The 56,382-nt window shown below is 63.2% G+C and overlaps 4 protein-coding genes and 1 long non-coding RNA gene across 10 annotated transcripts; 4 read left to right on the forward strand and 1 right to left on the reverse strand.

Annotated features, from left to right (window-relative positions):
* Positions 1-11,330: 11,330 nt before the first annotated feature.
* SLAMF9 (SLAM family member 9) lies at positions 11,331-14,054 on the forward strand. The gene is made up of 4 exons (XM_025420729.3): positions 11,331-11,557; positions 11,975-12,316; positions 13,052-13,324; positions 13,672-14,054. Exons 1-4 carry the CDS (start codon positions 11,512-11,514, stop codon positions 13,872-13,874), a joined length of 864 nt encoding a protein of 287 aa, XP_025276514.1. The 5' UTR covers positions 11,331-11,511; the 3' UTR covers positions 13,875-14,054.
* A 5,906-nt stretch (positions 14,055-19,960) lies between these two features.
* Positions 19,961-36,848, forward strand: IGSF9 (immunoglobulin superfamily member 9). 5 transcript variants are annotated; one of them, XM_035711292.1, is made up of 22 exons: positions 19,961-20,036; positions 21,873-22,125; positions 22,318-22,506; positions 26,429-26,581; positions 27,243-27,397; positions 27,637-27,754; positions 27,906-27,953; positions 29,193-29,334; positions 29,432-29,577; positions 29,669-29,811; positions 31,003-31,143; positions 31,577-31,693; positions 31,872-32,022; positions 32,229-32,352; positions 32,611-32,786; positions 33,052-33,302; positions 33,433-33,517; positions 33,615-33,791; positions 34,636-34,678; positions 34,935-35,795; positions 36,058-36,185; positions 36,366-36,848. In XM_035711292.1, exons 2-22 carry the CDS (start codon positions 22,068-22,070, stop codon positions 36,548-36,550), a joined length of 3,591 nt encoding a protein of 1,196 aa, XP_035567185.1. In that variant the 5' UTR covers positions 19,961-20,036; positions 21,873-22,067; the 3' UTR covers positions 36,551-36,848. The 5 variants fall into 5 exon arrangements, with proteins under 5 accessions (XP_035567185.1, XP_035567186.1, XP_035567188.1 ...); XM_035711293.2 differs by lacking the exon at positions 19,961-20,036 and adding an exon at positions 20,071-20,183; XM_035711291.2 differs by lacking the exon at positions 19,961-20,036 and adding an exon at positions 20,667-21,011.
* Positions 22,850-26,436, reverse strand: LOC125754533 (gametogenetin-like). The gene is made up of 2 exons (XM_049106882.1): positions 25,132-26,436; positions 22,850-25,020 (listed from the first exon to the last, which is right to left on the reverse strand). Exon 2 carries the CDS (start codon positions 24,386-24,388, stop codon positions 23,360-23,362), a length of 1,029 nt encoding a protein of 342 aa, XP_048962839.1. The 5' UTR covers positions 24,389-25,020; positions 25,132-26,436; the 3' UTR covers positions 22,850-23,359.
* Positions 36,849-38,196: 1,348 nt separating the features above from the next.
* Positions 38,197-44,306, forward strand: TAGLN2 (transgelin 2). Of its 2 annotated transcripts, none has more exons than XM_025420728.3 (5): positions 38,197-38,353; positions 42,228-42,437; positions 42,759-42,933; positions 43,177-43,279; positions 43,537-44,306. In XM_025420728.3, the coding sequence occupies exons 2-5, from the start codon at positions 42,258-42,260 to the stop codon at positions 43,676-43,678; spliced, it is 600 nt and encodes a 199-aa protein (XP_025276513.1). In that variant the 5' UTR covers positions 38,197-38,353; positions 42,228-42,257; the 3' UTR covers positions 43,679-44,306. The 2 variants fall into 2 exon arrangements, with proteins under 2 accessions (XP_025276513.1, XP_048962838.1); XM_049106881.1 differs by lacking the exon at positions 38,197-38,353 and adding an exon at positions 39,238-39,438.
* Positions 44,307-48,451: 4,145 nt separating this feature from the next.
* On the forward strand, positions 48,452-50,206 carry LOC125754534 (uncharacterized). Its single transcript, XR_007409053.1, has 2 exons — positions 48,452-49,529; positions 49,633-50,206. It is a non-coding gene; the product is annotated as an uncharacterized LOC125754534 (long non-coding RNA).
* The last annotated feature ends 6,176 nt before the right edge of the window (positions 50,207-56,382 follow it).

Genomic DNA, 56,382 nt, shown 5'->3' on the forward strand with positions numbered 1-56,382 from the left:
CGGCCTTGGGCCTCAGTCTGGCCCCGAGGGTCCCAAGCATCCCTGCCAGCCCTGGGTGCCCCTCACTCCCCGCTCCCGTCCCATGCTCCACGCAGACCTGACAGCCCCGTGGTCCCCCAACTATCCTGCGGCCTCCCAGCTCCCTGCCTTGTTCGTGCTGGCGCCTTCACGTAGAAGGCGTTCCCTCCGGGCTGACCCCCAAACCCTGGATGCTGCGGGATGCCCCCCCCCCGCCCCCCGCGGCCTGCCTCCCTTCTTCCAAGTCCACGGCTCCTCGGGCCCTCAGCTTTGTGCATCCTCGGGGAGTGGGGGGCTGGTTGTGCACGGCCAGGAGTGGGGCCCTCCGCGTGCCCCTCGACCCCGTTTCCAGCCAGCAGCTGCCTTGCTTGTGCCCGAATGAAGCGCATCTTTGTTGAGTGGAGCCGCAGCAGAAGCAGGTGGCCGGTGGGGTTTTCTCTGTCATTCACGGCGGCACAGAGGCCCACGGGGGGCCCTTCCCGTCAAAAAGGTGTTTTTTTGTTTTTTTTTTTGTTTTTTTGTTTTTTTTTTGCGACCATCCTTTGAGGGGTGACTCCTGCCCTCTGAAGGTTGATTTAAAGTCCTTTGCTTGAAAATGCTTCAGCGCATTCACGGGGACGAGCTCAGCTCCACGCAAGCCGGCTGCGCGGGGACATTTCCATCTTCCTGCACGTTTACAAGCACAGTCCAGTGGTTTCTACGCAGAGATGTGCTGTGGTTTCCTCTGATCTTCCTGGCACCATTTGCATATTAAAAAGAGAACTTGGGGACGGTGCTGACCAGAGAGAGCAATCAGCAGAATTTCACATGCGCCTGGGTGGGGGGGGGCATCCCAGAGAGACTATCGGAAGGGCTTCCCTGAAATAACTGCTGCTCCGGAACCCCCCACCCCTTGCCCCTTCCCACCCCGCCTCCACAAGGTTTCCCACCTGCAGCCAGGCCCGGTGAGGAGACCTGACCATGACTGACCTCGGCGGGGCGGGGGGGGGGGGGGGGGGGAAGGGGGGGAGGGACCTAAAGCTGGCGGCCTCTTGGGGCCCAGGCACCCACACCTGGGGCTCAGGCGGCGGCGCCTCGTGGGTAATAGGCACAAGTGGATCCCCCGGGGCCTCAGCCAGGGGCGCCCGTATCGCCACGTGGTCACTTGCAGTGCTTTCTGGAGCCATTTGGGAGAGGAGGGAGCGAGGGAAGCCCAAGAGGAGAGTCATGCTGCTCAGGGCCACCCAAGCGGGGCCTGGGGCCCGTTTCTCCAGGGCGTTGGGCTGGGGGCAGCCGGACCGCGGACACCGGACGTCCTCGGTCCCCAAGGCCCGCTTCTCGCAGAGGCTTTCCGGGGCCCAAGGCCCCTGGTCCCGCGCCGGGCGTCAGGGGCCCTGCGGAACCTGCACACAGCTATGTACTCAGACACGGGCGAGCGCGGGGGGCGTGGAGGAAGCAGGGGGACCCGGAATCTGTCCTAGGAGGCACGACGTAGGCGTCTTCCGCGGCCCCGAGTCCTGGCCTGTCTGGGCACCGTCCTAGCGACCGTCACCCAGGTGATCCAAGTTGGAACCGGGCTCCTCTTCTCCTTCCGCAAAGACGGCCGCCCCTGCAGGGCAGGGACCCCGGCCAGAGCTCCGCCTCCCAGAAGCCCCTGCCCCTCCGTGGCCCCGGGCTGGGCCCTGTCGGCGAGGGCCAGCAGGTTGCGTCTGGACAGGGGCGGTTTGGACGGTTGGCTTGTTGCTTCTTTCCTTCTTCTCCTCTTGTTCGAAAAACCGATGCGACGCTTTGTGTCGTGGGGCATTACCTCTCCCTGGAGGGAGGTCTGACCCTTGCCGGCGGCTGCTGGGTCGAGCTGTAGGAACGTCATGTCTGAGACCAGAGTCTCTGCTTCACGGGGACCTTGGCCACCGGACGGTCTGACGACGGGGTGGATGCTGGGTGCTTTGGGCGGCGCTGCCGTTTCTCCTCCAGAGGAACCGGACGGCCGCCCTCGGAAGGGCCGGGCCCTGGCAGCCGGTGGCCTGGGCTGCAACTGTCCAGCTCCCGTAGAGACGGGCCCAGGCTCGGGGGAGCCCTTCTGTGCGTGGTGTCACACGGGCACCGCGAGTGTAACTCGGGGCGGACGCCTTCGGCCTAGCGCGGCTCCCCGGGCTGGACCCGTCTGTCTGTCGCCCCCCGGAGCGAGCCACAGCTGTGAACGCCAAAGCGGTGCGGGTGTTTCTGTGCGTCCTTCCAGAAGGTTGTGGAAACCCGGGTGGTCTGCCGCCGCCACCCCCCACACCCCGCCCCCCGCCAGCGGGACTTTCGATCTGCTGCAGAAGTGAGCGCCGCCTCGGGCCCACCGTGCTCTCTAAGCGGGCCATGCGGCCTGAAGCGCCAGCCGACCAGGAAAGCGAGGTTGGGGCTAGCGGGGCGACGTCGGTGCCCAGAGGGCGCGCAGGGTCCCGGCTCCGCCAGTCCCGGTCCTGGGGGTGACAGCCGGTGGCCTCTGCGGCCGCGCCTTTCCCGCAGCTCCTCTGCCTGCAGCCCTTGTGAGCGCCTCCCCAGGGGCCCTGGGCCGCAACCTGAGGCAGTGGGCGACCCGAGGTGGCGGGCGACCCGTGGCAGTGGGCGACCCGTGGCGGCGGGCGACCCGAGGCGGTGGGTGACCCGTGGCAGTGGGCAACCCGAGGTGGCGGGCGACCCGAGGTGGCGGGTGACCCGTGGCAGTGGGCGACCCGAGGTGGCGGGCGACCCGAGGTGGCGGGTGACCCGTGGCAGTGGGCGACCCGTGGCGGCGGGCGACCCGAGGTGGCAGGTGACCCGAGGCGGCGGGCAGCTTGGCCGCGGCTTCTCCTCACCCACTGAACGGGCTCGGGCTCCCCAAAGCCACGGAGCGCCCCGCATCGCCACCCGGGGACCTCTGGCCGCCCCGCTTGCCTCTCGCACCGCTGCAGCAACAGGGTCTGTGGCAAACACCATTTTGAAGCATCCCAGGTGTGGCGGGGGTGGCTCTGTAAAGGGGAGTTCTCCCCCTCCCCCCAGAGAGCTCGGCACAGCCCCGTATGTACATGGGGGGAGGCCTGGCTGGGGGGCAGCAGCGCCCGCGGGTTAGGGCGACGCCCTCCAGCTGCCACGGAGGAGCCCACCCAGCGCTCCCCGGGGAAAGGGTTGTGCACACGTAGATGCGGGGACCCCCGCGGGCTCGGTGGGGGGGGCCGGGGTCACGGCCTGAGCCGAAGGCGGGCGCCCACCCCGGAGCCCCGGGCGGCCTGGGGACGTTCTGACACTGGGGGACCCCGAGCCGGAGGCGGCCCTGCCCGAGGCCCTCCCGGGGCGCCGCCGCTGCCCCCGCGCTGCCCCCTGCGGCCCCCCACTCCTCTCGGGGGCCCCTCGGCCTTCCCGCTCCCTGCCCGTCTCCGTAGGTCGGGGGCCAACGGCTGGCTGCTGGGGCTCCGCGTGGGACGGACACCTGTCAGCCCGGAGCACGCCCCACCCAAGGGCGGAGCGACTTGGTGACCGTCCTCGCGGCGGGCGCGTCATCCGGGAAGAAACGAGGGATCAAAGGCAAGTTTCCACCTGCGAGCAGAACGGGCTGGCGCCGCGGACGCCTGGCCCCGGGGGTTCCCGCCCCGTCCGTGCCGTCGGGCCCTGGCGGCCTGGCCGGGAGCGCCTCGGAGGCGGGCGGGCGCGGTGGGTCGTCACCCAGTTGCCAAGCGCGGGCCCCTCCTCTGGCGAACACCCCGCTCCCGCGGCCTCGGGCTGACGGCAGGGGCGCAGCAGCGGGCGAGCGGGCTCTGGGCCTCTCCTCCCGTCCCCCTCGCCTTCGCCCAGCGTAGTCCTCACCCTAGGACTTGACGTTACACGTTTGCTTGCGCGTCGCCTGTTGCTGACCCTCCCGACCCCACTCGGTGACGCTGCGGCCCACACCGGGCACCGCCTGGCACTTCCCTGGAGCTTCAGGAATATTTGTAGGACCAGGGGGTGGTCTTACGTCAGTCGGCGACGCCGCCGCTAAGAGGAGGCAGCCCCGCGGATTCTGACCAACGCTGGGACGTCGAGGAGCTGGAGCCATGAGCTCGTGCTGTGAGGGGGGGAGTCTGGCCAGGGCTGAGCGCAGCACGGAGAATGCCCGCAGGAATAGAGCTGCCTGGCGGCCGCCACCGCCCTCCTCAGGCCACCGCCCTCCTCAGGCCTGGCCCTCCTCAGGCCTGGCTCTCCGCAGGCCACCGCCCTCCTCAGGCCACCGCCCTCCTCAGGCCACCGCCCTCCTCAGGCCACGGCCCTCCTCAGGCCACCGCCCTCCTCAGGCCTGGCTCTCCTCAGGCCACCGCCCTCCTCAGGCCACGGCCCTCCTCAGGCCTGGCTCTCCACAGGCCACGGCCCTCCTCAGGCCACGGCCCTCCTCAGGCCTGGCTCTCCTCAGGCCACCGCCCTCCTCAGGCCACCGCCCTCCTCAGGCCTGGCTCTCCTCAGGCCACCGCCCTCCTCAGGCCACCGCCCTCCTCAGGCCACGGCCCTCCTCAGGCCACCGCCCTCCTCAGGCCTGGCTCTCCTCAGGCCACCGCCCTCCTCAGGCCACGGCCCTCCTCAGGCCTGGCTCTCCACAGGCCACCGCCCTCCTCAGGCCACGGCCCTCCTCAGGCCATGGCCCTCCTCAGGCCTGGCTCTCCACAGGCCACCGCCCTCCTCAGGCCACCGCCCTCCACAGGCCATGGCCCTCCTCAGGCCTGGCTCTCCACAGGCCACCGCCCTCCTCAGGCCACCGCCCTCCTCAGGCCATGGCCCTCCTCAGGCCTGGCTCTCCGCAGGCCACCGCCCTCCTCAGGCCTGGCTCTCCGCAGGCCTGGCTCTCCACAGGCCACCGCCCTCCTCAGGCCACGGCCCTCCTCAGGCCATGGCTCTCCTCAGGCCTGGCCCTCCTCAGGCCACCGCCCTCCTCTGGCCTGGCCCTCCGCAGGCCACCGCCCTCCTCAGGCCATGGCCCTCCTCAGGCCACCGCCCTCCTCAGGCCTGGCTCTCCTCAGGCCACCGCCCTCCTCAGGCCTAGTTCTCCGCAGGCCATGGATCTCCTCAGGCGACTACTTTCCTCAGGCCACAGCTCTCCTCTGGCCACGGCCCTCCTCTGGTGACCACTTTCCTCAGGCTACAGATCTCCTCAGGCCACCACTTCCTCAGGCCATGGTTCTCCTCAGGCCACGGCTCCCCTCAGCACCCTCCCGCTCTTTGAGCGTCTCCAGTCTCAAACACGATTAACAATAACAATAATAAACAAATACAGATGAAAACTTAAAATTCCACCACCAATACTAACATTTACTGAGGGTTTTCTGTGCGCTGGGACGTCACCTGGCACACTTCTGTCACATCCCAAGTTAGCCCAGTCGAGTCGAGTCTGGCCAGCGAGACACCAGGCGACCCGGGTTTGGGCTCAGTTCTGCTTTCTGTGGCCTCAGAAAAAAGTACCGCAGGACGCCTGGCCCTCTGGTTTTTGTTTTTTGTGGTTTTAATTTATAAAACAAGGGGCTGGACAAGACCGACAGACTCCAAACTGCTCTCAGCGGCAGCGCGCGACTTTCCTACAAGCCCTGCTCCGGCGGCCCCGCGTCCACGGCCAACGGCCCACGGCGGGTGGGAGCTCCCCGGCCTCCCGGCTACTCCGCGGTGGGCGGCTGCAGCGCTCCCGCCTTCCCAGGGGACCCCCCAGGAGGACAGCCTGGAGGCCCCAAGCCCCCCTCGTGTTCTAGAAAGCCCAGCCCCAGAAGGTGGCGGCCTCACTGCCCTGCTCCCGGGGGAAGAAGCCTTTCGTGCCAGAAGCCAAAGGCCACGCCGGGGCACCTGCTATCTCTTTCCGGGAAACAGAGGAGCAGGCAAAGCGCGGTGTTCTCAAACTTTCGTGTCTGGTGGAACCCCAGCGCCCCTGGGCAGCAGGCGGATCTGCAGCCCCCTCACGGCCGCCACCCGACTCCCTGGGCCTGGAGCGGAGCCAGGGAAGCCGCGCGGTGCCCAGCCCTCCGAGGGACAGCGTGCCACTGTGCGGGGGGGGACCCACTCGGGATCCGGGATGCCTGACACGGACAAGGCGTGAGTCGCCGGCCGGCCGCTGCCAGGGCCTCTGCGGACGCGCCGGGCTGACCTGGCGGCAGTGCCCACGGCCTCGCGGCCCGGGCTGACTGGGGCTGCCGGCGAACGTTCTTGAATTAACCTGCTCGGGGTCCTGTGTGGCAGCACCCCCGTGTGTTGGCCTCGACGGACCCTGCAGGCACGCGGCGCTCGGGGCCTCCTCCTGGTGCCAAAGCCCTCGAGCTTCCCGCTTCACCAGCCGTGGGCGACAGGCCGGAGCCTCGAGGGGTGTCAGGCTCATGCCCCCCCCCGCCCCACCCCGGAGCCGCCCGCCCCGCAGCTGCAGCTCCCCGACCCCGCCCGCCCTGCCGCGCCTCCGGGTCTCCGGGACAACATGTTGGCCAGGAAAGCCCAGGGTGGCCCTGGACGCAGCGCTGGGCCCGCCGGCTGATGTCCCCAGAAGGCGGGGCACAAAGACCCCCCATCTATTCAAACCCGGTCCTTTCTCCCCAGGTGCCTGCCTTTGACCCACGCACACCCAGACCTCAGTCTGCGCCTGTACTTCACGGAAAAAACAGAAACCCCCACACGGGACCCCTTTGCTTTCTGCCCCTGTGTCCTGGCCCTGCATCCTGGCCCTGCATCCTGGCCCTGTGTCCTGCCCTTGTGTCCTGCATCTGCGCCTGGGCCCTGCGTCCCGGCCCTGCGTCCTGCCCCTGCGTCCTGCCCCTGCGTCCTGGCCCTGCGTCCCGGCCCTGCATTCGGACCCTGCATCTGGCACCTGCATCCTGCCTCTGCGTCCTAACGCTGCGGCCCAACCCTGCGTCCTGCCCCTGCATCCTGCCCCTGCATCCTAGCCCTGCGTCCCGGCGTCCCGGTGTCCCGGCGTCCCGGCCCTGCATCCTGCCCCTGCAACCCGCTCTGCATTCTGCCCCTGCGTCCCAGCCCTGCGTCCTGCCTCTGTGTCTGGCCCTGCGTCTGGCTCCTGCATCTGGCGCCTGCGTCCCGGCCCTGCTCTGCTCACGTCCCTCCAAAGCCCCTGCACTTCAGCCGCCCCTCTGCCCCCCTCAGCCTTCTCCGGGAGCTCCTAGGGACAGCGCACCTCCTAAAGCCCAGGCCCAGAGGCTCATCCCCTAGGCTGCCCCGCCCAGGCCATCTCCGTGTGCCTCCGTGGGTGGACACTGGTCCCTCCCACCCCGGGGACCCTAGGGCTGCTGTCACCCCGTCTGTGGCGGCTCCCCCAGGGCACCCTTCGACCGCCTGCAGGCAGCTCCCCAGCTTCCCTGCCACAAAAAACACCTTTTAACCCGGACACTTAAAAAGGAAGGCGACCCCGCAGGCGGAAAGTACAGAAGCTGCGCAGGCCTCCGCCCGCTCTGCTGGGGGGTCGCTTACCGGGACTTGCCTGCTACCGGCTCCCCCAGGCCGTGGCTCTGCCACGCGGGTCCCCGTCCTTCCAGACCCAAAGAGAAGCCGAGCAGAGACTCCAATAAAAGGTTTGATCCTTTGGGACTGGCTTCTTCCTGGCTCCTCTCTCCTGAGGCTACCACGGCAGGACATTTGGGGGCGAGGGGGCTTATTTCTCATTGACTTATTTGCCCTAAAAATGTGGGCAGAAGCCTCACGGGATCTAAATTTTATGGCCTCAACCACGTCATCATGTATGAGAGTATCACGATCTAGGTTCTCTCCAGAGCAGGGCCTTGACACAGACTTGGGGGGAGCAGGTCTTTATGGGAGGTGACCCGGGGAGCCAGCCTGAAAGAATGGGGCACACAAGCCTGGAAGGGACGAAAGCCACCAAAGGGTGTGTCGATGGCTGGGGTTGCTCTGGAGTCTGCGTGCTCTGCACACGGCCCACCGCGCCTGCGGGGAGTGCCTCCCACTGCTTCCCAGAAAGCCCTGAAGCAGAAAAGCAGAGGTGCCAACATGGGGGGGAGGGGACGGTCACGCAGGGGCCAACATCGGTGGGGAGGAGACCGTCACGCAGGTGCCAACAGCAGAGCAGGAGTCGGGTGAGCCAGAGTCCGCGGGAGGAAGCCCGGTGTCCGCTGCACCGAGGTGTTAGCTGGAAGCCTCCTGCGTGGTTCCCCCAAGCGTCTAGGAGACAGGTGCCAGCAGGTGGAACACAGCGTGAGGGGACCTCTCTCCTCGTGGAATTTACAACAGGAAGGAAGGTGGACCCATGTCGCTGCTCCGGGACCCCTCACCCAGGGATGGGGAGACAAGAGTAGGCGATTGGAAAGAGATTTCTTTGGAAACAGCTGTTGTTTTGTTGTGAGCCCCCCGCTGCTTCCACTGGAGGGACGCGAGCCAGTGAGAGGGTGTCAAGGACAGGACTTGGGGAGGTTGCACGTGTGGGCCCTGCAGGAGAGCGCCCAAGGGCACAGGGGCCCACACCAGGCCCGGGAGAGTGGAAACTGTTGTGCACTGAGATCTGATCCCCCCACGGCCGCGGGAGTGCAGCGCACGCTGCAGACCTTGGTGTCAGGCGAGGGACCTGGCGGGCCACCGAGGGCCACAGCCTACTCGCTGGGTCTGATGCCACACGGTGGGGACACGGAGGGGTGGGAGGAGGAGACGAAACGTTTGCCAGACGTCTGGGGCTGCGGAAGGACTTTCGGAGGACCACCCAGGAGAGAGACGGGTCACCTCGGGTTGGGGTGGGAGAGGGGGAACCAGCGGCAGCTCTTAAGAGCTCACAAGACTGCTCCTCTGAAGAGACGACCTTAATGACCTGTGAGACCCACAGACAGCAGGGCCACTGGGGCAGCTACGGAGGATCTCCTCACCCCTCCTCCGTGCCACCCTCCAGGAGAGGGGCACAGGAGTCGGGGGCAGCGCAGGGCAGCAGAGGTGCCCGGGTAAGCTGGGAGGGAGCAGGAGCGATGTTTCCCATCGCCAAGGGCAGGCTGCCAGCCTGGGACACGCAAGCCGGGGAAGGGGACCTGGATTTGAACCTAAGCTCAGAATTGCGATCACGACATGGGACAGGAACTTCTCATTTCTGACCCGGGACAGAAGCCAAGACCACAGTTCTCACTGGGGGCAGGGGAGGACCATCCACCTGACAGAATAAGAGCGAAGGGGTGGGGGGCGCCTGGCTGGCTCAGGCCGTGGAGGACGCAGGACTCTTGATCTCACGGTTGTGAGTCTGAGCCCCACGCTGGGTGTAGAGATCCCTTGAAAACAAAATCTCTGGGGCACCCGGGTGGCTCAGTTGGCGCAGCCTCTGGCTTCCGCTCGGGTCACCATCGAGCTCCACGCCAGGCTCCATGCTCCGCGGGGAGTCGGCTTCTTCTCCCTCTGCCCCTCCCCGCCCCCACCTGTGCTCTTGCTCTCTCTCAAGGAAATAAATGAATCTTTAAAGAAATTTCTAAAAATAAAAAAAAATTTTTTATAAGTGAAGGGACAGAAATGGAGTTGAGGATCACCGTCCACGAGCCAGAAGGAAAATCGGATTCCAGAGCACTTGGAAATCATCCTCTGAGAAGTCCTTTCTCCATATTGGACTGGGAGCGCCTAGTGAGGATGGCGGGGTGGTGTGTGCACGTGTGTGCGTGCGCGTGTGTGTGATAATTTTCTCCCTCTACTCGATACGCATGACGGACTGTTGGTCCTTGTTCTGGAGACCGGTGCCGTCAATCTGAACACAGCTCCCTTTGGTGGAGCCCCGTGCAGCAGCCACGAGGTGTCCCTGCATCTCCTTTCCAGAGAGAGCTGGTCTTCAGCTGCAGGGGTGCAGTTGACCGACAGCCTCCAGGATGCCCCCCCGCACCCCTGCTCCTCCTGGGAGGTCACTGCCCAGCTGTGACAGTTCAGTGAGAGTGCGGGGTCCTTGCCACGGACCCACCCTGGTGACTGAGCGCTCAGGGGAGACGGAGACTGTCTGCACGGCAGTGGGTGGGACCCCCGCCCGACTCCGCTTCCCTCCCCCTCCACACACAGGCACCCTCGTTCCCACCCAGCCCGGCACCTGCTTCTCAGAGACCCCACCTGATAGACTCACCCTTTAAACTCTGGACATCACGCCCATGACCTCGCTTTCTTTTCTTTTTCCCACCTTTTTTTTCTTTCCACTTAATTTTTTTTTTTAAATACGAAGGCCACGTAAGAACGTTTTCATCTACGTTTTCAGACAACCGCAACCCCTGAGGTCTGATGCTCCCCAGTTGAATTTTCAGAAGTCCTTGCCTCATTCTCTTCTTCGCCGCTGAGGTCATTTCTCCTTGAAAGCTTTCTCCGACCTCCTGACGTCAGGGTTGCTGAATCCCCTGGGCCTTGGCTCCCTGGGTGAGTCCTCGGGTGAAACCCATCGAACTGGCAGTTAGTTGGGCCTGGTCAGACGTCAGCCCCCGATCTCCTTGAAGCCACACTCGAAATAAAGCTCTTGGTCACTGCGGATCCCTCAGAACTTGACAGTGCCCGGGCCTCAGAAGCTGCTCAGTAAGTACCCGACGAGGGCTGAGTCAGCTCCCCTGAAGGCATGAGGTGCTGGCACAGGACCGGGACTGAGATCTGCCTCCAGCAAGTCCTGGGGCTTGAGGGCATTGCTCTGGCTTCCTGAGCACAGCACAGACCCGTAGGATGGAGTATTCGAGAAACCTTTAAGGTTCTCCTGTCTGAGGACCCATCGGAGGCAGATGTGCTCTAGAACGTCCCCAATCCAGGACTGCCCAGTGTTGGCTTGAACGCCAGGGGCGGAGACCGCCTCCAAGACCACCACGGTGCCCAGGGCAGCTCTGGTGCTCAGAGCTCCTCGAACATTGGTCCACATCATATTCTCATAGAACAATTTAGTCTTCCCATAATATTAACAACCTAGTGCAGCTCTCAGGTCCGACGTGCTTTTTTTTTTTTTTTTGAGGGTTAAAATTTTTTCTTTCTCTAAACAGTTAAGTGGGAATCTAGCAAGCTTCAAATAGGAATATTTCACTTATTCATCCATTCCAGAAATATCAATTGGTCGCTCCATGTGTCTAGCAGGGGACAGAGATGCCCCAAAAGATGGAACCCACCTGGCTGGGGAGACAAAGATGCTTATGACGTCAAAAGATCACAGCAAAATAAGAACTGCCAAGGGAGAGCGGCCCCCCGGGGATCCTGTGGGCCAGGAGCTCTGGACAGGCAGTGGGGGAAAGGGCGGTGTCTGGGAAGATGGGGGCGGGGGGGTGGGGTGGGGGGGGTGGGGCAGGGTGTCTAGGAAGGTTTCATGTAGGAAGTGTTTGATGGACAGGAAGCATGAGTCAGGGGGTGCAGCAGCTCCGCAATCAGGCTCAGAGAGAGAACTTCCCGAGATGGACAGGGAGGGGCTTGGTGAGAAAGAGAAAGCTGGAGGCTGCTAGTGGGCAACGGATTTCCCCTCCCACGACAGCCAGCCCATCACTGTCTCCAGCAGCCTCCTGACAGCTCGTCGTCTTCACAGTGGTGGCCAAGCAGGCCAACCTCCTGGGGCACGGGGCTGCTGCCATGGGGGCCCTCCCGTGGCTGCTCCTGCTCTTGCTGCTGCGTGCAGGTGAGAGAGACCACAGCCCCGGGGCGGGAGAGCCTCCTCCCGTCCGCCCTCCTGTCCCGCTGGGGCGTGGGCTAGCGGCGTGGGGCCGGATGCTTGGCCCTTCTGGAGTAAAGAGGAGTAGGGTGCACCTTCGGTGTAGGACCAACAGGTGAGGAAGCCCGGGATGGAGAAGGGGGACCGGCCCAAGTCAAAATTTGGAAGCTGAGGGCCCAGGGAGAAGCCAACCCCTGGTAGGTGCTCGAGTCAGGTGCAGGGAAGGCTGGAGCCAGCGAGGCGGCTGGGGACGGGGTTGAGCGCAGGGCTGCTTCGAGGGCGAGATTGCTGGCACGCACCAGTGCCCCCCTCCCGTGCCAGGCTCAGCAGCCCAGAGCCAGGCGCCAGCTGCACTGTTTCCGTCTTTTCTTCCTTTTTCTGCAGCCGAAGGGTATTCTGGAGATGATGTGGATGCAGAGGAAGTAGTTGGGGTCCTTCAGGAGTCCATCAGCCTCCCCGTGGAGATACCGGCCGATGAGGAGGTCGAGAACATCATCTGGTCTTCCTCGGCGAGCCTTGCCGTGGTGATTCCGGGCAGAGAGGGACAGCCGACCAAAATCGTGCTGACCAACCCTCGATACCAGCGCCGGGTGAGCCTGGTGGGCCCCGACTACTCCCTGTGCATCAGCAATCTGAGCTGGGAGGACTCGGGGCTCTACTACGCTCAGGTCAACCTGAGGACATCGCAGGCATCCTCCATGCAGCGGTACAGCCTGCGCGTCTACCGTGAGTTTAGGCCGGGGACCCTGTGGCTGCTTGTTCCCGGCTCTCCCTGAGCTTTGTGTGCAAAGCACCCGAGGTCTCGGGACTCAGAGTTACGGTTTGAGGGGTGGGGTCTGGAAGGCACACTGTGCCCGGGGTGCCCAAGCCCGGCGGGATCTGAGCGGCGGCCTCAAACGGAGTGGCCCGGCCCGGGGAGGCCCTGGGCACGCAGGCTCTTCCCCGAGACCTTCCCGGCATAGCGAGAGGGGTCAGGAGCTTCACGAGCAGACCCCAGGGGCCCTTCGCTCCCACCTCTATTCCTCAGCCTTCCATCCTCCCATGCCATGTGGGGGCTGCTAACCCATACCCCTGTGTAGCCGAACCACATTGCTCAGTGCCTGTGACACTGGCTGATTCTCTACCGTGAATCTTGCAGAGACACTGATTAAACTATAAATGCCCCCAGGAAGTGTGATAATGTGTTTTGGGATCGAGGCGGCAAAATGAGATTTGGAGGAAGGCAGGGCACGCAGGTGAGGGACAGAAGGACGTGGGGGCATGGGGGCGGGGGGAGTGGGTGTGGGTAGTGCTCAAAGCGGCTCCCTCTATCTTAGCAGCTGCCCCGGGGGAGCCCGGGACCAGATTTTTCTGTCTACATGGAGGGGCTCTCGGCCCTTCACCCCGGTATTGAGGAGCTTAAGACAGCAGACCCAACCTGGGCCTGAGTGCCTCAAGGGCTTTGTGTCCTCCCGCGTCCAGGACGGCTGTCGGAGCCTCATGTCTCCGTGAACTTTGAGATGGCTGCGGAAGAGAGCTGCAATCTCTCTCTGGCGTGCTCCGTGGAGGAGGCAGGCCAGGACGTGACCTACAGCTGGATATCCCGGGACGATTGCAGGGACACCGTGCACGAGGGCTCTGCCCTCAGCACCTCCTGGAGGCCTGGGGACAGTGTCCCCTCCTACACCTGTAGGGCCACCAACCCCGTCAGCACCATCTACTCTCAACCCATCCCCGCCAGGTCCTTCTGCACAGGTACCAGGTCCCCAGAGTCAGCCCCCGAGCTACTGCGGGGCCTCACCACCTCCCTCCCTCAGTTCCTCCCAGGAGAGTACCTGGAACCCGCGGGGCCTTGTGCCCCAGACCGGGGCTCCGGGTGGGGGGCGGTGCTCCCAACTCCCAAAGGTTCTCTAGTCTCTCGCTCAGCCTGGATCGCTCCCTGGATCTCAGTTTCTGGGCTTCTGTGATTGGAACATGTTTCCAGAGCCACTTGCAAAGGAATATCAACTGGCCCTGAACTTGGGGCCCCCCGTGGGATGCGGGCTGGGGGCCTGCCTCCCCCTCCCTGTGGCGAGCCCCTCTCTCCTTGCCTTCTGTCCCAGATCCCCACTTCCCTGAGGAGACGTCGACTTACTCCTGCCTCTTGGCCAAGGGGCTGCTGCTCCTCTTGCTCTTCGCGATTCTGGGCGCGGGGCTCTGGTGCGTCCGAGCCCAGAGAGGATGCCAAACGCCCAGGACCAGGAAACTCGAGAGAAACAGACTCAGACTGAGAAGGAAGGAGCAGCCCAGCCCCAGCCTGGCCTGAGCGCCCCTGGGGCCCCTGGCCTGAGCATCGCTTCTCCCCACCTGCCCCCCCAGGCCTCCCCCCTGACTCGGGGGCTTCTCCTCCCAGGGGGCCGAGGGGCGGGTGTCCAAAGGCCATACCCCCCACCCGGGGTGGGGGCGGGAGAGGCTTCTTTGGCAATAAAGTCAAATTAGGTGAGCACCGCTCTGGAGGAGCTGCGTGTGGTCCTGGGCTGGGTGACGGCGACCCGTGCTTCCGACGGTCCCTCCTCCTCCGGGTCCTCCCCCCAGACCGGTGGTTTCCTGTCTGCCTCTGCTGAGCACACCGAGTCCAAAGCCCCCTTCACAGGCCCCCTTCATATTCGTTATTCAAGGCCTGGCCCATCCCCGGCGCCCGAGGAAGTGAGGCCCTTGGCCCGGCCTGAGTCCCTGAGTCGCTTGCAGCGGGGAGAGCAGCGGCAGGGGGGCGGGGCGCTTCCAGCTGAGGTCCTCCTGGCCCAGCTCGGCTCCCAGCACCCGGGCACCCGCGCTCAGGCCAAGGCTCCCCGCTCCGACGACCTGGAGCTCCTGGACGGCCCTAGCCCGGTTGTCTTGCCATCGGCCTGCCCCAGGGGGACCGCAGCCTGGCCAACGGGTACCTGCAGGACCCTCAACGGCTGTCATGGCTGGTATCGCTGTCCTGCCCTGTGCTTAGGATGCCCAGGTCAAGCCTTCTCTCTGGACGATTGTCCTGGGTGCGCGCCCCCCTTCAACACACCCGTCCCTGATGAAGACCCTCACGCACCTGAGGACCAGGTGCTCTTGCTCTGTCCTCCCCCCCAACAAGTGGCCCGAATGCCTCCCCCAGGCCTGCAGAGCCCCCGTCTCGGTCATCCTGCCCACCTCAGGGCGTGCGGGTGCCACTCACAGGACTCTAGGTGGTGAGTGAGCTGGAGGACATGGTGTCAGCCACGTGGGGGCCCTGGGGAAGGTGCGGGAGCTCAGGGTTTCCCTCTGCTGCTTCCTGGGGACATGCCACTCGCTGGGTATGGCTGCTGGGGGGGAAGGCTCTGAAGGAGAGGCAGTGGCGCCTTTGATGCCTCTGCTGATCGGGCTCCTACAGGGACGCTCCTACAGGGACGCGGCTGTGTGTGTGGGGGTGGCCCCCGGATGGCTGGTACCCCAGGGTAGCCTGCAAAGCAGGTCTGAGGGCCTTGGGGAGGGCCGTGCCTCACGGTGCTCCTGCTCTCCAGACGAACTTCTAAGAAAAGGAGTATCGGGGACACCTGGGCGACTCAGCAGTGGAGCCTCTGCCTGTGGCTCAGGTCGTGACCCCGGGTCCCAGGATTGAGTCCCGAATCGGGGTCCGCGCAGGGAGCCTGCTTCTCTCTCTGCCTGTGTTTCTGCCTCTCTGTGTCTCTCAGGAATAAGTTAAATCTTAAAAGAAAAAGAAAAAGAATATTGGGCTGTGAAGGGGCAGTGGGATATACATGGGAGCTGTGGGGACCAAGGACACTGCTTTTGGGAAGACAGGCCAGGCCCTAGGACACCCAGGAGGAGGGTTCTATCCAGGTTCCGGACTGGAAAGAAAGCAGGGCCAGGAGACAAGTGGAGGGGGGAGGCTTCCTACCTACGTTTCTATGTAGGAGATGGAGCCCCTGGGGCCTGGGAAGGAGTTGGTGAGGCTGGGAAGCCAGTCCCCCAAAGAGCTCCTCAGGTGGGCAGCAGATCCTCTCTCCCCCCCAAGGGCCGGAGCCCTGGTCCCCCTGGAAGGCAGTTGGGGTCTGAGGCAGATTCTCTGTGCCCTTGGCCTCCCCCCGCCCCCCTTCCAGGCCAAGCCTGTAGCCCAGTTCCTCTGAATCCTGTAATCGGTTCTGGAGTCTGACCGGGAAGACACGGGGGTGGGGGAGCGGGGTTCCCCGTGGCTCTGGGTCAGGCGCAGGAAAAGTGAGCAAAGAGACGGACGGTCCTGTGCAGCGGGCCCAGGGCTCTCCCACGGGTTTGGCCAAGCCGCTCTCACTCCGTCTCTGAACAGAGAAGGGCTGAGGCCCCAAACCCTCCGGGGACCTGCAAGAAGGCAGAGACCCTCAGTTGGTGGACTCGAAGGTCACAGAGACCCAGACCTTGTCCTCTGCAGGAAACCAGGGTAAAAATCACCTGGTGGCACTTTGCAAAGTTTGACTGTCCTTTGAAATAGGTGGAAGCAAATGGGGATGGGGTGGGGGAGGGGAGGGTCCTATTTAAGGATCTACTAAGAGTCAGGCACCTGGCTAGCAAGGAAGCCTTCCTGGGGCGTGTGAAGACGTAATTACCACGAGATGGGACGCGGGCGGTGGGTGAAGGTGAGGGCGACGCGGGAGGAGTGGACCCTGCCGGAGCGAAGAGAGGACTGCAGTTCTGACCCCCATCAGCAGGGAGCGCAGGGATGGGCCGGTCTAGCCTGATGGGGGATGGATGGGAAGACACTGGCAGGTGGGAGAGCGCGGTGACTTGTAGGGACGCGAGGCTGTGCCCAGGTGGGGAGGCGGGGGAAGCGGGTCTGGAGAACCTCCAGCCTCCCTGGGACCAGCACGCCCAAGGCTAGTGGCTAGTGACCCTCTGGGAGAGACCAGGCTTCTCTCCGGGCCGGGGGGATGGGGCGGGGATAGGGCGGGGATAGGGCGGGGATGGGGAGAGCTGACCGCCTCGTCCCGCCTCCTCATCGCAGGTGAGAATTCGCGGGCTGCTGGTGCTCACGTTACATAAACTCCTGGTTAGTCGAGCAAACTTTCCCAGAGAGTAACAATCCTGGATTGAGGACAACCCAGGAGAAAAATCTTCACTTTGAGCCTCAGGGACTATTTTTATCAACTTTCACTTCCGGCACGGGAAGGGAAACGAGTTTCGTTTGGGGTTGGTTCCTGCTCTTGCTAAAAAGCCCACAGGATACCTCGGAATCGGAGCCAAAAAGAGCCGTTGGTGGGGGTGGGGTGTGGCGGGGAAGGACCATATCGTAAACTTTTAAAAATGGGAAGTTATTTTAAATCCTGGATTTACAAAAAGTTACTTTAATAACCAAACAAAACAAGCTCATCCTCAAGAACACATCGGAGATGCAGAAACTGAACCTTTGGCTCAGGGGTGCCGCCCACCCCAGCGGGGGGAGTGGGAGTGGGGGGATCTTAGGGATCTACAAGGAGCTGGCTACAAGGAGCAGAGGGGTGAAAAAGGCTCAGGAGGGGAGTTGAAGCCTTCTCCCCGCCTGGCTTTCACACTGTGCCCCCTAACCTGTGTTCGGGAACAGTCCTATCCCTGAGGTCCGCATGTCACCTTGTAAGGTAATGCTGAAAGCTGCCACTTAGGGAGAATTTTTTGGAGGGATAGTGGGAGAGCCCCACCGCTGCTCCTGCCTCCCCTCCGCCCCCTCCTTTGGCGCCACCTTTTCATCTCAAATCTCAAGCCGGGCTGAAAAGCCCCCAAATGTTTACACCCAGAAAAACTTTGCAGCAGTCGGTCTCTGAGGACGGAATGGATTACAAGCGGGGATGGTGAGCTTCCGTTCGCAGCGTCCTGGCCCCGGGGCTGGGGACCACCTGGAAGGAGGATGTGGCTGGGATCCTGGTGTGAGCAGTTGGGTGTGCCCTGCAGGGTGTCTCCAGGGAGACTGCTGAGGCCACAGTTCCCCCATCAGATGCCCCGAAGGCTCCGTGGGCGAAGGCAGTGAAGGGGAAGGTCCGGCCATCGGGGAGGGCCCTGACCCTGTATCCCTAGGGGGCCCCCAGCTCACCCAGGAGAAAGCTGAGGGGTCCTTGGGCCTGCAGTCTCTAAGGAGGTGGGCTTCAGGAAGTCCAGGCCAGTGTGCGGTCAGCCCTGCCCTGCACCAGGGGAAAGTCCCGGGCGAGTCACCCACTGGGGTGAGCGTCCCGCTCCCCCTTCCCGGGCCGGCCCCGTTTTCTCCTCAGTGGAACAGAGCTAGGCCTACTTCCCGGGGGTCTCTGCCCAGAGGGCTGCAAAGCCTGGGGTCCAGGGTGGGCACCCTGCAGAGTTCAGGAGAAGAGCACTTCTATCTTTGCCCGTGTGTCCCTGTGTCCAGGCCCCGTGTGGGGAAGCCTCCCAGCCTGCCCCCCGCCCCCCTCCCCCGGCGCCTGTGCCCCGGGGTCGCCGGCGCTGGGGCTGCAGCGGGGGAGCCCTGGCGGCGTCGCCCGGCGCACGGTCCCCTGGCACCCTGCAGGAGGCGCCGGGGCAGGGCCTGGGAGCGCGCCAGTGCAGACAGGTATTTCCAGTCGGGCCAGAGCCGCAGCAGAAGCCGGCGGGGGGCAGGAAGTGGGGCGGGGAAGGCGCGCAGAGGGGAGCCCCCTCCCCGCCACCTCACCGCCCCCGCATCCCCTGGGGGCCCCTCCCCGCCATCCCGGATCCCCTGGTGGCCCCCTCCCCTCCCCTCCCCTCCCCCCACATCCCCTGGGGGTCCCGCTTCCCCCTTCTCCCCGCATCCCCTGGGGGCCATCTCCCACCTCCCTCCGCATCCCCGGATCCGGATCCCCTGGGGGTCCCGCTCCCCCTCCGCCCCGCATCCCCCAGGGGTCCCGCTCCACCCCTCTCCCCGCATCCCCCGGGGGTCCCACTTCTACTCCCCCCACCCCCGCATCCCCTGAGGTCCCGCTCCTCCCCCTCCCCCCGCATCCCCTGGGGTCCCGCTCCTCCCCCCCGCCCCCCCCCCCGCATCCCCTGGGGTCCCGCTCCTCTCCCCATCCCCGGAACCCCTGGGGTCCCGCTCCTCCCTCCCCCCCCCCCCGCATCCCCTGGGGGTCCCGCTCCCCCTCTCCCCGCATCCCCTGGGGGCCCGCTCCTCCCCCCCGCCCCCCGCATCCCCTGGGGGTCCCGCTCCCCCTCTCCCCGCATCCCCTGGGGTCCCGCTCCTCCCTCCCCCCCCCCGCCCCCCCGCATCCCCTGGGGGTCCCGCTCCCCTCTCCCCGCATCCCCTGGGGGCCCGCTCCTCCCCCCCGCCCCCCGCATCCCCTGGGGGTCCCGCTCCCCCTCTCCCCGCATCCCCTGGGGTCCCGCTCCTCCCTCCCCCCCCCCCCCCCGCATCCCCTGGGGTCCCGCTCCTCCCTCCCCCCCCGCATCCCCTGGGGTCCCGCTCCTCCCTCCTGCATCCCTTGGGGTTCCGCTCCTCCCCCCCCCCGCATCCCCTGGGGTCCCGCTCCCCCCCCCCCGCATCCCCTGGGGTCCCGCTCCTCTCCCCATCCCCGGAACCCCTGGGGTCCCGCTCCTCCCTCCCCCCCCCCCCCGCATCCCCTGGGGGTCCCGCTCCCCCTCTCCCCGCATCCCCTGGGGGCCCGCTCCTCACCCCCGCCCCCCGCATCCCCTGGGGTCCCGCTCCTCCCCCCCGCATCCCCTGGGGTCCCGCTCCTCCCCCCCCCCCCCCCCGCATCCCCTGGGGTCCCGCTCCTCCCCCCCCCCCCGCATCCCCTGGGGTCCCGCTCCTCCCTCCCCCCCCCGCATCCCCTGGGGTCCCGCACCTCCCTCCCCCCCCCCCGCATCCCCTGGGGTCCCGCTCCTCCCTCCCCCCCCCCCCGCATCCCCTGGGGTCCCGCTCCTCCCTCCCCCCCCCCCGCATCCCCTGAGGTCCCGCTCCTCCCTCCCCCCCCGCATCCCCTGGGGTCCCGCTCCTCCCTCCCCCCCCGCATCCCCTGGGGGTCCCGCTCCCCCTCCCCCCACATCCCCTGGGGGTCCCGCTCCCCCTGCATCCCCTGGGGGCCCCTTCCTCCTCCCCCTCCTCCTCCCTCTCCCCCAGCATCCCCTGGGGGCTCTCCAGGCCAGGCTGTCGGTGGGCCCCGCGGCTCCCGGGGGGCTGGCCCCGGAGCGGGGCGGGGGTGCGCGAGGGTCCAGCTCCCGCCCTCTGGCCGGGTCCTGCGCTGCCGCTGCCCGCCCCCCGCCCGGCGCCCCGAGCTCCGCCAGGGGGCGACCCGAGCCCGCGGCCACGCGTCCCGCGCTCCCGAAACTACAACTCCCAGGGCGCTCGGGGGTCGCGGCCGCCCCTCCCCTCCCCTCCCCCTCCCCCTCCCCCCCCCCCGCCGGCCCCTCCCCTCGGCGGCGGGCGGGGCGCGGCGGTCTCCAGGGCGACGCGGGCGCTGGGGCGCGGGGCGGGGGGCGGGCGGGGGAGGCGGGAGGCGGGCCCGCCCCCTATTGTGTGGCTGCGGGAGCCGGGCCGCGCGGCGCCGGGCAGGTGAGGGCGGGGGCGGGCGGGGGCGCGCGGGGCAGGGGCGCCGCGGGCGGGGCTCCCCGGGGCGCCGAAGCCGAGGTGCGGGGAGTGAGCGGGATGCGGGGTGGGCGCGTCGGGGGCTCCCGGACACCCGGACAGCCGGCGGCGGAGGTACCGCGGGCGCGCGTGCAGGGGCCTGGGGCCTGGGGCCCCGCAAGGCGGAGTTCAGGGTCCGGAGCCGGAGAAGGAGCAGGGGGTCGAGAGCCCCGTGCCGGGCGGAGGACTCGGGGAGGGAGACCCCAGGGCCGAGGCGGGAAGGGGCGGGTGGGATCCTGGCGCGCACGGGGAGGGAGTTCTTGAAGCGCGGAGGACCTGGGCGGTCGGGGATGGGGGGAAACGGGAACGTGTGGGGGTGCTGTGCGAAGTGGGGTGCTGGACCCCCAGCACCGGGGGGGACCCCACACAGGTGAGGACATGGGCACAGAGGAGGAGGAGGAGGATGCAGGAAAAGCGGAGGAATTCTGGGGAAACTCGGGAGGGAGCTGGGGTTCCTCTCCACTTGGAAAGTGATGTCAGGGAAAAGGGGGGAGCTGGCTGGGGCGCGGCACTAGGGGAACCTCTGCTGGGGAGTTGCCCCGAGTTACCTGCCCCGGGGCACTAAGTGGAAGCAGGGGTCAGGGAGAGTCGGGAGGATGTTTTGCAGCCTGTCCAGAGCCGGGAGGCCAGCAGCGGGGTGGAGGCCACAGAGCAGAGTCCGCCCGGGTTTGCCGGGCCCCAGGCAGCCGCACCCCGCCCCAGCCCAGGGTGACTACCCCAGATGCTCCCGGCCCGCTGGCCAGAGTTCCTACCCTCGTGGCCCAGGGCTCTCACCCTGTGCACCCTAGGGCTGTGCAGGCTTCTTGGCTTCTCCTGGGTCACCCCTCGAGGGTTGGGGAGGGGAAAGCCTGGCGGTCCCTGGGCCGAGAGGACGCTGGAGCCGAGTGAATGGGAAGCACTGGGGTGAGGCACTGGGTCATGCTGTCTGGCAGAGGGAGGGCTGCCTGGAAGCATCCAGAGGGGAAAGTGCTGCCAGCCGCCTGTCCCAGGACCTGCCCAGACCTGGAGGGTGCTGGAGGGGCGGGCGGGGCTCTCCAGCAGGTGGGGGAGGCAGCCCCCCCTCCCCCAGGGCCTGACTCACTGCTGAAGCTGTGTTGGGAGGCTGAGTGGAGAAACAGACCCAGGGACTCCAGCTTCCGGGGCTCACCAAGGCTGGGGAAATGGGCAAGGACGTGTGTGTGTGTGTGTGGGGGGGTCCCTGGGGGCCGCTCTGTGGGGGGTTCTGATCCCGGTTTCAGGCCTCACTGGCTCTGTGTCCCTGAGCAAGCCTGCCTGAGTTCCTCGGGGTCCTTAGTGGTCACTGGGGCGGAGGCGGCAGGACTGGTCTTACGTGCAATCTTGTTATGAGCATCAGGACAAGGAAGGAGAACACCGAGGAGGCTGAGCCATGCGGATTCTCCGTCTCCCATTTTCCTGACACATCTTTTTCCAGGGGGATGGGAACCCCAGTTCCCTCCCAGCTCGGCTTTCTGAGCACTTAGTAACCCCGGTTCCCTTGGAATTTCTCTGCCTTTCTTAGCATCTCCCTACTCCTTTGCGCCGCCTTCCCCGTGCTCTCACCTGTTGGGGCCCCCACCCCGTGCTCCCTGGTTCTTCTAGTGCCCCCACCCCAGCCCTGGGGGGCCCTTACTCCCCAGGGCGGCAGGATCTCCGGTCTCCTCTCTCCTCTCTTCATTTGCTCTCCCCGCGGCCTTTCTCTAACTGTGGGGTTTCTTCTGGTTCCCGGATCGGCCAACTCTGTGTTGCCTTGGGTTTTGCGTTTAGATCTGCTGGTGCTCCCGGGAGCGAGCAGCTGCATCAGGTGTTATGTGAGCCAAGCCTTAACCGTCCAGAAGAGTGCGAGCTGAAACCTGCCACCCATCAGAAGGATTTGCGGGGCCTGCTGGGCCTTGGACACCCCTGGGCCCCTCCATCTGGGCCCCCGTGGATAGGAGGGGCCGGGCGAGCGGCAGCTGGGCTATGGTTTGGTGCCTCAGAGTGACCATCCTCAGCCTGGTCATCAGCCAGGGGGCTGACGGTGAGCCCGACTCCCTGGGCCCAGGCAGTCCCTGCGGGGACACCCCCTGGAGCAGAGAGGGGAGGGGTAGGGCTGGTTCTGGAGAAGTTGGGGAGCTCCGTCTCTTCACCAAGTCCCGGGGAGCCCTCGGAGGCGTGAGGAGCGCCCTCCCCTGGCCCTGACGTGGGTCCCCGCTGTGGGCCCCCCACGCAGGTCGAGGGAAGCCTGAGGTGGTGTCGGTGGTGGGCCGGGCTGGCGAGAGTGCGGTGCTGGGCTGTGACCTGCTGCCCCCGGCTGGCCGCCCCCCCCTGCATGTCATCGAGTGGCTGCGCTTTGGATTCCTACTTCCCATCTTCATCCAGTTCGGCCTCTACTCTCCACGCATCGACCCTGATTACGTGGGTAAGACTTGTCCTTAGGTGGGAGGTTGGAAGGGACTAGCAACACACCAGCAAAAGTGGGGTGGGGGGCAAGACCCCTTTACTGCTCTGCCTCCCCTCCCCCACTGTCTGGCAGGCCTGCCTCGGGGGTGGGTGGATGCACAGCTGGGTGGCTGGATCTGTGACCTGTCTGCTTCTCCCGGTGGTGGGGGGGACTCTGGCTGGCTGGGGTACAGAGGAGCCTGTGCGTGGAGGGTGGGCTGGCGACGGCTGGGTTCCCTAAAGGTAAGGGAATGGACGGATGGGGCCAGGCTGGGTTCCTGCTTCAGGTGGCTCCCGTCCAGTGTACAGGCCTCCCAGGGGCAGGGGCGGCGCCTTCTGCACCCCTGCTGGCTCCCTCAGAGGCCTCAGATTCCTCCTAATCCCAGATGGAGCCTTAATCTGAGCGGTTTAGGTTTACAGCAGGCAGGCAGGCCGGAGGACAGTGAGGGCCCACGGTGGGGGTGGGGCAAGACAGCCTCGCGGCCTCCTCTTCGGAGGGGAGACCCTGGAAAGGCCACCTGGGAGGACCTTGATGGGGGAAGAGACCCCCACCTTTCCTCTGTAGTTTGAATCCTGAGAGCAGCCCAGGGATTGGCTGAGCCCTCCGGGAGGGGCCGGCTGAGCTCAGGCAGGTGCTGCAGAAGGAACAGTTTATTTTCAAACTGGGGGCAGTTGTTGGCAAACAGCCTGGTGGGAGCGTGTGTGTCTACACAAGCCCTGTGAGGGCTGATGAAAGCGGGCCCCAATTAGGACAGTGGGGGAAACCGGCTGTGCCCACCAACCCTCCCTCGCTGCCTCGCGGGCCATGGGGGGTGCGGGAGGGGTTTGGGCGGCTACAGAATGTTGCCTGAGTGAGGACAGGGCAAGGGCAGGTGGGGCGGCGAGGGACAGGCTTTGGCTGGGACCCCACCGGGGGGACGAGAAACTGTCCTCTCTGCCCTCTGCCCCTGCTCCGGATTCCTCAGGCAGACAGGCCACTGGGTGGCTGGCAACTTTGCCAACCTGGGGGTTTCCTTTGTCTCTCTTGTTCCTTGGAGCTGTGGGGGCTTCGAGCAGCGGAGACCCCTGGGGCTCTTCCCACCCCTGCCCTGTGTGTCTGCCCCTGCCCCCTGGTCTGGAGCTCCCAGCCGGCCAGTCCCAGGCCAGTCCCAGTCGGGGCCCTGGCGGGGGAGGAGGCCTCTGCCCCCATTAACTCTCTTGCTGCCTCCCAGTGTGGAAGGGGCCTCTCTGCCTTTGTGTAGGGGACTCGGAGTTGCAGTTGCTAGGCAACAGGAGGTGGAGGTTGCTAAGGACAATGCTGTCCTGTCATAAGCCCTCTGGGCAAGGGAAGGAGAGATGGTCCGGGACTGTGTGTGAGGCTGGTGGCCTAGAATGTGGGAGGGACCGCGCCAGAGCCCGGAGCTCCCAGTGCTTGAGGACTCGGGAATCCACCTGGCGGAGGAGATGGGATTTACAGACCCGCATGGGGTGGCACGCAGATGGGGAGGGATGGGGATGGATGGGGACTGGCGGGGGGGGGGGGGGGGGGGCGGCCGTCTGCAGAACGCCCAGGACAGCCGGGCCTGAGTGCCTCCCTGGGCCCGGGGCCCAGAGGGTGGGCCGCCTTGGCTCCTGCGACGCCAGCTTTCCCAGCGGGCCACAGACCCGCTCTTCGAATCCACGCCGGCTTCGGGATCCTGGCTTTTGTGCCCTTTCTCGGGAGTTTCAAGGTAGCCCACGCCGCAGAAGGCACACGTCTTCTCTCTGCCCTGAGTTGTGTGGTCCCAAGCGGTTGCTACTTTACTCCTGCCGAAGCCTCCGGTGCTCCCTGGTTCCCGTGGGGTTCCTCTGGGGTTCCTCTGGCGGGGCAGCCCTTGCAACATCTGGGCGGAGCCAGGCCGCTTCTTGGATCCATGTGTGCGAACTTGGACACGTGCGTGCACGTGGGTTCTCTGCCCTCTGGGAGCTTGAGAGCAGAGTCTGTGTCTGTTCCTACACGCATCCCTGCGGACGGGCTGGAGCCCACCAGGCTCTGGCCCTGCAGGTCCCTTCTTCTAAGTGAATTCTTGGGAGGATTAAACATGGTGCCAGTATTTAGGATCCCATGGTCCGCGTTCAGTGCTCAGTCTCCCTCCCCTCTTCTTCCTTCTTTGTAGAGCTTCAAAATCGTCCTAGTGGAGTGTTGCCGTTGTATGGCGCGTGGGAGAGGTCGCCTGTTGGGGTCTGCAGGGCTCAGGTGGCCGGGGATGCCAGGGATGCCAAGTGGGGCGGAGGGGTGTGATTATGTTAAATATTTACCTGCAAGGCCTGGGCTTATCTCCTGGGTGGGGATTTCAACACCCAGCCCGTGAGGCGGGCCCGCCCATCCTGGAGAGTCCACACCCCTGGACCTCATCCTTGGAAGAAAACAGCCCCTTGCCTAAGAGCACCAGGCCCGCCCGAACGTGGTGGTTCTCTTCTTCCCGGACAGTGCTAGGGTGGATGCAGCCTCAGATTCTCTTTGGGGAAGATCACCCTGTTGGTGGAAGGGAAGCAGACGCACGGCTTCAGCATTTCTAGTATCAGGACGGGCCAGTTAGAGGCCCCGTCTGGTTGGCTGGAGCGGGCACATGCGAAGGGCACGTACAGTCTTAGAGCTGTAATGGTCTGGGGCAACCCCGGCGACTTAGAGGATCCCATGTGTCCCCATCCGAGGTTTAGATGTGGTGGGCTGAGGGTTGTAACGGAAGGTAGGCTCAGGGCGGAGAGCCCTCCGGGTGGGCTGTGGAGGGAAGGCACCAGGGCGAGGATGCCCGAGAAGACACGTGTCCAGGAGCCAGAATGTGAAGATTTCCTGCGCATGCGGGTGTGGGAGGCAAGGGACAGGGGTCTAGGCAGTGCCGGGTTCCTGCGTGGTGCGGTGGTGCTGAGGGGGGAGGAGACCATGTGTCACCAGGCGAGGGACAGGGTCAAGCTCCTGTCCAGCCTCTGATTTTGAATCTTGCCCCGTCCATGTGTTCTGTGGGGTGTGAGCACCTGCCGAGTGAAGCTGCCCCGTGCCGCCCGCCCCGCCGTCCCTGCTGTCCCCACCGTCCCAGTGCCCCGCGCGCCCCAGCCAGGGTGGTCTTCCCTCCTCTGCAGGTGAAACTGAAGCTGGCGAGCTTGTGCAGGGAGTATCCGGCAGGGCCGGGCCGTAGGTCGCTCTGGCTCGCGAGCGTGGGCCTCTGTCACTAGGCCACCCCCCTGGCCAGGGACATGCGGAGCTGTGCAGGGAGGCTGCGGAGGGACTTGTGGGGGCCGCCTCCGTCTGAGCCTGGTGGGGGCTGCATGCTGGCCCAGGGGGACACGTGTGTGCGGATGTGCTGTGGCTGTGTGGAGCTCCACGCGGGCCCGGATGCCCTGGGGCATGAGGAGGCTGCTGACCTTGCTGCCTGGCTGGGCTGGCCTCTGGCCACCCTAAGGCGCTTAGGCCGTTGATAATAGCCCTGAGGGATTAGGGGCTTTGGATGGTGAGGTCTGGGTCCCTGCTGGGCCCCAAACACCGCTGGGGTTTCCAGGGACAGTCCTCTGGCAGGAGAACTCTGGGAGCCAGACCTTGCCTCTGCGAAGCGTCCAGGGGTGGGGCAGGTCCTGTAACAATCACAGGGACAGTGTGTGGCTCTTGAACCTCCCTTCCCCCAATAGTCCTTGAAGCCACCTGCGGTTCGGTTCCATAGCGTCTCATCCACCTGCTGGGTTTCCCTTTGTCTACTCTGGGTCCCAGCTGCTGAAAGGCGGGAGGCATCTGGGGCTGGGTGGAGGGATCTGGCCTCAGTGACCCCCCAACACCACCTATGTCTCTCTGGGCCAGGCCCACTTCGTCAGGGTGGCTGCCAGAGCCCGGGCCTGTTCTTGACCCCTGAGAATAACCAGTGTGACCAGGGGGCTCGGGGCTCCTCTCCCAGGGCGAGTCCGGCTGCAGAAGGGGGCGTCTCTCCAGATTGAGGGCCTCCGGGCGGAAGACCAGGGCTGGTACGAGTGCCGAGTGCTCTTCCTGGACCAGCACAGCCCTGAAGACGACTCTGCCAACGGCTCCTGGGTGCACCTCACCGTGAACTGTAGGAAACAGGTGGTGGAGGAGGGAGGGGGGCAGCATGCTGGGGACCTGTGGGGGGCGTCCAGTGCCTCCCCCCCGCTGGCGGCCCTAGTGGCTGGCTCACTGGCTGCATCCTACCCCTCCCGCCCCATGCCGGCCCTGCCAGTCCTTCGGTCTGGGTGGCGTCTGCCTGCCGGGCTCCGTTGGAACTTCCTGTCTCCTCGGCTCCTGCCTCCCTGGCCCCACTGGGCAATGGGAAGGGGGCTGTTGGGCCCCGAGCAGAACACCGCTCACCTACGTACACAGCACGTAGTTTTTTCAAAACACCTTTATGCCTAGCACCTCACGAATTTTCTCGCAGCCCTAGGAAGGAAGGAAGGTCATTATTATTCCCGTTTCATTCAGGAGACTGCATCGTGCCACTGATGAGGGGCAAAGCAGAGTCTCGAAGCCAGGCCTCCTGACTCCTGGGCGGTGCCCGGGCCACTAGCTCTCCCCCAGCCCTCCACACCCGGGCTGTGTGCAGCCCCCGTGGCCAAGCCCACCGGCCAGCGCGGGGCTGAGTGCGGCAGGGGCGGCTGCTGGGTGGGGGGCTGCAGCCCTGACCCACCTCCCCGGCCCTCGGACGCTGCTCGTTGGGCTCCTAGTCCCTCTGGCACCTGCTGAGGCCTCTTTCTCCGCAGCGCCCCCGCAGTTCCTGGAGACACCTCCCCAGGTGCTGGAAGTTCAGGAACTGGAGCCTGTGACCCTGCGTTGTGTGGCCCGAGGCAGCCCGCAGCCTCAGGTCACTTGGAAGCTCCGCGGACAGGACCTTGGCCAGGGCCAGGGTCAGGTGCAAGTGAGTCCGGGGCTGGGCTGGGCCCAAGAGGGTGTGAGGGGCGGGGGGAGGCCTGGGGCTGGGGCTGGACGACACGGCAAAGGCCAGGCTGGGAGACCGGCCAGGGGAGGGGCTTCGCAGCGGCCTCCGGAGCCCGGCGTGCTGCCTCCCTCTGCCGTCCAGCCTCAGAAGTGCAGGCTCCGAGGCCAGCGGGAGCCGAGGGGAGGCGGGTGGGCCCTGACCGTCCCCTCCTGCCCCAGGTGCGGAATGGGACGCTCTGGATCCGGCAGGTGGAGCGAGGCAGCTCCGGCGTCTACACCTGCCAAGCCTCCAGCTCCGAGGGCAGCGCCTCCCACGCCACCCAGCTGCTGGTGCTAGGTGCTCGGTGCTCTCGGGGTGGGGGAGGGCCGGGAACCGGGCCCCTGTAGGAGGGGCTGTGACCTGTGGCTGGGGCCGGGAGGGGTGTGTGGGGACAGAGGGAGCTCCCAATGCAGGCTGGTGCTCTAAAACCAGCATCTTAATTCTCAAGGGATCAGTGAAGGGACAAGTCCATGTTTAGTGCCCAGCAGTGTGGCAGGTAAGTAAGCCCCCTGACCCCCAGCCTCCTCATCGCTATATAGGGAGGTTCGTGTTTATGTTCTAGGACTATTACAAGAATGTAACCGAGCACAGTGATCAGCACTTAGTAATTCCTGTCCAAGTCCTTGTAAGACAAGCTGAGAAACGGCCTGGAAGCTGCCTGCAGCGCCGCTTCTCCAGGGCAGTCCGAGGAGCTAGCGGAGGCCGTGCTCCTGGGTCCCCCGGGAAGGCCGCGCTGGCGACGAAGGGCCAAGTGTGCCGGCGGCCGGAGGGCCCTGCTCAGTGCTGCCCACTCTGCTCTCCTTGGGCAGCTCTCCTCACTTCTCTGCCTCTGAGCCTTCATTTCTTCGTCCGTGAAGCGGAGACAGTAATTCCTCCCACAGGAGGCACTTGTGAGGATTAAAGGAGCGCCCGGGTGCCTGTAGTGTTCTGGGCGCCGGCTCGGAGCCTCACCCCTTAGGGCTGCCTCCTGGAGCAGCAGAGCCCGGGGAGGGGCGAGGGCGGAGGGGCAGCAGAAGGGAGGCACGGTTTGCGGGGACCCTGTGGCCTGGCCGGACCGGCGGGAAGAGCATTTGGGGTGGGGTTCAGAGAGCACAGGGGCGGGAAGGGCAGTGATGCCACCGTGGGGCAGGGCCCCATACCGACACAGAGAGGCTGCGGTGGTGGTGTCATAGGAAGGGATGGTTGGCGGGGCCCGGGAGCGGTTGGATCCCGAGGGCCCGCGAGGCTACATCAGGGAGTTGACGCTTTGTGTGGTAGGAGCCAGGAGCTGCTGGGAGTTGAGCAGAAGTGTTCTGAGGCCAAAGTGGGCATTTCCGCTCGAGTGGCTGCAGGGGGGAGCCTGGGTCGGGAACTGCTACGGTGTCTTGGGGTGAGGTATTGGGTTTCTGCGGTAGGGCAGGACACGAGGTGACCCGGGATGTGACAGATGAGGGACGTAAAGGGTAGACCAGCAGAGAGTAAGCGGCTTCCCCTTCCCCGCCCCAGCCCACATGCGCACACTTGCGAGCACGCATCTGCGTGCACAGCTTGTGGGCGGGGCCTCTGGGTGGATGGTGGTGTCCTGGAGGGGAGAGGGGCTGCTGTGTTCACCTACCGGGTTAGGGCCGTTCCCTGAAGCTCTGCAATGTCCCCTCGGCTCTCCAGACGGCAGATCCGGGAAGAACGGCAGAAGGGACCTCAGGGTTCTGGGAAGACCATGGGCTGAGGCCCGTCTCTCCCCTGTGCTGCCTCGCAGGCCCCCCGGTCATCGTGGTGCCCCCCAAGAACAGCACGGTCAATGCCTCCCAGGATGTCTCGTTGGCCTGCCGGGCGGAGGCGTACCCCACCAACCTCACCTACAGCTGGTTCCAGGACAACATCAATGTGTTCCACATCAGGTGGGGCTCTGGGGCGGGCGGAGGCCTGGCAGGTGGCTTTCGAGGAGCCCCTGGGCTGAGCAAGCCGGGGCCCCTGCCCACGCGTGCCGTCTTGCAGCCGCCTGCAGCCCCGAGTGCGGATCCTGGTGGACGGGAGCCTGCGGCTGCAGGCCACCCAGCCCGACGACGCTGGCCGCTACACCTGTGTGCCCAGCAACGGCCTCCAGCGCCCGCCCTCGGCCTCGGCCTACCTCACTGTGCTCTGTAAGCCTGGCCCGGCTCCCTCCCCAGCCCGCTCCCCTGCCCTGGGCCAGGCCTAAGCTCCTGCCCTACAAGCTGCCACTGTCTCCCCCAGACCCGGCCCAGGTGACGGCGATGCCTCCCGAGACACCCCTGCCTGTAGGCATGCGGGGGGTGATCCGGTGCCCGGTCCGTGCCAACCCCCCACTGCTCTTTGTCAGCTGGACCAAGGACGGGCAGGCCCTACAGCTGGATAAGGTACAGGCCTGGGGCCAGGGTTAGGAAGGGCTTAGCTGGGTGTGCTCCCAGGCGGAGCAGCCAGGCGGGAGGCAGCTCAGTTTAGTTCAGGTCAGTGGCCAGGGACGTGCTTCCCCCCTGGGGCTGTGCGGTGTTGGGGGGGCAGGAATACAACCTCCATCCTTAAGAAGAGTGCCGCCGGGGCGGGTAGGACAGCAGCACACACACTGTGCCGGAAGGAAGGGCCAGCCGAGGAGGAATCAGCAACAACTTGGAGGACTTTGGTGATGGGCCTCGGGGCGTGGACAGAGGTTCCGAGCAGAAACCAGGTCCCCGAGGCAGGGAACAGGGCGGTGTGTGTGTGGAGCATGAGGAGTCCTCGAGTCCGGGGGGCGTCACGGTGCCTGTGGGCATGTGATGCTGCAGAGAAAGCTCAAGGGGCAGGTTGGGGTCAAAACGAAGAACCGTGGATGCCAAGTGAATACTACATCGTTCCAAGGCAATCTTTGTCTGCAAAGGGTATACATGCCTTGTGGGCTACGACCACATCTTTGGATCCCAGGGACCCTGGGGCTTCTGCAGTAGGACTCAGTACGTTTTTGCTGAACGTTATAAAAAAAAAAAAGTCTGCAGGCAACTGGAGCCAGGGAGTTGTGTGAGCAGCGGTGTGATAGCATCGGAGCTCTGAGCAGGAGCTGAGTGTGTCCGGTGAATGGAGGGCAGAGTGGACGCAGGGACCGGGGTTCAGGGCTGTTGAAATGGCCCGGGGGAGGGGTGAGGAGGGGTGGACGGGCTTCACGCCTAGACAGAGGCCTTCCCGGAGGACAGACCTGGTGAGCGTTTGGAGGGGGAGTGAGAGACCTGGGGATAGCGGGACAGCAGGGGCCTTAATGCAGAAATTGGGAAGCCAGGGAAAGGATAGGATTTGGGGTGGAAGGTGCTGCCTTTCATCATGGAGAGCTGGAAAGACAACTGGGTGACCCCCCCCCACACACATACACACACGAGCAGGCAGAGAGCCCCCTCCCAGGGCTTAGCTCCAAGGGTGCCCTTGGAGAGAGACCTGAGACACTGAGACACGGGAGTCAGAGCGAGGTGAGGCCTGGCCGAGGAGCCCTCTGCAGGGAAGCGGCTCTTCCTCGCTCTCCTGCCCCTGCTCAGCTGCTTACCCTAGTGGTCATCCGTCTCCTCTCTCCTCTGCCCTTCCTGCAGCTCCCTGGCTGGTCCCAGGGCCCAGAGGGCTCGCTGATCATCGCCCTGGGGAATGAGGATGCCCTCGGAGAATACTCCTGCACCCCCTACAACAGTCTGGGTACCGCAGGGCCCTCTCCGGTGACCCGCGTGCTGCTCAAGGTGAGGCCGTGGACAGGCCAGCAGCACTGGGCCGGGTGACTGAGGATGCGCCCCGGTGCTGACACCTGCCGGCCCAGGGGGGTAGGGCAGTCACGTGCGGGGAGGGGCTGTCACACGCCCTCCCAGAGGTTTCTGCACAGGTGGTGCCGGGGAGTGGAACGGGAGACACACACGTGCCCCCAAAGTAAGATAGCGCGCCTGTCCAACTCACTAGCCTTGGCCTCTCTGGAGGGGAAGGGGTGGAGAGCAGAGGGGAGGCTGAAACAGTGTTTTGTGGAGGTTTACACATCCCCGGAGACGCTCCCCATTTCCCCCTAGCCCCCAGGGTTGCAGAGACGACAGGTGGGGAGATGGGACCTGAGAGGGGGGTGTGACCGGAGCCCTAGAGAGAGAGCCGTGCGAGGCCCCTCCCGATGCCAGATCTGGCTTGCAGGCTCCCCCAGCCTTTCTAGAACGGCCCAAGGAAGAGTATTTCCAGGAAGTGGGGCGGGAGCTACTCATCCCCTGCTCGGCCCAAGGAGACCCCCCTCCTGCTATCTCCTGGGCCAAGGTAAGGCTCCCGACCCTGTTCTGCCTGCGTTTGCGCCCACCAGGCCCCTGCCTCTCCCCGCCCCTGGTCGTTCTATGGGAAGGAGGGGGCCATCCGAGTCAGGGTGGGGAGGGAACCGGAGCTGCCCTTGGTGAGGGGTGGCTGCGTGTGTCCTCAGGGCTGACCAGTGGTTCTGTAGGTGGGCCGGGGGCTGCAGGGCCAGGCCCAGGTGGACAGCAACAGTAGCCTCATCCTGCGACCGTTGACCAAGGAGGCCAATGGGCGCTGGGAGTGCACCGCCAGCAATGCTGTGGCCCGCGTGGCCACCTCCACACACGTCTACGTGCTGGGTTAGTGGCTGCAGAGCCAGCTGGGGTCTAGGGGAAACCATGTGGGACTGCGGACGGGGGAATTATTTGTGGAGCTCCACGTGGGCTTGGTGGGTGGGGGACCCCTGGGGTGACAGGTCGAGGTCAGAGGCCCTGGGACTCCCCTCAGCCCTTTGCCTTCTCTCAGGGCCCTGACCATCATTCCTTCCTCAATTCCCCCTCTTCAGGTACCAGCCCCCATGTTGTCACCAATGTGTCCGTGGTGCCTTTGCCCAAGGGTGCCAACGTCTCTTGGGAGCCTGGCTTTGATGGTGGCTATCTGCAAAGATTCAGTGTCTGGTATACCCCGCTGTGAGTGACCTGGCCCTGCCATTCCTGTCCCTCCCCCCAGCACCCAGGTTCCCCCTGGCCCTTGGCCCTTCCCCCTCCCTCCATCCCGACCCTAATTTTGCTCTATCTCAGGGTGGGGGAGGGGGAGATCATAGGTGTTCAGGGCCAGGTCCTGAGACCTCGGATGGCCGAGGGAAGGGGGCAGGTCAGCTCTCTGGACTGCAGAGCCTTCTGGCCCTCCTAGTTCACGAGGTACCCCCATTTCCTCATGTCTTCCAGGGCCAAACGTCCCGACCGAACCCACCATGACTGGGTGTCCCTGGCGGTGCCTGTGGGGGCTGCTTACCTCCTTGTGCCAGGGCTGCAGCCCCATACCCAGTACCAGTTCAGCGTCCTAGCTCAGAACAAGCTGGGGAGTGGGCCCTTCAGCGAGATCATCTTGTCTGCCCCCGAAGGTGAGAGACCTCTGTCCCCAGAGCAGCTGATGGGGTGGGAAGGGACTGGTGGGAGAAGCCAGGATATGGGAAGACCTGGTGGGAGGAGGCAGAGGTGCTGGGCAGCTTGGCTCCACAGGGCTTTAGGGAACGTGCTTCAGCTTTGTCTCCTGGGGCTCTGGGAGGATGGCTGGGCACGGAGGTGGTGAGAGGGGACAGAGGGCTTGGCATGTGGTGGCAGGGCCCTGGAAGCCCCGTGTCTGTCATGCCTATCTGCCCTGTTCAGGGCTTCCCACCACACCAGCTGCCCCCAGGCTTCCGCCTACGGAGATGCCGCCTCCCCTGTCACCCCCCCGGGGCCTGGTGGCGGTGAGGACACCCCGGGGGGTGCTGCTGCATTGGGAGCCCCCGGAACTGGTCCCGGAGACCCTGGATGGCTATGTGCTGGAGGGAAGGCAAGGCTCCCAGGGCTGGGAGGTGCTGGACCGGGCCGTGGCAGGCACGGAGCTGCAGCTGCTGGTGCCAGGACTCATCAAGGTGTGTGTGGGAGGCAGGCACCTCCCCAGCCCCCAAACCTCAGCTTCGCACCCTCCCCTCCCAGCTGCAGTCTTTGTGAATGGGGCTGGGCCCCTGACCCCTGACCCCCTTCCTGGACCCTCGCCCCCAGGACGTTCTGTACGAGTTCCGCCTTGTGGCCCTCGCGGGGAGCTATGTCAGCGAGCCCAGCAACACGGCCAACGTCTCCACTTCCGGTGAGAACCCGGCGGGAGGGCGGAGCGCCGGGCACGGGGCGGGGAGCCGCAGCCCACGGTCGCGGGCACCGACGCCCCCTTCGTGGCCCCTGCCCAGGCCTGGAGGTCTACCCCTCGCGCACGCAGCTGCCCGGCCTGCTGCCCCAGCCGGTCCTGGCCGGCGTGGTGGGCGGGGTCTGCTTCCTGGGGGTGGCCGTCCTCGTGAGCATCCTGGCCGCCTGCCTGACCAACCGGCGCAGGGCAGCCCGCCGCCGCCGCAAGCGCCTCCGCCAAGGTAGGCCCCGAGGCCCCGCCCGCCGGGTGGACACCGCCCCCTCCCCCTGCGCGGGCCAGGTGCGTCCTGTCCGCCTGCGCGGTCCCGGGTCCCGCCCACCGGGTGGACACCGCCCCCTCCTCCTGCGTGGGCCAGGTGCGTCCTGTCCTTGTGCACGGTCCCGGGCCCCGCCCACACGGGCCCCGCCCTCCCCGGCCCCGCCCCCACCCCAGCGCGGGCCGGGTGCATCCTGTCCGCCTGCGCGGTCCCGGGCCCCGCCCACCGGGTGGACACCGCCCCCTCCCCCAGCGCGGGCCAGGTGCGTCCTGTCCGCGTACGCGGTCCCGGGCCCCGCCCACACAGGCCCCGCCCACCGGGTGGACACCGCCCCCTCCCCCTGAGCGGGCCAGGTGCGCCCTGTCCGCCTGCACGGTCCCGGGCCCCGCCCACACGGGTCCCGCCCACGCAGGCCCCGCCCTCCCCGGCCCCGCCCCCACCCCAGCGCGGGCCGGGTGCATCCTGTCCGCCTGCACGGTCCCGGGCCCCGCCCACCGGGTGGACACCGCCCCCTCCCCCAGCTTGGGCCAGGTGCGTCCTGTCCGCCTGCACGGTCCCGGGCCCCGCCCACCGGGTGGACACCGCCCCCTCCCCCAGCGCGGACCAGGTGCGTCCTGTCCGCGTACGCGGTCCCGGGCCCCGCCCACACAGGCCCCGCCCACCGGGTGGACACCGCCCCCTCCCCCTGAGCGGGCCAGGTGCGCCCTGTCCGCCTGCACAGACCCCGGGCGGGCTGAGGCTGAGGCTCGGCGCCTGGGGCCCCGGAGGGCCTGAGCCCGTGTCGCCTCTGGTTGTCCCGCCCGAACAGATGCGCCTCTTATCTTCTCTCCGCCCGGGAAGTCAGCTCCGCGGTAAGTCCCTCTACCTCCTGGGCTCCCTCCTGCGTGCTCTCCGGCGCCTTCGGTGGCCTGGGAGGGGCGGGCGTGCAGCCTGGGGCCTGTCCGCCGTCACCTGTGCCTTTCCTCCACCTCTCCTCCACGTGGGTCCTTGTCCCCGTTGCTCCCCAGCTCTGCTCTGTTGGCCACCAGACTTCTCCGGGCCTGATGCTGGTTCCTGGGAGGGGGGCCGGCCCCCTGCCACAGAGCCTGCCCTCCTGTCCTTCCCCAGCTCTGCTCCAGGCTCGGGCAGCCCTGATAGCGTGGTGAAGCTCAAGCTCCAGGGTTCCCCGGTCCCTAGCCTGCGCCAGAGTCTGCTCTGGGGGGAGCCCGCTGGTGCCCCCAGCCCGCCTCCGGATCCTCCGCCTAGTCGGGGGCCCTTACCCCTGGAGCCCATTTGCCGGGGACCAGATGGCCGGTTTGTAATGGGACCCACCACGGGGCCCCCCCAAGAAAAGTCAGGTTCTGAGCGAGCTGAGCCTGGGACCCCAGCCCAGCACCAGGCCAGGTCCTATGACTGCAGCAGCAGCAGTCCCAGCGGGATGCCCCAGCCCCTCTGCATTGCAGACATCAGCCCTGTGGGGCCCCCTCCCGCAGCCCCACCTAGTCCTCTGCCGGGTCCAGGACCCTTGCTCCAGTACCTGAGCCTGCCCTTCTTCCGGGAGATGAATGTGGATGGGGACTGGCCCCCTTTCGAAGATGCCAGGCCTGCTCCACCCCTAGATTACATAGATACCCGGCCCTGCCCCACCTCCTCTCTCCTTCACCCCCTGGACTCTGATGCTGCATCCCCCAGGGCAGGGCTTCCTGGGGCTGGGGCTGGGGCCAGGGCCACCCCAGAGCCCCTGTACACGGCACTGGCTGACTGGACACTGAGGGAGCGGCTGCTGCCGAGCCTTCTCCCTGCTGCCCCTCGGGGCAGCCTCACCAGCCAGAGCAGCGGGCGGGGCAGTGCCTCGTTCCTCCGGCCCCCCTCGACGGCCCCCTCTGCGGGGGGCAGCTACCTCAGCCCTGCTCCGGGAGACACCAGCAGCTGGGCCAGTGGCCCTGAGAGGTGGCCCCGACGGGAGCATGTGGTGACAGTCAGCAAGAGGTGAGGACAGTCCCTGCTCATCCCTGGCCTGGCTCCAGTTCCCACCCAGACTTCCCCGTCTTCTCTGAATACCCCGTGCCTTCTGGGCTCCGCTCCCACCCTGGGACCAGGAGAACTCGTCTCCTTTTAGAAGCTTTTTGCTGAGGTCCAGGGATCTTCAGGGAACCCATGGCCCAAGCTGAGTCTGGAGGACTCTGGGTTGGGGCTTTTTCTGTTGCCCCGCATTCCTCCACCCATACCGCACTTTCGACGTTTTTAACAGGAGGAACACATCTGTGGATGAGAACTACGAGTGGGACTCCGAATTCCCTGGGGACATGGAATTGCTGGAGACTCTGCACCTAGGCTTGACTGGCCTTCGACCCCGACCTGAAGCCGAGCCAGAGCTAGGTGTGAGAGCCCTCCAGAAAGGCAACGTGGCCTCGCTCTTCCCTGTCGGGCCCTGTGCCCCGGGCTTGCTCCTGCTCCCTTGGCTCGTCCGCGCTGGCAGGGCCTAGAGGGCCTAGAGGGCTCCGTGATGCCGGCAACCCTCAGACCTGTCCCTCTCCTTGTTCTGCCCTTTTCCTGCAGATGCGAAGGTTCCAGAGGAGGGCAGCGGCCTCCCGACCACTGCCCAGGCTCCGGGTCCTGAGGCCCGCTGTGCTGCCCTCCGGGAGGAGTTCCTGGCTTTCCGTCGCCGCCGAGACGCCACTAGGGCTCGGTTACCAGTCTATAGACAGCCTGTCCCTCATCCGGAACAGGCCACTCTGCTGTGAAAGCTGGGTGAAGGCACACAGACCTCGCAGAGGGGGGCCCGACGAGACCTAGCTCCAGCCTGGAACACTGTCTCTGCCCCTTTGGTGCCAGGCACAGCCCCTGATGGTGGGCTTGGGGGGGGGGCGTGGTAGGCTAGAGATGTATGTGCTGGCCCCCAGAGCCTGGAGGAACAGGGGTTTTAGATCTGCCAGTGTGTGTGTGTGCGCGCGCTGCGCACGTGTGTGGTGCTGATGGTGGTGGTGTTTGTGGTGTGGGTGAAGTTTTTTACAGGTGAATAAAGAAAATCCGAGAAACGTTTCTGTGTGTTTTCCGCCTTTGAGTCTGAGAGGGAGGTGGGGAATCCTCAAGCTTTGAAAAGGAGGGGACTCTTCCTTTTTAGGAACACAGGTGCACGCAGCATCCTTTCAAAACGCACTTGAGTGCCTACTGAGGGCAGCTACGAGAGACCAGCCTTTGAGTCAGATATCGAGAGAACAAATTCGCGAAGTGAATGAAGCCTTTGCCCTTGGCGAGTTCCTCCGGGCTGGCCAAGCAGCCAGAGAATCCGTTCCAGCGGGAGGCCGTGAGCTCCGTGATAAGGCCGAGCGCTGTGTGCGGCTGCACCAAGGAAGGAGTCAGCAGGGAGCGCTCACAGCTTGTGCGGAGGGTGCCGGAGGGTGCCGCACCCGGGGGGGGGGGGGGGGGGTGTCCTGCAGCGGGAGTAACGGTAGGAGCCCACGTGCCAGGCCCTGCTTTAAGCTCTTCACACGTATCCTCTCGTTTTCCATAACTCTGATGTAAGTAGAGGTACCGGCTGCATTTTATAGACCGTGGAACTGAAGCACAGAGGCCTTAGGGACTTCGGAATTTGTCCAAAGGTCACCCAGCAGGTATGGAGTGGAGCAGGTCAGAAGCTGGTCAAGGGAAGGGAAGCATCCCAGCCGGCAGGCATGGAGCCCGGAGCGCGCTTGGTCTCCCAGGGAATCCCTCGGTGGCGCTGGTAGGGCAGGTTTGGGGAAGAGGGGATGGCAAAGAGGAAGGAGGCAGAGGTTGAGGCCCTTGGAAACCGGGCTAAGGGGTAGCTTCTACGGAACAGGAGGAACCGCACCCCAGGGGGACGGCTCAGCAGAAGTCTGAGGCGGGGTCCTCCTTCAGCTCCTACCCTGCTCCCCCACACCCCTCCGACACGACACAACCGCCAGCCTCCTCCGCCGCGGCCTTCTCTTCGGATCGCTGCAGGGATTAAGGAGGGATGCCGGGTCAGGAGGAGACCAGATCTGAACCCTGGGTCCCAAGGCCCACCACACCCCCGGGGCTCGGGCAAAGGATGACCTCACTCTTGGTTCCTGCCCGGGCCTGAAGTAGGTGGAGAGCAGGAGCACACGCAAGTGCCGTCCTGGCCTGCAGCCCCCGTGCTGTCACACCCTGGCACCTGGGGGGAGGGAGGGGTCCTCTGTGTGCCTCCGTTTACCTAACCACGCTTTTTCCATCGCGTAACCACGGCCACAATCTTGAGCTAAGCTTCCGGGCCAGCAGCTTCCCCCCGAGGCACGCGCCTAAGAGGTCGGGGTGCAGGCCGAGGCTCCCGCGGGTGGAGACCACGGCGGAGGCGCGCGGAGTTCGCGCCGCCCCCGCCCCCGCCCCTGGGCCCGAGGCTCTGCCCTCCGCCCTCCGCCCTCCGCCGCGGCGCCTTTAAGCCTCTGGACGCTCGCCCCGCCCCGGGTCCGCCCCGTCCGAGGCGGGAACCCGCTGAAAACCCCCGGCCCGCGCCGGGCGCGCCACTCGGCCCGCAGCCCCCGCCCGGAGTGCGCGCCGGCCCGACGGTGAGCAGGGGGCAGGGGGCAGGGGCCGCGGGGCGGGGCGGGGGCCGCTCTGCACGCCCGGGGCCGTCGGGTCGGGTCCCCCGAGCCCCGGCGCGGCCCCGCTGGGCGCGCAGGTCAGGCGAGGTCGCGGGGCGCGGACGGGGCGCCCCGGAGCTTCCCGCGCCCCTCCTGCGCGGCTCCCGGGGCACGTGCGGGGCCGCCGTCTGCGTCCTCTCGGTGCCCGCGGGGCTGCTGCGGAGTCGGACGGGGTCGGCCGGCCTGGGGCCCCGGGGCCTGGGGGCGCCGCTGCCCCGCCGCTTCCCGCCACCCCGCGCCCCCCGCTGCTGGGAAGGCCGGGGGGTGGGGGGGCCGGGCGGGGTGCCCAGACCACTGCGTCACCGGCGGCGGGCGGCGGTGACTCATCGGGCTGTAACGGCCCAGGGTGGGGCGGGGCGGGGCGGCGGGGCCGGACCTGCGGGCCCCAAGTGCTCGGGCCCCGGGAGCCCAGCCCGGGAGCAGCGGGGAGCGCGGGGTGGGGGCGGCTGGGCGAGGCTCCCCGAGGTCCGGCTGCGGAGCCCCGCGCGGGGGGACCGCGGCTGCGAGGGAGCCCAGGGCCACCGGGCTGGCCCCGAGCTCGGCCCCCAGCTCGGCCCCCAGCTCGGCCCCCGAGCGCGCCCCCTCCCCGCCGCCGCCCGGGCCCTCGCACCTGCCTGCACCCGCGCCCTGCCGTGGGGAGCCTCCCCGGCCCGCGCCGGTGCGTGCGGCTGCCCGGTGCCCCCACCCCGCGGGGCTCCCGTGTTTGGTACACAGAAGCCATGGCAACGGCCCCCCTCCCCTCCCCCTCCCCCTCCCCCTCCCCCCGCAAGCCCTGCGGCTTCCTGTTTGTGCAGCCTCAGCTTTCTCTTCTGCCCGCGGACTTGCCGCTGAGGGGCTGCCCCGCGGGGTCACAGGGGTCCACGCCCGGCCTCTGCCAGGTCCGCGCTCGCTCCAGGCGCCCCAGCCCCCCTGCGACCCGTGGGCACAATGAATGGAGCGTCTCTATCTTTCCAGTGAGACACCCCGCCCCCGGGACCCTATGCCTTGGCATCTGCGTGGGGTGGGGCGAGGTGAGCTCCTGCCTAGGGTCTGGGTGGGGCCGCCCCCCTTCCGGGGCCATTGTAACTTCGTGGGTGAGGCTGAGGGCTGTTCCCACAGCTGCAGGCAGCTCTGGTTTAGGTTAGGGCCGGCCCACCCCCCAAGTGGTTCAGCTGTTGGCTTCTTTTCGGATCCCCAGCCCTGGGCCTCTCCCAGGCTGCGCCCCACCCCGGTAGGCACCTGGCTATCTTCACTTCCTTTGAGGGAGGGCTGCGGAGGGTCCCCCGGGTGTCACTAGGGTGGGCCACCCCGGCTCCAGCACCAGCTGGGGCCGCTCAGCTTGCAGCTGGGGAGGAGAATCAGCTGCGGACAGGCTGCCGCCGGTTCCCAGACTCCACCCCACAGCTTGGACTCCTGGGGCTCTAGGGCAGTGGCCCCAGAGTGGAGCCGAGACACGGCGGCTGGAGGCTGTGACACTGCCAGCTGGGTCCAGGCTCCAGAGTGGGGGAGGGGCCCTCAGCATCCCCCCTGAGCCCAGAGGTGGGTCTGGGAGGCCAAGTCTGTTCAGCTCCTGCAGGGGGGACCCTGGAAGGGTAGGGCTCCAGGCCTGCTCGCCCCAGCCAACCCTGGTGGCTGGGTTAATGATTCTCCTGCCCTTTTTCTCCCTGGCCATCATGATCCCTTGGCCTCAGGCCACTTGGCTCCGAGGGGACACAGCCCCGAGGCCCAGGGGACCACAGTGAAGCTGCTCCCAGAAGACAGGTCTGGACATTGGGCTGGGGAAAGGGGGCTTCCTGGTGGCCACAGCCCTGGCCTCCCCTCTGCCATGCCCCTGTGTGTCACGGACCCCCAGGCTGAATGAAGTAGAGCCAGTGGTGGCCGAGTGGTGGCCGAGCTGCGGGGCTGGCCTGGGAGCACAGAACCTCGTCCCCTTGCCCCGAGGCCTCAGCCACCCTGTGCTTGCCCTCCCCCGGCTGAGAGAGTGGGTGCCTGTGGTGTGGGTCAGGGCCCAGACCCACATTTATCTGGGCCAGCCTTCAGGCCGGGGAAGCGAGGGTGGGTTGCTCTTAATGAGGTATAAAAATAACTGATTTAGGGGGAGGATCTGTGCCGGAAATGTGCTGCTGGATAAGCCGGGGTAGAGGGAAGAGCCATGTTGGGGTGTGGGGGAGGGGGTGGCCTGAGATGAGACCCAGAGGCCCAGAGGCGGGAGCAGGAGGGGGTTTGGGGTGGCACTGAGCCCCGAGGCCCATGGAGGGGGTGGCAGGATTGTTTAACCTGGGGTGTGTGGGAGAGAGGCAGCCAGAGTGACCTCATCCCTTGAGTCTGACCTGGCTCGGAGCCAGATGTGGAGAGCAGGAGAGTGTCCCTTTCCTGTCCTTGCACACAGGTGCCTGTGCTGGGGGATCCCCTGTAGGGGCAGCAGCAGGGATGGGGTAGGAAGTGGGGTCCTGGCCCCCCTCGGCCTGGGTAGCATTCCTGGGACTTGCTCTACAGGGTCTCTGGGGTGTGGGACGGGGCAGTGAGACAGAGGGTGGGGCCAGCGGTCTGGAAACCACCCGGTTCTTCCAAACATGCGTTGTCAAAGGAACTTAAACCCTCCTGTGTGTTTCCCCGGGTCTCCCTCCTCTCCATAGGCTTTCCCCCAAAATACCACCCGTGGCTCGGGGGTTGGTTCCCTGTTCTTGCTGTAACAGATCCATACAAATTCAGTCATGTAAAGCAATACACATGTCACGTGGTGCGGTTCTAGAGACCCCGACCGAGGTCTCATTGGCTCAAATCAAAGTGTCAGCAGGGCTGCCTGCCTTCTTGGGGGGCTTGGGGGAGAAGCCCTTTCCTTGTCTTTTCCAGCCTTGGGAGGCAGCTGCATCGCCCTCCCCTGACAATGCTTCTTCCTGCTGCTCTCACTTGCCCGCCTCCCTCCCTCCCTCCGGGTGTAGAGCCCCTTGCTGTGAGGATGCCGCCGCCTGGATGACCCCTCCTGCTCCCCCTCTGTCAAGACCCTTCACTTCTGCAGAGGCCCGTGATCTCCTTTGCAGGCCCTGGGGGTCAGGATGGACACCTTTGGGCGGCCGTTGTTCTGCTTACCCTGGCTTCTAGAAGGGAAAGTAGAATTGGTTTTGACTGCCTGGTTTCTCATGGGAAGTTCCTTTTGTGTGCTGAAATCTTTTAAGGACCTAGTCAGACCTACTCTTCCCAGGCTGCTTCTGCCCCCAGGCTTCTCTACGTTTCTGTGACATAGGGAGTACTCTGTCACCTGCAAGCCTTCCGCTTTCCCGGGTGCTCACTTTGTGTGTCTGTTGGCATTCTGGGACCAAGGACTCCCACAGTCCCTTCCATAGTCCGTAGTACAATTGGTGGGTGGTGCTCAGTTAAACCCAGAGGCTGAGTGAGGGTGGCTGGTCCGGTTCCCTAGCTCCTGGAAGAGGTTTCCCTAAGCCATTCCGCGTCTTCCTCCTGCCCCCAAATCCTCCTTCCCAGGGCTGGGGTTGGAATGGCCAGTATGCCTTTGCTAAAGCTGACTGCCCCGAATGGGGGGCTGAACCCCCAGACCGGGCTTTTCTACCCCGTATTCTGTTCCAGTGGGTTTTCTACTTCATTCTAGTAGTAGGGCTGTTAAATGAAGTCTAATGGCAGGACTCAACGTGGTAAACAGACTGCCTGTCGTAGGGGCGGGGGCACCCAGAGGTGACCTGCAGGGGCCCTTCGCCCCAGGGCCCCGGGGTCAAGGTGCAAGTTCCCTCATTTGACGGTGCTTCTCTCCCCTGGGGCCCACCCTGCCGGCTGCGGAGTACTGACTGCTGTGCCCTCTCCCCAGCTGCCCCCACAGCCACCACTGCCCTTTGGAATGGCCAACAGGGGACCTGCCTACGGCCTGAGCCGAGAGGTACAGCAGAAGATTGAGAAACAGTATGATGCGGACCTGGAGCAGATCCTGATCCAGTGGATCACCACCCAGTGCCGCAAGGACGTGGGCCGGCCCCAGCCTGGACGCGAGAACTTCCAGAACTGGCTTAAGGATGGCACGGTGAGAGCTGAGCCCTTCTGACTGGAAGTGCCAGGAACAGAGCTGAGCCTGGGCGGGGGTCTGGGCTTGTCCCATTTGCAGAACTGAGGACACACTGCCTCCTGCGTACCCATCTCCCACGGAGTGAAACAGGGGCCCCTGGGGCATCCACGGGAGGCTGTGCTCTAGACAGCGATGCTGGAGCAGCAGGGTTGTCCCTCCGGGCTCAGGCAGGAAGGAGCTAGGGTTCCCTCAGGGTGGAGGAGGAGCTGCCTTCAGGTGGGACAGGAGCCTTGGAGACCCTCATGGCCTCACCTCTGCACGCCTGCCGTCCTCACCCAGGTGCTGTGTGAGCTCATCAACGGGCTGTACCCCGAGGGACAGGCGCCCGTGAAGAAGATCCAGGCCTCCACTATGGCCTTCAAGCAGATGGAGCAAATCTCTCAGTTCCTGCAGGCAGCTGAGCGCTACGGCATCAACACCACTGACATCTTCCAGACTGTGGATCTCTGGGAAGGTGGGCCGGGCCGTCGTGACCAGGGGGACTGGGTGGGTTTCTGGCACCCTGGGGACAAAGGGGTGTGTGTGTGTGTATGTGTGTGTGAGATGGAGGAATGGGCCATGTGGGGGGTCGGGATGGAGCAGGGTTTGGGGATGAAGGGAATTAGGAAGCCAGGCTTGCTGACGTCAGTGGGAGGGGAGGAACCCTGGCACCAGGACCCCAGGGCCGCTGAGGCTGACACGCCCTCCCCCTTCCCAGGAAAGAACATGGCCTGTGTGCAGCGGACGCTGATGAACCTGGGTGGATTGGCCGTAGCCCGGGATGATGGGCTTTTCTCTGGGGATCCCAACTGGTTTCCCAAGTGAGTATCACCAGGCGGCCCCGGGCCAGTCCTTGTCCCTAGCAAATGGTCCTGCACGAAGTGCTTTCACGTCCCTCATCTCTCCCCAAGTCCTCACAACCCTCCTGGGATGGCAAGGAGACACGAGGAGGTGGCTTCAGAGAGCTCCAGGCTCTCACGGACCAAGCTGACACAGGCACCTGAGTGCCCCCTGCCCAGTCCAGGGGACCCAGGGGCAGCCTCCGACCTTGTCCTGACCCCGCTCCCTTTCCACGCAGGAAGTCCAAGGAGAACCCTCGGAACTTCTCGGACAACCAGCTGCAAGAGGGCAAGAACGTCATCGGGTTGCAGATGGGCACCAACCGCGGGGCCTCCCAGGCTGGCATGACCGGCTACGGGATGCCACGCCAGATCCTCTGATCTTCCGGCCCCGTTCCCGCCCTCTCGTGAATGGTTAATATATATATATATTTTTTAGCAGTGACATTCCCTGAGAGCTCCCGGGGCCCTCAGACTCCCCTCGGCCGGGTGGGGGCCTGGCCTCCCCGGGGGTGCCCCCTGGCGGGCTCTCCCCTGTGCTTACTAATACATCCCCTTCCTTAAACCCACCAAAACTGGACCAACTGGCCTCTCTTCTCCTGGGACCAAAATCTGGGGGCCTCGCCACCCCCCACCCCTATACCTCTCCTCTTTCCCTTTGGCTTCTTTTTGCCCTGAGCCCTGCCCTCGATCCGTTGCTTGCCCGGGGCTCGGGGACGCTGCCTCCTGGCCTTCCCTCCACGAGGATGCCTCACCCCTAGCTGTGGCTGCAGGGACTTAATTTATAGGGAGAGGCCTGTGGCGGCGGCCACCCCAGCCACAGCTGGGCCGCGCTTACCGCACAGCCGGGCAGTCGGCCCCTGGCAGGGGCCCTCTTGGCTTCCCATTTTTCATTCCCCTTGCTGTGGCTAAGGGGTGGGCGGGAGGGGGCAGGGGGAGGGCTGCCCGCCACGGGCCGGGGCTTGAAAAACCTGAGTCTGCTGATTGAAATAAATGTCTCTGTCTTTTTTTGGGTGGTCTCTGGCTGTGTCTGGGGCATGAGCCCTCCAGCGGGAAGGGAGGCATGTGGTGCCTGGTGCAGGGGAGAGGTGAGAGGGCTCAGAGATGAAAGGCTCTAGTCCTCACCCCCATCCTCCAATTTCCTTCCCTGTCCTCTTCTCTGTGGGTTTCGAGGAGGGTGGATTGGGGTTGGGCACAGCTGCCCTTGGGGCAGGAGAGCGTGTGGGGAGTGTCCACACCGGCCTAGGAACTGGGCTGCTCTTCCAGCCACTACAGCTTCTTAGCCCCTGCAGGAGGGTGGAGCCGACATTTGGCACTGCCCTGAGTACTGGCAAGTCTCTGGGTGCCAGGCCCCCCAGGCAGGCTTGGGGCAAGGTGGCCTCTGTTGCAGTCGGCCAGGCCAGCTTGGGGGCCAGGGCCAGGGGTTGCAGTGGTACGGAGGAGCTGACGGGCTGCAGTGAGCAGGGAGTGAGAGCTGGTGCCGGAGGGAGGACGCCCTGGTGGTTGATCCCACGCACTTGGGAGCTCGGTGCCTGGAGAGCAGAGGAGACAACTTCCCTTCTGGGTGGGTGGATGGGTGGCCTTGTACCAAGATAATCGATTTTGGGGTCCGGTTGTCTGGAGCTGGCCCTGACCACCCTTAGTTTCTAGTTCCTGGGTGTCACTTTTACCCCATGGCCTCCCCATGGGACCTGGGACTTCCCAGGAAGATGTGCACAGACCTCAGGCCAGCCCCCTACACCAGGATCCCCTACCCCCTTTCTGCTTCAGGGCATGTTTCCTCAGGATTGTGCCTGCGGGACAGTTACCATGGGTACTACTCAGAGAGCTTTCATTCTCTCTTCTCCCGCTGCCCCGCCGCCGTGGCTCCCCTTGCCAAGAGGCACCTACTGTGTGCTAGGCCCCCTGCCCAGACCGGACCTGAGGGGTCAGCTGGGAGGCTCAGCCCAGTCCTGAAGGATCCTGACAACACTACAGGAGCTGGAATTTGCTTGCGTGCTACAGTCCCTTGGGCTGAGGCACAGATAAGATAGGGCTGCGGCCTGTATGCAAATTCCCAGGGGATTAGCTGTCGTCCTGCCCCTTTATCTCTGGTTCTGGCAGGCTTGTGGGATGCCAGAGAGAGACTGTGATGTCATCGCAGGGAAAACATTGAATTCACTAATTGTTACTAGAAAACCAAGTCATTTGCACCCTTCCCTGACTTAACTATTTATAGCTACGGATGCTGGCCGCGTGCCTCCTGACTTTCCTGGGACACTCCTCTCCTTCCAGAGCCCACACTGCGACCCACGGCTTCCCCCAGGTTCCCACCGTAGTCCACGAGGTGGCTGTTACCGTGTTACCGCCCCCGTTTTGTTCCCACACGCACAGTGGGGCTCGGCGTCCCGCGGCCCCGGAAAGACTGAAGGGAGGGGCGTGGGTTTGAGCCCGGGGCAAGGGGCGGCTCCAGGCTCAGCAAGCAGCGGGCCGCGGGGAACCGAGGGGCCAGGGAAGTGGGGGTGGCGGGCGCCTCTCATCCAAACAGTGAAGATACTAGCTCCTTCCTCTGTTGCTGTGAGGATTTTGCCAGAACCTGTGCAGAAAGCCCGGCTTGGGCCCTGGCACAGCACGTGCCCCAGGATCGGGCGAGCGGGGACAGCGGGGTTTGCGCAGACGTCTTGCCGGGAGAGATGTGATGCCTGGTGGCACTGCTGCCCCGAACCAGCTCGGAGGTGACCGCCCCCTGCTCAGAGGTGCCTCCGGCAGCCGTGTCCCTGCCCCAGGAGTAACTCACTCTTCAAGGCAAACACCCACTCGATGGAGCCCTGCTTGGTTAGGGGGCGCGCCTTCTTCTGGCTACGATCACCACCACCCACAGGTCCTGTGAGCAATCTCCACGGCTCCCCTCAATCCACCTCACTTGCAACTTCAGTCCCTTCCTTCTGGAAATGGTCTGCATAGACACCTCAAAATTTGCTTCATTTAGCATTTTGTCCCATGTGGGGCCACGGCTTCATGCCTCATCTGGCCTCTTTCATCTCTCCTGGCCTTACCCCCTTTGGGGTCCCTGGGGTGGGGGGCCCAGAGCTCCTCTGTGTGGCACCTGGCTCTCAATGGCCCTCGCACCCACACGTTTGTTACAGCTGCCGGGACCCTCGTCCCCTCCAGGTCTCCCCAGGGCTCTGTCCTACCATCTTTGTTCAAATGTCACCTCCTGAGTAAGGCCTCCCCTGGCCAGCCTACTAAAAATTGCACATTCCACCCTCTGCCTGCACCCTGCTTTCTCCTATCACCACTTGACGCACAGTGTATTTTACTTATTTGTTTTCTGTCTCCACCCACAGAATGTACACTCTTTAAGGGCAGGTTTGTGTTGGTTTTGTTGATGTGGAGAAGTGCCTGGCATGTTGTAGGTGCTGGATAAATATTTGTGGAACAAATGAATGCATGTCACCCTATTCTTGTGTTCCTGAATCTTCTGGCCCAGTGACCCGGTGCAGCCAGACCAGGGTCTCAGCAAGCCAGCCTGTCATTGGGTCTGAGATGGAACCAGCTCATCTGTCAGCTTCCAGTGCTCTCCCATTGTTCATTTTCAGCAGGTGAAAACCTGAGAATACAGGGCTCTGGACAGCCAGGAGTGGACCTGGGGAGGGGCTGGAGAGCCCCATGTGTGTGTTCTCGGCAAATAGAAGGCACCTTGAGGGTTTGGAGGAAGAAATGGGAGTAGGGCAGGAGGAGGTAGGAGCCCTCTTAGGTTCATTTACTCCTTGCCTTCAGCCTTGAAGTGAAAATCACTGCAAAGGTGGAGAGAAAGTAGGCTTGGCTCCTTGTGACCCAAAGAGAAGACTTGGAGAAGGAAGACAGGAAGAGGCAGGGTGGAGGAGGAGGAAGAGGAAGAGGGCTCCTGGTGCTCAGACTAGCTTGGCTCACCCTTGGGGAAAAAGCATAGGTCTGTGTGGTCTCCTCCTATGCATGTGTGTCCAGGTGTGTGAGAATCTGCAGGGCCGGGAGTCACGGGAGCAGGTGCGACCAGAGGAGTCTGTGACCACGCGTGGAGGCTGCCTGTGAGCATGTTTGCCAAGGATCAGGGATTATGGGCGCAGAGAGGTGTGCGTCCTGTGTGTGTAGGCAGAACGTAAGCATCTGTGAGTTTGCACATAGCTCCGTGGAGAACAATATGTCCCATTCCTGCCTTTATGGCTGGGGGAGGCCTTTGAGAGCTTGGCAAAATGCCCAAGGAGCAGCCGAACAGGAAAAAGGCTGGACAATAGGGCCCTCAGGAGGGAACTGTAAAGGGTCTGGGATTAAATTTGTCGAGGAGAAGCCTAAAGAGTAAGTTAGTAACTGTCTGCTTGCAAAGAAATGAATTTCAGTCCCAGTGGCTATAGCGGTGGATTAAAAGAAAATGCACTGAAGTTGTGTCTAGAGAAATTTAGGTTAGACAAGGAAAAATGATCCTCTTGACTCTGAAGGTTATTAGCCTCTGGCATCTCTTAAGGGTTAAGAGGAAAGTTTTCAATAATAGGACAGATCCCATTTTAGATGGAAAATGGGCAGTTCTGCTTGGAGAGGCATATACATACCCTATTTTTAAAATCCATGTGTTTTTCATTCAGCAATTATTAGGGTTCTCCATGTCAGGCCTTATGGGGTATATGAAGATCATGATCTGTTTGCCCAACGAGCACATAGTCCTTCAGGGGAGATAAGACACAGATAGGAGCCGAGCCAGGATCATTCAGGAAGCCAGAGCTCTGTGCCATCAGAGAAGTGCAAACAGGGATCTTTGGGAGGATCCCTCGCTAGCTCTGGGTCATTTGTGCTGCAGAGGCTGATGGTACTGTCAAGGTGAGCTGAGGCTGCCTGTCCCAGGAAACTGCTCCCCTCATCTGTTCAGGGGAGCCGGACTGCTGGTTGGGGGCTCAAGGGCTCTTCCATGGAAAGGATCAGTAACTGGCTCTGTGGTCAGAGGTCAGCTGTCAGTGTGGGTGAGGGCCACTCCCTCCATCCTGGAGTGGGGTTGGCGTAGAGGCCTGGGCTGGGGTGAGAACCAGGGTCTGGGTAGGGACAGCTCAACATCATGGGGTATGAGGGGGAGGAGAGCAAAAATGACTCAGACACTGGGGCTGCCTCCCATTCCCCCCCCCCCCCCCCATCCCGGGAGAACCTGAGTTTTGAATCGTGTTTCCATTAGAGAAGCAAGAAAGTATGGCTCCGTGTGGACTGGGCCGTCATGGTGGCGACTGTGTGGCATCGTGCTGGTTGCTGTGCTATGAGCTTTTTATCTGTCGTTCGTATTTGCTCTTCAGTTATTTCAACTAATATTTCCTTTTTTTTTTTTTAAGATTTTAAAAATTTATTTGAGAGCGAGCACGTGTGAGGAGGGGTAGCAGCAGAGGGACAGCCAGGCTCCCTGCCGAGTGGGAGGAACTCAGTCCCAGGACCCTGAGATCATGACCCCAGCTGAAGTCCCGCACTTAATCCACTGAGCCAGCCACATGCCCCTCAACAAATATTTCTTGAGTACCCATTTAGGGTAAGGTATGTGCTGGGGCTGGGGGATATACCATCAGCAAGGCAAGTAGAGTCTCTGCCCTCTTGGGAGGAGCCAGAAAAGCAAAGAGCTTGTTATAATGTGATATGGGGGCGGTAAGGGGAGTGTGGGGTGAAGGGGGACCCCACAGGAGGGCACTCAGCCCAGCCTTGAAGGGAGGCAATCAGTGAGGCTCTCTGGAAGATGCTGAAGTCTGAGCTGGGGGTTTAGGGACAATCAGAAGCATGAAGGCGTGGCCCATGGTGGCGAGGAGAGGGTAGGGGGGTCAGGGGTGCAGCGTGGGCTTGGCCTGGAGTGGGAATGTGCAGAACCCCACTGCTAGGGCCAGCTCATGGGCTGAGAATGCACTTGAGAAGGGAAGTCAGGACAGCTCTTCCAAGGAGCTTCAAAGTCAAGTGAAAGATTCTGGATATTTCCTCAGGGCCTGGGGCACCACTGAGGAGACTGAAGCAGGAGGCTGAAGAGCTGAGAGTTGTGTCTTATTTAGAAGGCTTTCTTCGACGTAGGGCAGAGAAAGGCCTGGGGCTGGGGAGACCCGGAGGCAGACCCACTTTAGGAGGCTGCTGCGCGGATTTAGGCTGGAGTGACAGCGGCCCGGGCCAGGGGGGCTCAGCAGGCACGAGAAGGAGCGGATGGATTTCCAGGTTGGCTCGTGCTTTGCAGAGAGCGAGCGAAGAAGAGGGTTTCTGCCACGAGGTGAGGGGTGCTGCGTCCCCGGGACCGGAAATCCAGGACCGGGGTGGGGTTGGGGGGCTGGACAGTGCCACAGATTCTTCTTCTCTTCTCTCCCATGTTACAGGTCGGGAAACTGAGGCTCAGAGCCAAAGTAACTTCAGAACCCAGCTGGCTGAACTGGGATTTGAGCTGGTGATCGAAGCAGCCCAAGCTCACTGCTTGCCCTTCTCTGGGCTCCCCTATGAGCTGGCTGACCTGGGGAGGGGCTCAGGCTGGCAGCCAGCACCGACTGCGGTTTCTCTGTGGGTGGAGGCCAGGGCTGCAGTGAGGAAGCGAGAGGTCAGGCCTCAGAAGAGGTGCAGGAAGTTCAGCTGCACAGCTGCCACCCCTCCAAGGCCACTGAAGATCTGGAAGCTTCAGGAAAAGGCTGATGGAGGGACCCCGAGGCCCAGCCCCTGGGTCTTGCAGCTCAGAGCTCCCATCCTCAAGGTTCTCTGACTTTCTGGGGGCTCCTGACTGTCCAGCTTTTACCTCTGGCAACAAATCTATTGCAAAACCACCGGGGCAGACAGAGAGGTGCGCCTCCGAGGCACTCCCAGATCCATTAGTTCCAGATCTATTAGTTGTCACCTCTTGGGATGGCTTTAGTATTTGTACAGCCTTTGGAGAAAAGAGAAAAACACACCTAGACACTGTAAGTAGCTTGCTCAAGGTCCCCGCATCCTTGACACCCTCGTGTATCCTCCTCTGGCGTCGCAGTACCTGGCCCAGAAGCCAGCTCAGTGGGAGTTCGTGGTTTTGCACTGGTTCTGCATGTTCTAGAATCCAGATCTCTGGACTCCTGGTCACTGCCTGGACATTGAAAATACCCAAAGTGAAGCATCCTTGGGGCTGGGGCTGGCTGTGGGCTCCAGCAGACACAGGGTGGCTGGGCTGCCCTGGGCCCCCTCCTGTCTCTCCCCCAGCCCTGCCACACGGAGTCCCAACCCGCTCAGACATATCCTGTCCTCCAAGGGACATCGGGTCTCACACTGCCAATGCGGCAGGCACCCAGGGCGGCGGGGGGGGGGGGGGGGGGGGGGCTGGTTACAAATGCAGATTCAGTTGGTCCTGTTAGACCCCCTGGGAATCCATGGTGGCGCTCCTGGGGGTGCTCTTGAATCTGCACGTTAAGCTGGCTTCCTCCATAATTCTTAGGCAGCCCTGTCCTAGGAGATGCAGAGAGAAGCTTCTCCAACCAGAAAACTGAGGTCTGGGAGGGCCCTGGCCCAAGGCCTTGGATGAGAGTCGTCCCTGCCCACCCCCCTGCTCTGTTTGGGCCACTGTGGCGGGGTTGCCAGGGGAAACGGGCTGTGTAACTTCCGGGCTTTGGCGGCTTTCCCTCCTTGGCCTTATCTCAACATCCGCCAAGCAGTCCAGGGTCTGTGCTGGTCACGTAGGAGGGGAGGCTGGTGCCAGGCGTGCGGAGGCGTGTCCGCGGTACCAGGGACCTGGGGCAGGCGGAGGGTGGAGATGCGGTTTTGAAGAGGGGAGGAGGCTGCAGATTCCTTAAAGTGGGTCTCCTAAGCCTGCAGGCGCCATGCCCTGGGGGACTATGGCCAGGTGGGGGGCGGGGGGCAGTGCTCTGGAGGTTCGGTCTGCTCCCAGCGTCACCCCCACCCAGACCAGGGAGGGTGGTGCCTCTCCCCTGCTTCCCTGCCTCTTCCCTCTGGACCGGGGCCTCCAGGCACACCCCACCCCTCCTCCCCACCCCACCCCCGCATCCCCCCAGCCCCTCTCCTCCCTGCTTTTCCTCCGGTGCTCACCATCTTTCTCCTTGGTCTTCCCACTCTCTCCCCACTCCCTGCCCCCTGCAGGGTCTCCCCTGCTGTAGCCTGAGGGCCCCGAAGTTTAGAAGGACAGGAAAAAGAGTTTTGAAGAAAGAGGGAAGGCAGCAAATGCTTTCAGTAAAATAATTCATGCATTCAAGTGTTTATTTATGTGTTCAGCTCTACTCTGCTTTGGGAGGAACTGAAGGCCGTTCTGAGAGTTCAAGTGCTCCAGGAAGAAGGGGGTAGTGAGATAGGCTTGCAGGCATCCTTGCAACTTAGAGGATTTACAGTCTGATTCCTGACCATGTTTATGCCACGAGGAGGACAAAGATGTGCCCCCCCCCCGCCTCTGCATAGTGCCCCCCACGCACCGCCCCCCACGCACCCCCGCCCCCAGCTCTGGGGGAGGAAAAGGAAGGAAAACCACCAGACTTTGTGCAAACTGATTTTCGAGCCTGGTCGGCGCAGTGCCTCTTCTCGCCTATTACCTGGCGTCACAGACGAGGACACAAGGCCCAGGTGGTTAGGCAGGTGGCCCAGGGGCTCTCAGCTGTGAGCAGCCGGGCCAGGGTTCTAACCTTGCTGGTCTGGCTCCAAAATTAGTCACCCCTTTCCTTCTTCACTCGCTGTATGGGGAGCACAAGTCATAGGGGAGCCTCGTCCAGGCTGGCCTAGATGGACTTCCTGGCTGTGAACCCGCCGAGAAGAAACGTGCTTTCCTGAGAACTGAATGAGCATCCCCAGAACTCCCTTTAGGGACGGTTGGTCACCCCGACAAGGGAAGCAGAAGCTGGGAGGGCAAGGAGGCCGGTCTGGGGAGAGGAGGGCCCCCCCCCCCACGCCCCCCCGCCCCACCGCCCGGCGCTGGAGGCCTGAGTATCAAGGAGTTCAGGGACAACCAGAGCCAGCAAGGAACTACATGCGCTCCACACCGACTCCCCCACGGGATGCTGGGAGCCTCTCCCCGTTGGCCTTTCTCTCTGTGGCCCTGATACCCCCAAGCCACTCGGGAGCCTGGGCATCGCTGATCCCTGGCCTGCGAAGTGCAGGTTCCTAAATGCAGTTTAAGCACAGAGAGATAGAGAGAGACAGAGGGGAACAGGGCCTCAGTCTCCCTTCTCAGAGCTCTTAGGACAGGAGACACGCTCCAGTGAGTGACCAGACTTGTCATTTTAACCATTGGCTCCGCTGGGTCTTATCTCCCAGGCTCCTCCCATCTAAATGCGCTGATTCATCAGAGTCAAAATTCTTATCTGTCTGGCCTTAGCCAGTGTGGGGAGCAGCTGGGGAGGCCTGCAGGGTGGGGCCGGCACCCGGGGGGCTCCAAGGCCCAGCGGCTGAGAAGGGGCTGCAGGGGGGTGGGGGGGTGGGGGGGGTAGGGAGGCTGGGGTGGGGGGGGTGAGCACAGCGCCAAGCCTGGGGGACTGCGGGTGTAATTGGAGGCTCCTCTGGGAGTGACAACGTGGTGGTAGGAAGAGTCAGGGAGCCCGGGGTGGAATTGGGGTCGGGCAGGGAGTCGGGACCTGCGCTCTTCCTCTGGCTTTCCAGCCTCGCCGCCCCCTCCTCCCCCCCCCCCCCCCCCCCCCGGACTGCTGTCCCCTGGGGCTGGCTGGGCAGCTGGGACAGAGGGAAGAGAGAGAGCCTGGGGCTGGGGCTGCAGGAAGCAGATGCTCCAGATGCAGGGCAGCCGAAGGAAGGCCAGGATGGCAGGCAGGGCGCCCGGGATAAGGTGGGAGAGGCCGGAGGCAGCGGCGGGGAGGAGCAGGGAGGAGGGGGCTGAGGCTGGGAGGGGTCAGCGAGGGCACCCCACCCCGGCCCCCACCAGATACGGCCAGGGCCGGCCGCCCTTTGGAGGCAAGTTTTGCTGGAAAGGGGAAGGCTGCCTCCCTACTTATCAGGGGTGGGACAGGCTCTGTGGGGCCCACTGAAGACAAGCAAGACAAACTTATTAATGCGACATTCATGGCAAGAGTAAACATTGATTTAGGGTAATGAATCACGACAAATGAGAAATGTTTCAAAACCTGGCAAAAACTATAAACATCCTAACATCTGGAAGAGTAACAAGAAGTAAGTGAATTCACTGGCTGGGACGACTCAAAAATCGCTTCCGCCCTTCCCTTTTCTGGCTGTTTATTTTGTCTCCCAATGACAGCGATTTTATATTATTTATACAGACAGAACAGAGCGATAATTCATTCTTTCTGCTGATATGGACTGATCGACACTTTTATTATTATTAATACATTAGGGCGTTTCTTTGGTTTTGCTATTTGCTCCTGGCAACATCAGATCAATGTTTCTTATTGTCAAATTTGGGAGAATCTGGGCTAAGTTTCTCACATGAGCTGTAAGGATTTCAGGACATTGTTCAGTAATTACTCTTAAATGTTCTTTGATATGATGGCCCTCATTAGCCAACCTGCCATGGGTTCTGAGTGTAGGGTACTAATATGAGTTACGCAAGCTCTATCAATGTCGATATTTTATGTCAAATCAACAGGAAATCTAATATATCCCCAACGCGTTCAGATGGTTTTCTCCTCCTTGTTAACTGGATTATGAAACAATCCAAGTGCCTATTTATTCAGAATTTGTCTATTTCCCTTATTGAATTACGTTGTTGATAGAATCTGAACATTTTCGTTACAATTTACTTTTCAATTTCATAATAATTTGTACCGATTTCACAGTTCATTTTTATCACTTTTGTTTCATAAACCTATTAAGTCCTTTTCCTGAGATGTAATTGACACACAACATTATATTAGTTTCAGGTGTAATGACGCTGTGTTTGTCTACACTGAGAAATGATCACCACGAGAAGCCTGGTTAACATCTGTCACCGCACACAGTTACACATTTTTTTTTCTTAGGATGAGAGATGGTAAGGTCTACTCTCTCTGCATCTTCCAAATATATCCTCCAGTATTATTAACCGCAGTCAGCCTGTTGTACTTTAATCCGCAAGACGGATTTATTTTATGATTGGGAGTTTGTACCTTTTGACCATCTTCACTCATTGCCCCACCCCTGACTCCCCACCCTTGGCAGCCACAAATCTGCTCTCTGTATCTAGGAGTTTGGATTTGTTTGTCGTTTTAGATTCTACACGCAAGCGAAGGCCGGTTCATTACCCTCTTGGGAGTTTCCTGGGTATAATCTCAAAGTGGCCCCATATGTGGAGGGCAGAGAGAGACCAGAGCGAGAGAGAGAGAGAGAGAGAGAGAGAGAGAGAGAGAGATGACCCCTCCAGGTTGGGAGGTGGCAGGTTTAATAAGCGAAGGGACTTATACAGGAGGCTTGTCTCACGTGGGAGCCAGAGGGGTGGATCCTGCACCTGCCCCCCAAGTCTTAAAACGTCATATAGAAGCCCCAGCTGGGTTTATTCGCATACACTGGCCAGATGCCCTCAGTGCCACGTCATTACCTCCAGGCTGTGTCCTTGGGGCAGCCTCTGGGAGGCAAAGCCAAGTGGAGCCCACATTCAAGGACAGGGTGATGCCGAGGAGCCTCTGATTGCCTGGGTCCAGCTCATGGGTCAACCAGCAGTCCGGTCTTTGGTGACCTCCCCTGACAGCGGGACCGTATCATTTGTCTTTCCCAGTCTGACTTACTTCACTTTAGCCTAATCCTCTCAAGATGCATCAGGATGCGTCCATGTCATCACCAATGGCAAGATTTCATTCTATTTTTATGGCTGACTGGCATTCCATCGTATCTCTCTTCCTCCCTCCCTCTCTCTCCCTCTCTCCCTCTCTCTCTCTGTCTCTCACACACATACACACACACACACACACATACACATATACACCCCACACATTTTCTGTATTCATTCATTCCATTGGACACTTGGGTTGTTTTCATGTCTTGGCTAGTGTATGTAACGCGTCAAGGAAGACAGAGTGCAGGGGATCCCTGGGTGGCGCAGCGGTTTGGGGCCTGCCTTTGGCCCAGAGTGGGATCCTGGAGACCTGGGATCGAATCCCACGTCGGGCTCCCGATGCATGGAGCCTGCTTCTCCCTCTGCCTCTCTCTCTCTCTCTGTGAGACTATCATAAATAAATAAAAAAAAATTAAAAAAAAAAAGGAAGACAGAGTGCATAATACACCTTTTTGACTTAAGTGTTTTTGTTTTCTTTGGATAAACACCCAGGAGTGAACTGATGGATCATAGGGCCATTTTTTTTTTTTTAGTTTTTTTGAGGAACCTCCATACTGGTTTGCACAGTGGCTGCACCAATTTACATTTCCCATGAGCAGGGCATGAGGGTTTCCTTTCTCCACAGCCTTGCCAACGCTTGTTACCATTTGTCTTTTTGCTAATAGCCATTCTACCAGGTGTGAGGTGGTATCTCATTGTGGTTTTGCTTTGCATTTCCTGATGATGGGTGATGGTGAGCCCCTTTTCATGTACCTGTTGGCTATTTGCATGTCTTTCTTTGAAAAATGTCTGCTCAGAACCTCTGTCCATTTTTAATTTTTTTGCTATGGAGTTGTAGGAGTTCTTTATATATTTTGGATATTAATCCCTTATCAGATACATGATTGGTAAAGATTTTCTCTCATTTAATTTCTCTCTTTTCATTTTGTTGATTGTTTCCTTTCCTGTACAGAATAAACTCATTAATTTTAATGTACATTTTCTGTTGTTTAACACATACATTTAAAGTTGATGAAAGGAGACAATGTACTCTTTCCAAAAAATTTTTTAAAAATTTTATTATTTTTTAAGATTTTATTTATTTATTCATGACAGACATAGAGAAAACGAGAGGCAGAGACACAGGCAGAAGGAGAAGCAGGTTCCATGCAGGGAGCTTGACTTGGGACTGGATCCCGGGTCTCCAGGATCACACCCCAGGCTGCAGGCGGCACTAAACCGCTGGGCCATCAGGGCTGCCCCCAATTTTTTTAAAGCAAACACTATGCCCAATGTGGGGCTCAAACTCATGACCCCAAGGTCAAGAGCTGCATGCTCTGACGGAGTCAGCCAGGCATCCCAAAGAGGATATATTCTTGATATATGTCCAAATCTGTTAAATCTCACTTGTGTTATTTAA

This window comes from Canis lupus, chromosome 38 (assembly GCF_003254725.2).
Source record: "Canis lupus dingo isolate Sandy chromosome 38, ASM325472v2, whole genome shotgun sequence".
NCBI lineage: Eukaryota > Metazoa > Chordata > Mammalia > Carnivora > Canidae > Canis > Canis lupus.

Coding starts and splice junctions, on each gene's coding strand:
- IGSF9 (XM_035711292.1), top strand. CDS start 22,068: ATGGTTTGGTGCCTCAGAGTGACCATCCTCAGCCTGGTCATCAGCCAG. Junction 31,144..31,576: donor TGACCCGCGTGCTGCTCAAG/GTGAGGCCGTGG, acceptor TCTGGCTTGCAG/GCTCCCCCAGCCTTTCTAGA. Junction 31,694..31,871: donor CTGCTATCTCCTGGGCCAAG/GTAAGGCTCCCG, acceptor GTGGTTCTGTAG/GTGGGCCGGGGGCTGCAGGG.
- TAGLN2 (XM_025420728.3), top strand. CDS start 42,258: ATGGCCAACAGGGGACCTGCCTACGGCCTGAGCCGAGAGGTACAGCAG. Junction 42,438..42,758: donor ACTGGCTTAAGGATGGCACG/GTGAGAGCTGAG, acceptor GTCCTCACCCAG/GTGCTGTGTGAGCTCATCAA. Junction 42,934..43,176: donor GACTGTGGATCTCTGGGAAG/GTGGGCCGGGCC, acceptor CCCCCTTCCCAG/GAAAGAACATGGCCTGTGTG.
- SLAMF9 (XM_025420729.3), top strand. CDS start 11,512: ATGGGGGCCCTCCCGTGGCTGCTCCTGCTCTTGCTGCTGCGTGCAG. Junction 11,558..11,974: donor GCTCTTGCTGCTGCGTGCAG/GTGAGAGAGACC, acceptor CTTTTTCTGCAG/CCGAAGGGTATTCTGGAGAT. Junction 12,317..13,051: donor GTACAGCCTGCGCGTCTACC/GTGAGTTTAGGC, acceptor TCCCGCGTCCAG/GACGGCTGTCGGAGCCTCAT.
- LOC125754533 (XM_049106882.1), bottom strand. CDS start 24,388: ATGTTGCAAGGGCTGCCCCGCCAGAGGAACCCCAGAGGAACCCCACGG.